Here is a 60948-nt window from a genome sequence, read left to right as displayed (position 1 = left end):
AAATATGAAATCGCCGATGTTGCTTATGAAATTTGAACGAGTCTTATACTGATTGATCACATTACATGTTTGTTACCATTGAAGTGCCCCCCCCTCTTTTCTTGGCTTACAACATTAAAAGCAGGTTTTTATATTCGTGGTGGATACAGCACATATAGCCTACTGTTTAGCTTTGTGCTTAATTACAAACAAACAAATACATACGACTGAAGTGTGTTGTAAATTAAAGGATTTCCTACTTGGCCCATAGAAAATAGAAAGTACAAAATCAGCTATTAAGATGAAAGATCTTTAATTATTTACACAAGCACAATAAAAGCATTTTTTGTTACGTTATTGCACAGGATGTCCAAAAAGTCTGGAATAATAGGACCTTCAACGAATTTTATAGAATGTGTTTGTTTTTTTAAATTTAGGGCAAAGCTACACTATGGGCTATCTGCGCTAGCCGACCCTTATTTAACAGCGTAAGACTAGAGGGAAGACAGCTAGTCATCACTACCCACCGCCAACCTTTGGGCTACTCTTTTAACAACGAATAGTGGGATTGACCGCCACTATATAACGCCCTCACGGCTGAAAGGGTGTATGTTTGGTGTGACGGGGATTCGAACCTGCGATCATCAGATTACGTACGAGTCGAGTGTCTTAATCACCTGCCCATGTCGAGCCTTATAGAATGTGTTTTCTATGTTGTCTCTGTAACTGGAAACAAGTTGGGATTAACAACAGGATTAATTGGACCTTCTCATACCTTGATAGTGGTCATATAAGTCAGGATAAACTGTAAATCACCTATGGTTTGAGACTTTTCGGACAGTCACTATAGGGACATATTTATAGGTAATACATAAACTGTAACGCAAAGAGAAAAGTTTATAGGAGCCACTCAACATCTTGAATACGAATCTTATATTATTTTCGTTACTTTTATGCATGTTTGTCTTTAATCAAACATCATGTTCGAAGTTATGGAACGTCTAAACTTTAGGCCCCAATCATATACGTGCCCTCCAAAGAAGTCTTACAGATGTATTAATATTCACATTCATATGTATTTACAAACGTTATAACATTCATCTTGTTAATGGAGATGTTTTTTTTTAATATGTGTGTGTGTGTTTTTTAGCATCTACTACCAACAGCTGACTGGCTCGATTACCTTACATTTTACATAGTGACTGAAAACTTTCCGACTGTATACAAGAACTATTTTGTTTTAGGATTTCTGCTCGAAAATAGAAATAAAATCCACAATAATATGACCCATTTCCACTATTTGTAGACTTTTGACTTACATCATCCATAGTTGGATGGTTTCATAACACCACTTTTTTGTGTGGTAAGCGAAAAAATGTCGAACAGTTTTCATGGGTTATTAAAAAAAAACTACCTAGAAAGAGGGGAAGGGGAGGATAAGACACTCTGATAGGACACTTCTACCATTTATGCACTTTTATCTTTGAATTTCAAGGTAAGAATACTTAATTAGTTAAATGAGACAAGTATTATATTTTACAAAGCAGGGAGTAAAATTAGCATTTAATTACGTAATTAGAAATTTAGTAGTAAAAGGAGAAGAAAGGAAGCGTCATGTTAAATTGACCTTGATAAAGTTTTTGTTTGCTTAGCGGATACTCTCAACTAGTATCAATAAACAGAATACCACAATGAACGGTATCTATGTGCATTTCATGGAAAAGGCAGATACTTCCGCTACAGGAAGAGACACGTCAATAAATCTAAGTTACTTTTTTCTGCAAGTTCTTGTTGAAAATGGAACATTGAGAGTTATGTTTTTTCTTTTTATGAAAACGTTATAGAATCATAAAATAATAATTAATTAATATTTTAGATATCACTAACTCAAGTGGTAACGGTAATGAGTAAGTACCTGTTTAAACTTATATCTTCCATTAGAATCGACAGTTCTGAATGAAACATTGTTAAGTGAATGGTTTCTAAAGCTACAATATTCTGTGAACTAACATATCTTTTTTTGCGAAATATATAAGTTTGTTGTTAAATTACCACAATTTTATAATAAACAAGCTATTATAAATGCCCAATTTAAGATTAGTTGGAAATTTAACTTCAAAATTAATGAAATTAGTGTTTTCGATATTTGTGGCACCAAACCAAAGAGAATCATTGTGATCGAGATCTGAATTTCCACTAAAAGCTTCCCATATTGACAAATTTTTGAAAGTTTATTTGGTTTTGAAATTAAGCACAAAACTATTCAGTCTGTCTGTCTGTACGGTTTCTAGTGTTATAAGTCTGTAGATATTCTACTGTGCTACTAATAATTCCAGATATTATTTTTACAATTTATAGATCTTAGATAATTCGTTTTTTTTTTCAGTTGACTTTTTGTTTTAACATTATTTAATAAAAATACTAATTTTAATAGTAATAACATGATTAGCAAATCTCAATATTTTACAATTATTTGTGAAACATTTTAAAGTAAAATGTAAAATACAAATAAAATAATAATGAAAAGCTACGTGCAAAACATAAATACTTAAAAGGCTGATGGTTGTTTTCAAGTATAAAGCTACTTAATGGGCTATTTATTTTGTATTTGTTTGATTGTTTTTGAATTTCACGTAAAGCTACGCGAGAGCTATCCGCACTAGCCTTTCCTAATTTGGCAGTGTAAGACTAGAGGGAAGGCAGCTAGTTACCACCCACAGCCAATTTTGGTATGATCTACCTAAAAAATTATATCTTGTCATTTGTTTCTTAAGCGTTGTATGCAAGATAGTTGGATTAAGTTTATTAATTATGATAATAAAAGAAAAATGCGTGTTAAATGTCAGATAATCGTGTTTCTATTCCATAAGTCGTTGTTAATAATTTTCATGACAGAACTTGAATTATAAGTGGACTAACTAAGTTGCAAATCGACTCAAATAAATATACATAAATATGAACAAGTTGTTTAACTGCTTCTTTGCCTCCTGTAAAAACTTATGGTTTGTGTTTTAAAGAAGACGCAAACAACTAGACGGTTACACAAACAATCGAGGACACAACCAGAAAGCAAAAACTGTAAAAAACCTGACAATCAGTAATTACATTTTCATTCCAAAATCAAATTGGTGATATAGTTCGAGCTCTCTACTTTGGATAACTATACTTAGAGATAGCTCCCTGGTGGTTCAACATGAAGAACTGGGTTTTGATACTTGTGGTGAGCACAGCACAGATAGCGAGTGGTACTTTGTTGTAGATAATACTCATTTTGAAATAAAGACTTAGATTCGGGAAAGCTACATAAAATGGTAAAAATTATAAGTGCTTTGTATGTTTCAGCGTAAGATTACACAATGAGCTTTCTGTGCTTTGTCAACCCTGGTTCGAAACCCGAATTTTAGAGTTTAGTCTGCAAGCTTATTGCTGGCACATTGACGGTCAGAATAAAAGTATTCATTTGTAGAAAATTAAATAAAAATAAAAAGATATTGTGGTTTAAGAATAACCTATAGTTTGATCTAATAGAACATATTGTTCAAGTTGGCCGGCATGGCCAAGCGCGTAAGGCTCGTAATCCGAGGGTCGCGGGTTCGCGTCCGCGTCGCGCCAAACATGCTCGCCCTCCCAGCCGTGGGGGCGTTATAATGTTACGATCAATCCGCTATTCGTTGGTAAAAGAGTAGCTCAAGAGGTGGCGGTGGGTGGTGATGACTATCTGCCTTCCCTCTAGTCTTACACTGCTAAATTAGGGACGGCTAGCACAGATAGCCCTCGAGTAGCTTTGTGCGAAATTCAAAAACAAAACAAATTGTTCAAGTTAAAGTTTATGAACCATATTATAACATTTCAACACGAACTTTCCACTAACTGAAACTAATTTACAAATTATCGTACACTCGTACTTTTCATTGTACAAACACTTTTCATAATAGACTATTTGACATCTTGGCACTAGCAATTCAGGCATTTGAATTAATCGGTGTTTAACCAACATAAAATTCTTCTGATTGCCTGATAACAAGCACTTTGTTGCATGTTATTTTGAATTTCTCCAATCCAGTGTTTTTATTATTCAAATGATATATTATTGAGTGAGGTTAAAAAAGTATGAAAAACTTATGTATTTAGCTCAGTTTGGTTCAGATTAAAATATTGTTTAATTTTGTGTTATTTAGGTTAAAAAAACTCTTTAAAAACGAAATATATCGAGTCTCGTGAGTGACGTCATCGTTTGTCAGAATACGATACTTACATGGAAGTCGATTGTAAAAGAGAACAGGTGGATGATTTGATACAGCGACTTAGCCACGAAAAGGGTATAGTCGATCTTCCTTATGGGTTTTTGGGACTGGATATAAGTTAGTGTCTAGCGAGCCCTAATTATGTAACCGAAGATTTATGGTTTGTGACTCATGTCTACAGAAATGAGCGTTGTACCTCAATTTCCAACTTCTACTATTCGATAAAACAAGAGTAGTTCAAATATTAGCAACGGGCGCTGTTGACAAGTTGCATTTTCTTTAGCATTTAATTTAAAAGTAAAGTACATCTGTAGTTTTGCATGAAAATAAATTTAAATAAATAATACGCTTAAATCTGGACATTAAAATGTCGTCGTAAACAGTTTTATCCATAATCTGTAAAGTAAAATATCTTAACTGTCGATTTGATGTGTTTAATCTTGATATCTTAAACATCCGAAAATGATTTTGTATTTTAAACGACAACTAGATGGCCTCTTACATTAAATTGGAATTAACTGATTCTGTCAGTCATGGATTCTTAAGAAAACGATTATTTTAAGAGATGTATGTTTAATTAAGTTGTTTCTTTATATCAGACATGAACAATAAATAATAAATTTCACCAAAATAGTTGCTGAAGATGGTACAATAACAGTGAATAATGATTAGTTTTAATAATGAATGAGAAAACAACTATGAAAGGTTTCTACGACCACTCTGTCCTGTATGCCATCAGATGAGTATACCTTCAATCGCTGTTTTCAGTCCTTACTCGCGATGTTTGACTTCATCTTCATGAATGAATCTGAAAGGCACTTGAATTCAATGTTATTGTTTGAATACTTTTGGAAAGTCCCGCTTTTTTATGTACTCACATGGTTTTAGCAGACTTTACATTTAATGTAATGTTTGTCTTTGATTTAAACTCCGTCTTAACCAACAATGTTTCAGTTTGAATTCCTACAATTTTTAACAATAAATGGAATCTTGAATGTTTAGGTTTTGTTGATTGTCACTTAATTATCGTTGTAGTTGATAAAAAATAAACAAAACTGATGGTTTTTGTTTTCATTATATCCAACAGAGTTCGATGGGATACCGTGGTTTCCAAGAAAAATTTCCGATTTGGATGTCGTTTCAAACAGGGTATTGATGTATGGTTTAGAACTTGATGCCGATCATCCAGTACGTATAATTAGTTATGAATAAGGAAACATCATGATGTACCCGACCGTAATGACGTACAAAATCTAGAAATTGTAATCTGAAGTTCATTTCTTATCGAATTAAAAAGTTTGGAAACTCTTTAATGAATGAAATGTATTTTCAGATGTTAATGATTGAAGTAAGGCAACATGTATTCATGTCGACATTAATATAAATATTGAGTTTGTTTATTTATTGTTATACATAAAACTAACCCATGGGCTATCTGTGTTATGTGTACAACAAGTATCAAAACATCGTTTTTAGCAGTGCTAGCCCTCAGTTCCCCGCTGGTTCAGCAATAAGTCTACGGATTTACAATGCTAAAATCAGGGATTCAATTCCTCTCCCCCCCCTTCCGGTGGACTTGGCAGATAGCCCGATGTGGCTTCTTTGCTGTAAGAAAACACATACAGATACGCTCGCCCTCAGACGTAACATTGAGCAACTGGGAGAAAATATTTGGTTATAATAAAGTTCTGTAAACACACGCTTTCCTGTTAGGCCAATTAAGCTGATATATATTTTAAAATCTGTAAACAATTTGAAAACGTTATCCGTACACGGGAATTTGTCAGAAGGCTATTAACATTGGTAATTAATACACATTCTAAATGCGTCAGTTGGATTATGAAATGAGTATTCGGGGACTAAATTAGTAGGAATTGTAGGAGAAGAATGATGGAAGACATAAACTTCTGTTTGAAGTGTCGAATTTATGTTGTTTAATATACTGCTTTGAGAGGCTTTACTAATTTATTAAATTTATTACCTCAGCACTGTTCTGCGCTGAAAAGACTGTTCCCTGAACTGTTTTTGATTCTTTCAACTTACTTTTGCAAAGCCACAAATTAAAATATAGTTTTATTTTTAGGTTTATTTGTTTGTTATGAAATTAAGCACAAAGCTACACAATGGACTATCTGTGTTATCTCACCATAGGTATTGAAACCCGGTTTCTAACACTATATATCTGTAGACATAACGCTGTGCTAATGAGAGCTACTTTCAGGCGTAGCTTGAATGACGTGACTAATACTAAGTATTATACATTCGCGTGAATTGTCCCCTAGTGGCCCAGCAGAAAATCTGCGGACTTACACTGTTAAAAACAAGGTTTCGATACTAACCAATCAACCGTGTGGATTTTAAGCTATTTTAATTAAAATCGTTTATTAACCGGAGGTAGAGAGTGACATGCTTCATTCATCGTGATTATTCTTTAATATTTATAACCTGTCTTCTGTATTTTTATTCGTAGTTAAAAACGAACATAATTCAGTATAATATGTACAGGAACATACTTTTAAACATACATTCAGCTTTCAATAATTTGGTTAGGTTTGAATTTTGCGTAAAGATAAACGCGATGTATCTGCGCTAGCCGTCCCTAATTTACAAGTGATAGACTAGAGAGAAGGCAGGTAATCAACACCACCCACCGCCAACTCTTAGGCTACTCTTTTGCCAAAGAATAGTGAGAATGACTATAACACTATAGCGCCACACAGTTTAACGGGCAAGCATGTTTGTATGATAAGGATTCGAACCCGTGATTCTCAGATTGCAAGTTGACCGCTCTAACCATCAGGCTATAAAAGGACCAATAACTTTGACAAATGTTTAAACAGGCTTATTGGTTGTGTATTCCATATTATTATTGTATATCAAACAGAAAAAATGAAACATGATTCCGTGAATCCTTTGCGTGACGTACTTCTCAGAATGTCCGTTCACGGAAGGTCCTGGAATGTACTCATATGTGCGTGCATGTTCCATCACGTAGAAACACTACTGCCTATTTCATTTCCTAACCAGTTCCTACGTTTATGACGTAGACATGCTGTCATGCCATTGGTAGGCATAACACTTACAACAGTGATGTGTTGCAACACATCTGATTTAATAGTGTCCTATATTCTTTTCTTATCACTGGCGATAAGTTTTTCCTGCAGTGGCGTCTTCCATGAAATAAATGTTTCAACGGGAAATTAGTTCGTACAATTTCACGGATTCCGATTTCTATTAAGATGTTAGCCTAAAGCCCTTGTCTTTTCTTACCATACATATGAGGCACGAAAAAACATTCAGTTTCAGAGGAAAATGCGGCCCGGCATGGCCAGGTGGGTTAAGGTGTTCGACTCGTAATCTGAGGGTCGCGGGTTCAAATCCCCGTCACATCAAATATGCTCGCCCTTTCAGCCGTGGACGCATTATAATGTGACGGTCAATTCCACTATTCGTTGGTAAAAGAGTAGCCAAGAGCTGGCGGTAGGTGGCGATGACCAGCTGCCTTCCCTCTAGTCTTACACTACTATATTAGGGACGGCTAGCGCCGATAGCCCTCATGTAGCTACTCTTTTACCAACCAATAGTGGGATTGACTGTCACATTATAACGCCCCCACGGCTGAAAGGGCGAACATGTTTGGTGTGATGGGGATTCCAAACCGCGACCCTTAGATTACGAGTCGAACGCCTTAAACCACCTGTCTATGCCGTGCAACAAAGCAAGTAAACAAATGAAGTTTGAAAATAAGTGTAATTATTGAGGGCTTATAACTATATAATTTGCGGATCGATCCCTCCGGTGGATATAGCGCAGATAGTTCACTGTCTAAATTTGCGCTAAACAAAACAAACGATCAAAATAAAACAAATATATTTCAAACTAAGAAAAATGTATTAAGAAAAGTTTTTATTAGAGTAGGATTTAGCAAGGCTTAATGGTTAGCGTATCGGATTATGAATCAGTGATTCACGTCTCATTACCAAAAAAAAAAAAAAAAAAGAGAGTTGTTTCTCACATTGTCTTCCCTCTCGTCCATCACTTCTAAAGTAGTGGTTCTAACGCAGTTTGTCCTTCAGTAACTTTGATGGAAAGTGAACAAATTTTAGAGTCCGCGCCAATTAAAAACAAAGCATTATAAAAGGTTGATAACGCGCACAGGTTCAACATGTTTACCGTATGATACTTAAAGTTGTGAAACTATGAGGAATCACATGAGCCCTTGACAAGTTTAACATTACAAACTAATTCATCAAAAAAACATTTTTTCAAATAATTCAAAATTGTAAATTTAAGTGATGTTTGGTAGTTTGAGAAATAGTTATTTATATTTTCATGTTTTTCGAATACTGCTTTTTAATTGTTAGACATAACGTGCTTTATGGACACACGCTAACTTGCAGATATGATTATCTCACTTCGCAGGGTTTTAAAGACAAATCGTACAGGGAAAGGCGAAAGAAGGTTACTGCCATTGCCTTGTCTTACAAACAGTAAGTAAATAAACCTATAAGAAACTAAACCTAAATATCTTCAAAATAATACAGAAGCAACTTTTTTTATTTGAGTTTTTAACCATAATTAATATGAATTAACATAGAATGAGTTTGTTTTTCTAATTTGGCAATAAGCTGCTATCATATCATTGCTGCTGTAATAATTTTGCTAATAATTTACCTATATTTATATGTTCTTATAATAAATTCGCACTTTAACAAGACTGATATTGTCAGTGCGTTTTCGTGCCGGTTGACATCACTCACTTACAGTTGTTCTACTTCTATCTTTATCCATTTATTCATTTGTCAGGCACAGATCCCAGATTTTCAAAAGAGCGGCAAATAAAGGGATATGAGAAAGTTCGGGGTGGGGTGTGTAATCTTTATTAAAGCTAAGAACATTTTGAAATAGTAAATCTCTCTCTCTAATGCCCCCGGCTAGTACAGCGGTAAGTCTACGTATTTAGAACACTAAAATCAGGGGTTCGATGTGGCTTTGTTATATGAAAACATACACACTCTCTCTAATTCTATATCGTAACACTTTATACTGATTATAGCCAGCCACTTCCATTGATTGTTTAGAAATAAGAATGACCAACACTTTCTGCCACTGCCGAGAAAATCTTTACCTTCATTTTGGAATCTGACTGTACATATTGGGATTTTAAATGTCCATTAGAATTTAGTTATATATAGCCCTGTTCACCATTAGGCTAATCTAGTTATATATAGTCCTGTTCACCATTAGGCTAATCTAGTTATATATAGTCCTGTTCACCATTAGGCTAATCTAGTTATATATAGTCCTGTTCACCATTAGGCTAATCTAGTTATATATAGTCCTGTTCACCATTAGGCTAATCTAGTTATATATAGTCCTGTTCACCATTAGGCTAATCTAGTTATATATAGCCCTGTTCACCATTAGGCTAATCTAGTTATTATAATCTAGTTATATATCCTGTTCACCATTAGGCTAATCTAGTTATATATAGTCCTGTTCACTATTAGGCTACAGAGAAAGATACCGATTAAAAGGATTTTTTCAAAGACCTATAATGGACTCTGGAAGATAATATACTTACGACTGCTTTTGACATTTTACACATTACAATCAGTTCAGAACCCTTTTCATAAAGTTATACGAGCATAAACGATACCAGAAAACAATTAAATATAATATTTCGACCTCTTGCATTCATATTTGTTTCTCTACATTTCTCTGTTTCTTTCATTTTTGATTTTACATTAAAAAAGGGGTTCTGGTCCCCTTAAACCCTCTTAGTGGGTTCACTACAGATTTTGTTTCAAATCTTAATTACTCTATATTGTTAATTTAGAGATTTCACCTAACCTGATAGAAGACCTTAGTCTTGACACAGAAGTTGTGTCAATCTTAAGGTTTCAGTCTCCTGCTGGGACAGCAGCAAGTCTTCGGATTTCCAATCCTGAAATCAGGGTTTCGATTCCTCTCCGTAGACACAGCAAATAGCCTGATGTGGCTTTGCTATAAGAAAACGCACCTACGGCTTCAAGTCTAGATTATTTGTGATATCTGATAAATAGTTTAAAAATTGTAATTTTACCTTTCCTTTCACATCAGAGTACTCAACACAGGTCATGAATTATCGATAATGTAAATTTATTTATCTAAGGAAATTGATAAGATTTTGCACACCTTATTCCTTCCAATTTTGGTTATTTCTTACAAAAATCAAATTCCTGGATTATGTAGATCCGTTTTTGTTTTATTTCACTTTTTGAGAGCCTGTTAAAAACACAGAGTAAAAATATTTAAATACAAAAATAAAAACATCGATTTCAGGCAACGTAGGTTTAAAACTAACTGTTATATTTATAAGATTTCCCAGACATATATATACATACCAGTACCTGGCCTCTTACCGAGCTAAATGTCTCATCCAAATCATTATTTCATAAGAGTTTGTGTGCGTGTATTTGTGTCTATTTATAAATAGCGAACTGTGGAATGTTGTCATGCGACCTTAGCTTCTCCCGAAAATTGAATTAAGGAAACTTCGACGTTCGATTCTGACCCTTATGTCACTCTTCATCGTGTTTTGAACAGGTACTGTCTGCTAGTTAGCTTAATGATTAACCCGCAAGAGAGATCAACAACCCCTAACGATAGAAAACTGAAACACCATTTCACACGGAATCAGCATTTCTTGATGGCGAGAAACCCACTTGAAATAAAAATGTATATCAGAATGGCTGGTATTTGTATTAACACTTATATTGATAAGGAGAGAACAACGTTTCAACCTTCTTAGGTCATCTTCATTTTAAGAAATAGAGAGTTTGCAAGTGACAGTTGCCGGACACATGTCTTAAGAACGAGAGTATAAACGGGTACGGGATTGTAGGGGGTGTTGCAGTTGGATGCCAGGTTATTAATTAGTATAGGTATAAAGTTGTTCGTTTATATTGGTTTAATTTTGGTTTCAGTTGCTGTATAAGTAGGGCTTCTTTGATTTTGCGTTCGTTTATATTTGTTTCCCTACCTGGCATTCATGATATATATCTATATTTAAAAACAGAATATATTTTCTATTTACTAAACATTTTGTAAATCACGTTGAAAATACATTGAATTATTTTGTGTTAAAGAACGTTCAGTAATTATTTAAAGCTATTTTCAAAATAACGATTGTCACATATTTTTCGAGATTTACACAAGTGAAGTGAATTCAGAAAAAAAAGTACCAAATGTTTAAAGAAACATAGGCTCCACTGATAAAACGTTAAAGAATGCGGACCTCAGAGTAGTTTGGACTCACGGAACGATTTTCGTTGTTTTTTTAAATTCCGCGCACAGCTAGGGTTATCTACACTAGCCGTCCCTAATTTAGCAGTGTAAGACTAGAGGGAAGGCAGCTAGTTATCCCCACCCACAGCCAACTTTTGGGCTACTCTTTTCTCAAAGAATAGTGAGATTGACCGTCACATTATAACACCCCATGGCTGAAAGGACGAGCATGTTTGGTGTGATGGGTATTCGAAGATCATTTAGGATGTTTAGGTTTTGTTTGTGGTCATTTACATTACATAATTTCTAGTTTATAGCATGTTTCGCATTCATAGAGCGTTCGCAACCTCTAATGTGAAAATAGCAGCTTGTTTGTAGTCTTTTTTATGTTCAGAAAGTCTGATACCAAAGCATCTTATGTTTTTATCTATTTCAGTGATTGATCAACCAGAACAGGGTTTATAAGAAATATCGGTTTGTGACACAATATCAGTGGAATTTTTGGGGTTGGGTGGGATTTGTCATGATATATCTTTTAATATTTTTTGAGATATCATAAATACATGAAATAAGAACCGATTTGTCGTATTCAGTATTTGTTTCTGACTTGTTATCAGCGCAGTTTTACATCTTGTTTCCTTGATATTTATAAATCTATATGAATATCCATTTAAGTAGAACATGTCATATTCTTCTTTTCTTTTACTTAGTCTGAGTTTTGTTCCGGTTTAAACTTGTTTTGTGTAAATAGGTGCAAACTACAGCTGATTTACGAGAAACCGGGTAGTGCTTATTGAAATGCAAAATATTTCTAAGTATCTATTGGTTTATAGTGTACATCGGTTTATGTTTTCATTTTCTATACGAGTGACAACAAAACTGAGGAAGGGTAACGTGTTACCTTCACATCTTTCTGCTGTAAATCAAGCGTGTGTGTTTTGTGTAGGTAATTGAATGATGTTAAAACTTGCCAATACTACCATTAGCTAGCATTCACAATTCATTAACCATTGAATTGTGGCAGGTGTATTATATAATCTAAATAGTAACACAGAAAATTGCCACAATCCATTTCCTGCAGTAAAGGCTATCTTCTTTCGACATGTTTCATTGAGTTTCGCATGCTGATAATCACTCTTAAAAGCCTGTGTTGAAAAGCATTTTGATACAGACAGAACATTAAAAGTAGATGTAATCCTTGACAATGGGTAGACATCCTCTTTTGTTTATCTCCAAGTTGTCAAAGTAAAAGTTATGGATCTCCATCTTTGTTTTTCACAAGTGCAAGAAATGACACCTACGAGTAATACTCAGTTCTCTTACTCCTTGTTTTTTCAAAGCTTCAGCCTGTTTTATAAGTTGGAGTCTGACTGATATATTGAGGCTGTATTTGCAGTATCAATAATCTTAATGTTTGTTTGACCTAAGTCACAATGTCCACTGGAAAAGGTAACTTGATAATAAATTGGGAGGTCATTAATAATTTGTAAATCTTCCAAAGCTATAGTTACACAACACCTGTAATCTCTTCATATTCGAGAATTTGACACTGGACTTTCTAAATTTTGCCCCACAGGTGGCTGTTTCTTTCTGATATTATCTGGTGTGGAAGTAATACTTGTACAGTTTGATATCCTACAACTGTCCACCCAGAATTGATTACAAGTTCATGGTTTGTTGAGTTCATGGCCCTAATATTGACATTTTTATTGATCAGATCTGTGACGGGGTTTTCTCAACTGTTACTCCCACAGGACACATTAGAGTGTTTGATTCCACTACACTCCAATCAAGAGATGTACATTTATTTCTAATAAATCTTGGTATAAATATTTCACTGGTGGTAGAATAACTGTCATCCTTGTTATCTCTTATAAGTTCAAACTCTGGTATAGTATCTGTCGTGTAGTGCATGAGAATTTCGTGGTCAGAGACTTTGAAACTAGTTGAAGCTATCCTAAACTTGTATCCTTCTACTCATGAAATCAGTTCCCAATATATAGTCACACATCAGGAGATGCAGAAAAGCTTCTTGCAATAAGGGCAACTTCAAACTTTCCTGTTGGCCTAACGTTATGTTCTCTTGTATGTTTCTTAAACTCTTCTTATTTCCTTACCAAACTGGGTCATATTTATGTAACTATAGAACCAGTTTTGATCAACAAACTGCTATACTTCCGATCAAAGTTTGATCTTCGTGGACTTACGAGCTAATTTCTCTAAATACTGAACTTATTATCCCATTTGAAGCAGAAAAAGTATTCTCAGTTGAGCATTTCTCCATTAAGTAAAACTAATTTTTGTCTTTCCTATGTATGGTTAGCTCTTTGTTTTTTTTCGAACCGATTTGACTCGAAGACTCATCCCTGAGGTATCATTTCCTCAGCTTATTAACAGTTGTTTATTTCTTACAGTATCGGCTCTAATGTTTACTTTTTCCACACTTACAAGAGTTCACTGTTTATGGTATTCTTTAGGAGGAGCTCTTATTCCATATAGGATTTCCATATATTCCTTCAAGTTATATTTGTAACATCATTAAATTGTGACGTACTTCCTCCATTTTGTGTAACTAGTTGTCTAATTAATAATTTCAATTTTTCTAAACTATCATCAGGGGGAATTCAGTAATAATTGAACTGATGATTCCATAACTTCTGAATGGTGTCCTTAAGAGTTTATCTGTAGCGTTAATAGATTCAAGCTCCATCATCAGATGTCATCTGAAAGAAAGCTTAATGTTGTTAAAGTTGGTTCTTAAATGAGCAGCGAATTTTATTGCTTATTGTTCACTCTTCTGCTTATTGATCCTAGAAATTATTTTCAAACTTAGTCTAATATACATCCAATGGTAACTTTTCATCACAGTCTAATGGTTTCTCGATTAGGCAATATTGTTAAATGGACCACCAAAATTAATGGTACGGCAGTAGTGGTAACGGGTGCAGACTAAAAAGTAATAATGAATTGTGTTTCACGCTGAAATTCTTGTATTCAATTCAAAAATATGAGTGGCTTGTTTGATCTATTGATTTACCAATTGATTTACTAATTGCTTTATTCCATTACTAATTTCATTTTGTGCTTATCCAATGTTGATGTCATATCCATCCGTACATCGCTGATATCTTTTCTTTTGTAGTTTTTCAGGCTTGTTGTTGCCATCCCTCTGTATGTCACCAGTAATGTTGTGGAAGTTATGATTAATCATATCTTCTTCTTAATATATTAAGTCTCTTACCTTTAACTTTTATTTTATATTCCAGTCTCTTTTCTTTTAATTTTCTTTAAACGTCTTCTTAAGTTTCTTCAACATTATTCTGATATTCTGTTTCTCATTTTCCTTGTCATTCTTTTAATTTTCTGTGTCGTTTTTTGTTTTTTTTTATTTCTCTGTCTTTTTTCTTCTTGACTTTCCTTTAATTGTTTCATAGTTTCCAGCAAAGTTTCGATCTCGCTTCATGATAAAATTTCCATCTTGAAATTTAGTCGAAGTTCTAACTTATTCTCGCCAAAGTGTTTTCATATAGCAAAGCCACCTCGAGTTGTCTGCTAAGCCCACCGAGGGGAATCCAACCCCTGATTTTAGCGTTATAAATCCGGAGACATACCGCTGTACCAGCGGGGGGACATCTCGCCAAACTAACTTTACTTGTGATACCATAAGGTACACTATCGTTGGGCAAATTCTTTAAGATTATTTTGTAAAAATGATACGTTTTTGTCCACGTAAGGTTAATTTATTTGCTCAATAACGTTTGCTACAGACTACATTAACTTTCACACAAGTTATATTTAAGAGCCAGGCTCATAAATAACATTTAAATAGAAACTGCGATGCTAATGTATGCTTAATTCATAATATAAGCATCAACACTCAACTGACACTGAACTCAATAACTAACTATTAATTAACTAACTGTTTTACTGATTCTCCTATTTACATTTTACTCTTATTTCTCCATACTGCACGCAATTTCTAGATTACACAGAGACATTAACTTTCATGAATTTTTTAGATAAATTGAATAATTTTCAACTCCCTTTAACAGATTAAGATTTAAGTAAAACAATGAAAATATAGATTACAACAATACCAACATCACTTATATTATAACTATAACAGTAAATTAAAAAAAATACGTTCAGGAAATCTCCTGATTCATTGCATCACATGTTGATCAGTATAACCCAGTGACGATTCTTTATTGAAATAAGAGTCACTCTGAATGTGAATTTAGTTTTATAACACATAAATCAAGTGATGCAATGTGAAAAATGTCAAGTTCGTTTGTTTATGAGATATCACGTTTAAACTAAAGTAGAAATTTGTTTTGTTTTTCTTCCTCAAAAGTTTCTCAAGTGCATTTCACATATTTTTGTGTATTACAATAACCAAAGACACAAAACTTTGATTATTATTGTTTATCTAGGTCTTTAGGAGGATGCAACTCCCACATGGAAGTGAGATGTAACTCAGAATATTGTAAACGTTATCAAGTGAATTAGAAGGAATTAAATAATAATAACTTGTGTCAAAATGATAAATGTTTTTTTTTTCAGGAAATATATTAGTGTGAGAATGTTTACTTAATTAACCTATGCCATATGTAATAACAAGAAGCTTCCAGTATATCTACAGACTAACAACACTAGAAACCGGGATTCGATACCCATGGTGAGCAGAGCACGGACAGCCAATTGTGTAGCTTTGTGCTTATTACGTAACACTTAGTAACAAGAAATACTCCGTATTTGGAGTAATATATATATATATATATATATATATATATATTTCAATTTATAAAAAAAGTGTCTTATTGTTACAGTGGCCACCCCATCCCTAGAGTTGAGTATACCCAGGAGGAAATTATCACTTGGTAAGACTGATTAAAAAGTTTTTGATTTTAAGTAACCAACGAAATTAAGTCGATGTTTGATAACAAATAAACGAATTCAATGAAAATTAGTGATGTTTGATATTAGATAATAATTCAGTGAAGTAAAGCTGGTATTTGATATTAAATAAAGTAATTCAGTGAGAAACCTAAAACAGCTATTGAACAAATGGATAATATTTATGAGTTCTTTGAGTAATATATATCGTACTTTTCCTTAACATTACTTTCATTAACAATATTGGTTAGATTATATAATACTTACTTACTTTTATTGTTTTTAATTTCTTTATCACTATATTTGCTTTATAAAGGTCGTTTTGCATTTTTAGTTTCTATCACATTACCAACATAGGAAAAAGTTATACCTGCTAATTAATAACAGGAGACTGTTGAATCTCGCGCTTGGATGTATAGTCCCCAACAATTTGCGACAATTGAGTCACACAGAAAAAGATTCGACATATATGAATACAAAGGAAGATAAATATTTGAAGATTCACAGTAAACAATATAAATTAATAACACTCCACCAACAGGGTACAAGACAATATGATGTAATGAATAACTGATTGCGTGTAATTCCAAGTTTTAAATGGAATATCTAGAACCTGTAAAAGTTAATGAAGAAATTTAACAGAAACAACAACAACAAACATTCCTGTTGGTCCATGTTGTTGTTGAATGGGGACACAATACATTCAGTAAAAACTACTTATATACGTCCTTAAAAACAAAATAATAAATCTTCAAAATAATTTGAAAAATATCTTAGGAAATAAAGATTTGTCCATGGAACAGTGCAAGCAGACAAGAAGTATTGTAGGATCTACAATAAGAATGGGTGGGATACACAATACATGCATTACAAACTAACTGACCTTATTTTGATGTCTTAGTAATTGTTTAAATATTCCATTATAAAACAGTTTTAGGTGCCACTATAGCATGTGGTCTACCGGGACATTTAGATTGCACTAAATAAATATGAGAAGATGTTAAATAATAGCATCACATTAATGGTACATATGCCATATAATTCTCATTATGAATGGCAAACTATCACGTTACATACTAGAATAGTATTAATTTATTCAGCGAAATACAGGCCTGTATTCCCCTCCTCTGTCATGTTTTCTTTTCTGTTGCATAACACAACAAGGCTCTGCTTCTTATTGTGTGTACAGAAGATTGTTTTCACGTAAAAATACAAGCGCTGTTTCTTCTGTCACGAAGACACTTCTGTAGAACTCTTTCAACAGCATTGTATAGGGTAAAATGTGTCAGACTGATGTTCTTGGCTTGAATATTTAAAGAATGTTCAGTTCAAGTCATGTGTCAGGTATGATCACGTCAAGTAAGGTCTAAATCACCTGATAGACCGCACACTATAGTAGCACCCAGTTTTATTCTGAAAATCAACATTATTAAGCAAGTTTTCACATCCAAGATAATGAACTTTATGTGGAATATAAACGTATAATTTCTTCAATTTTTGTAGGGGGAGAGTTTTTAAACATCTGAAACAACTGTATCCAACCCACGCTTGTAAGGAGTTTTTAGAAAACTTTAATCTACTGATAATGTATTCCGCCTATAGGTAGGCAACGGTATTCAAATATTTTTTGTTTGTTGTAATTTTTTTTAATATTCCATTTTTCATTTACGGTCCACTAAGCTATTATCGTAACGTGATTGTTACGTTTTTAATACGAAGTTTACATTGTTGTTTGTTTGCTTATTGTTAAATACAAGGATACACACTAGGCTATCATCTTGGGTATCAAAGCGCGATTTTTATTCTTATACGCTCTCAGGCTTAACGATGAGCCAGCCACCAGGGGGAATGTTTAAAGAAATATTTTAAACTTCATAAACAGATAAATGAAAACATTTAAATAAGTACTTTATAATACGTTTTTGTTCCTATTATTATTGTGTAATATCAAAGTCATTTGGATATAAAATTCTTGGTTTAGAAAATTACCAATTGACCCCAAACTAGTTGGGATTAAATTCGTTATAAAGAAGAATACAATTAGGATAAACTAGAAACTAAAACAAATAATCACCATAAGTTTGAAAGTTTTACATTAACAGAAGTATTGAGTTAGTTGAGAAGTTCGAGAGTTGGCTTTTAAAACATTTTAGTAAGAAAGTTGCAATTTACTTGGTGTTCCATGGAAAGTTTGCAACATTTTTGTTTTTCAGGGAAGACAGTATTCCCCAGTTGGAAGATGTAAGCTGCTTTTTGAAACGTAAGTTGAGTTTATCGTATTTGAACTAACAAAACATAAGAACATAAATCGAATACATTCAAACAATGTAAAAGCCGATTTGGCTTTTATCGACTGATTTCTTTGGAAAAAAAAACCCAAAAAAACTTTGCCCATAGAGCTACGTAAACAGTCTTAGGTACGGTAGTAGGAATGGGACAGATACACACAATACATGAAATACAAATTATTTACTCGTATACACCTTTAACAACCAAATAATAAACCTTCAAAAGTATTTAAGAAATACCTTTAAGTGATAAACAAACCTCATACAAAATTACAAATCATACAACCACTTGATGAAGTTCGTACAGCAGATACAAAATAATCACAAAACCACAAATTTCTTGCTTCTAGCTGTGTAACAAACAGATTTATCATAGTTATAAGTGCACCAAATAGAAGAACAGCACAGGATCCACGTGCTGGTGTAGAGTGAAGTAGGTAATTAAATTAATTTATTAATTTACCAGCCTTTACTATATGCATACCATATGACCCAAATGGCACTTTATACCATAAAGTAGCAAGACAATATATCGTTTGAGCATTTTCAGATGTTTTTGTAAGCATACGTTCCTTCTAATATGACAATGTACTTCTATGACAGATATCGCTCATACGGCTGTTTATAGTTTTTCTTCAGTTTCATGCGAATCATTATGTTTACGTTTGTAAGGAAGGTTGTGATTTCAGCTGCAATAGACTGCTGTATTTTTTAGTTATTTCTGGTTATAAGTGATTTAACTTTTCCTACTACCTCTGGTGTGTAATGATAGTTGGTCATAAGAATCACATTTCAGCGGAATTACAATAAGTGGGTTGGGTCTTTAACCTACTTAGTCAAAGGTTAAGGGGATAACTAGAGACAACGTGATTAACATAGACCATAAACAACTTTTAAATCTTGTAACAGTAATTAGAAGCTCCTATGATATTGATTTGTGCTTGATCACAGGAAAAACGGGATTTCAACTTAGACCTGTTGCTGGCTATTTGTCATCACGTCACTTTTTGGCTGGTTTAGCTTTCCGACTATTCTACTGTACCCAGTATATACGTCACAGTTCGCATCCTTTCTACACTCCAGAACCGTAAGTTTAGTAGTATGACAAATTTATCACTAGATTTCAAGTGTTTTATGCTTGAGGACTTTTTAAGTTATAAATTCAAATAAAGTTTTAAACAACTTGTATAATTTGAATGAGGTATGAATCATGAAAAATGTATTTGATATCAATTCACTTTGTATTTGAATAAAATATAATTTACTGTTTTATTTTTAGCCTCAGAAAAACAAAACAAAATTGGATATATCGTTCTTCAGTTCTCGAAATAAGTACCTTAGAAATAGAAACTTCTTGACGTGACATTGATAATTTCTGCTAATAACAATGATATAACCAAGTATTTTCCAGAAATGCTATATCCGAGTTTGAAAAAAAAGAAGCCAAATGAAAGAAAGTGAATAATTCAGAATTTATAAGAATGTTTCAAAATAACTGAACAATCAAATAATTATTTGAACATCAAACTGCATTATTTACGCTGAAAACTTTGCGTGCACACTTTAAATCTGTTCTATTTTTTAAGTTAATGTTTGGTGTAGTTTTTTATTGTGATAATTACTTACTTTATAATATTTCATAACCGCTTTACTTATGAGGATATTTATTTATTTTTAAAAGACGCATCAATAGAGGATTGAATGTACTTTATTAACACGATTTTCAATACTTAAATCAGCAAGTCATGTGAAAAACCATAGTCATATAAAATCACGGTGAAACAGCATTTATCAGAACTACATTTTGACATTGGTTGGTGTCATGTAGGTAGTGTAATGCTTTCTAAAACTGATCGTAAAAAGTTGTAAACAAACTCGGATTAAGACATGTTTCAGGATCGGATATTTAGATGTTCTACGACAGGAATATTGGTAAACTAAGGAATATAAATATACTAACTATTCAGAAAAGTACCTCAACCATGGTAAGAAAAGTGTCAAATTTCATTATAGGTGAGAATCTATGAACACGAAGGTCATTGGCAATAACTGTTTTATGTATTCCAGGAATAATATGAACACAAACTGCTTCGACGACATATTCTTTCAACTGTAACATGTTTCAAACACTGGGAGAATGAAATGGGCATTCTTCCTGTTACATACGAAAACATACTGGCTAATTCTTCGAATGCAGTATTTATAAATTTTTATTCTGCTTGATTGTTGAAATAGGCAATGGAAAAACCATCGTCACGGTAAACTAGATGGATTATGGAAACACTGCAAGGAGGAACGATGCTTTGAACGTGACATCCTTACGATAGAGTTTTTTTTGCAATAGACGTTACGCTACAATGGTGTTTTCAAGATGCATAATCGTCATGTAGAGCGTGATTGAACATGGCATGGCAACAAAGGCTGTAACAACGTTTCGAGGCTTCTAAATCATCTGCATATAACATACTCATTCAGTGTATTAACGTTGCCTGAAATAGAACGAATATTTATAACCAATATTCTAGCAAAGAGTTATACAGTGAACATTATGGTTAGCTTCATTACCTCCTATAAATAAATCTGTTTGTGAATTTTTGGTGTATCTGTAGAAGGTAAAAATATTCTTCAAGTGTTACTTAATATATTATGAATAACGATTTGTAATAAAATAATCACTAAAGTCACAAACAACAAAAGAATGTTATCAGATTAGTGAAATTTCAAAGTGAACTGAAAAGAACTTGAAACAGCATGAAACATAAAGTATATTTTTTCAATATTGTCTTTTACGAAATTTAATCTGTGCTAAATCTTATAATTCTTTATACGGTATTTTTCAATAACAAGAAATGTCATAAAAGTAAAGTTTGAAAAATAATCTGTTTATTGTTGCGTTGTTTATTTTCCTGATAGTGACTGTTGCCACGAGCTTCTTGGCCACGTACCTCTTCTAGCAGATCCCAATTTCGCGCAATTTTCCCAAGATATTGGTTTGGCATCTCTGGGAGTTTCGGATGATGAAATAGATAAACTAGCAACAGTAAGTTTTGATGACTTATTGCTTTTTTATTATCCAGTTGTAAAATATAATTCATGTATCTGTATATGAAACTCAAATCTCTATGTTTGCTTATTTGTTTTCTTGTTTGCTCGCCGTTTTCACTGCGCAGTTTTCATTGACATACGCATCTATCGTCTGCTTGCCGAACCAATAAATTTATCATTAACATATGCTTTGTAAGAATAAAATTCACATAGACTTGACATTGTTTTGGAAAATATGAGTTAAAATTTAATTTAGACTATAGTATTATACGCCTATTTAGTTATAGATTATTAATTATACATTTAACAACACATCATATATTTAAACTTTCACACAGGAGTGTAAGCAGAACTAATATGTCCTGCATGAAAAAGCAAACATTAGGACTATCCTATAATACAAAATTATGCTGCCTACCGTAAAATAGAATACGTGAAAAAGTAAGACTTAAATTATAATACTTGTTGTGAACAATGAGATTAAATTCAAAGCAGTGTAACTGGTAGAGCGCTCATATGAAGTGGTAGATGGGTTAACTTGGAAACTGCATTTTTTTTCTTAGCATTAGAGTAGATAGGCCTATTTACTTACAGATAATTAAGTATACATCTACTAAACATTATGTATAGTTAATCTCACACACACAAAATAAATATTTAGAATGTTGTGTGTCAAAAAGCAGAACGTATACTAAGTCTATAAAATAAAATTATGCTGTATACCATTAGATAGAGTACGTGAAAATTGTAAGGCTTACATTATAATATTAATTGTGTAAAATGAAATTCAAGTGAAGTCAACGAATGCATTTTATTCTACTTTTTATTTCTCCAGGTAACTCGATATCTGGAAATAGATTTTTTTCTTTTGATACATTATAACGTACAATATTGCGTTTTGTTTCTAGTATACTTCATAGATGAGTGTCATAATGGGAATACGCTATCACAGTCGTAACAATATATTAAATTTACGTTAAAGCAAATTGAACATAATATTACATACATATTTATGTTTGAAATTTTAATATTTGAGAAAGGATATGGTTTATAGAGTTAGGCTTATCCCATTCGCCAGTAAAGATATTCACGTGTATAAGACAGTCTCAATATTCTCACAAAAGAAAACAAAAAACATTAGTTCTTAGTTTACATTTAAAAATCAAACCCAAGGTTTTTTTCTTAAAATCACAGGACGGAGAAACAATTTGTTTTTTTATTTTTGCGCGAAGATACACGAGAGCTAGCTGCATTAGCCGTCCCTAATCTAACAGTTTTAGAATAAAGGAATGGCAGCTGGTCATCACCACCCACCACTAACCCTTGGGATACTCTTTTAGGAATAGTGGGATTGACCGTAGTTAAACGCCCCCATGTCTGAAAGGGTGAGCATCTTTGATGTTACGAGGATTCGAAACCGCGACCCTTAAATTATGAGTCAAGAGCTATTTTGTAAATTTATGATAAAAAACAATAACCTTAGGTTTGATTTTTAAAAATAAACAAAGCGCATGTTTTAAGTGAGGGCTTACTTATGAACATTTGTGTTTTTACTTTTCTTTCACTGGCAAAGATAAATACGCCCTTATTTATATATATTTTTCATATAGAGAATATTTAGATTATCTTATTAGCACCCTTACCAGCGAACAAGATAAACTATAACTATAATTAAAATTTCTAACATAAATTTATATGCAATACTATGGTCAACTCACTTTATTTAATATGTTGTTACGAATGTGATAGCGTGTTCACATCATGACATTGATGTACGAAGTGTACTAAAAAATGCAATACTGTATTTTATAATGTATGAAAAGGAAAAAAATCTACTTCCAGATCTCGAATTGCCCGGAGAAACAAAAAGTAGAAAAAAAAAATTCACTGACTTGATGTTATTATCATTTTACACATCAAGTATTATAATGTAAGCCCTTCTCGTTTCATGTAGTCTATTTTATGGTAGGCAATATAATTTTATTTTATAAGCTAGGCCTACTTTTTCCTTTTTCATTTACAACATTTTAAATCAGCACACATTTCTTTTGTTTCTGAGGTTAAATATATGATGCATTAGTAGACGCATAGTTAACGATTTATAAGTAAACAGACCTACAATAATATATCCTAAAATAAGTGTAATCTCAAACTTAGCTAGGCATGGCCAGATGGTTAAGGCACTCGACTCGAAATCCAAGGGTCGCAGCTTCGAATCTCCGTCACACCAAACACGTTCGCCCTTTCAACCGTGGGGGCATTATAATGTGACGGTTTATTCCACTATTGGTTGGTAAAAGAGTAGCCCAAGAATTGGCGGTGATTGGTGATAACTAGCTACCTTCCCTCTAGTCTTACACTGCTATATTAGGGACGGCTAGCGCAGATAGTCCTCGTGTAGCTTTGCGCGAAATTCCAAACAAGTCAAACCGATTTCAAACTTGCCAAAGAAATATCAATTCTACGTATAATTTATTCGTGTAATGCATATGTTAACGATAAAATTATTGATTGGATTAGCAGGTGATAGACGTGTTATGAATGAAAAATTATAAGATTGAACACCTTTACATAAGGAAAGATCTGCGCAGTGAACGCGGCGGACGAACATGCAAGCAACCACCAAACAGAGATATTTGAGTTTTATATAAAAGTGACGATTGGTTAATGAGATTGTATTTTATTGTGACTGACTTAAAGACATCACTTGTCAGTACAATTGAGTTCTTGATATTCTGTCGACGTAATGAACTTTAAAATATATCATATGACAATGTGGCTAAGTTTAATATATCACGTGCCATTTTAACTGAATTCAGATTTGCTTTTGTTTGTTTGTTTTGAATTTCGCGCAAAGCTACACGAGGGCTATCTGCGCTAGCCGTCCCTAATTTAGCAGTGTAAGACTAGAGGGAAAGCAGCTAATTATCACCACCCACCGCTAACTCTTGGGCTACTCTTTTACCAATGAACAGTGGGATTGACCGTTACAATATAACGCCCCCACGGCTGAAATGGCGAGAATATTTGGTATGACGGAAATTCGAACCCGCGACCCTCAGAGTACGAGTCTAACGCCTTAACCCACCTGTCCATGCTGGGCCCACGTTCAGGATATGTATCATTGCAACTTAGATCAGGATGTTATGTACCAGCCCGACTTAGTTAAAGACATTAACAACTAGTTTGACTGGGTTCACGATAACATTTTCAACGTGATACAGTTAAAGATATAACATGTTAAAATATTATTTTCCAATCAAAATATTTTTTCGTTTGATAGTGTTACTTCTTCACAGCGGAATTTGGACTCTGTAAACAGAATGGTGAAATGCGGGTATTCGGTGCTGGTCTTCTTTCTTCTGTCGCAGAGTTACAAGTCAGTTTATTTTCACTCACTTTCTTTTTGACTTTATTACACAATCCAATTTTTCTGTACTTTAAAGACTATTTAAACATGCTAAGAAAGTGAGTTTGTATTTAACACAATTGCAACCGGATGAATTGATTAATTCCTCTACAAAAGAGAATATAAAAGTTGTAAATAATTTAATTATTAAATGGTAACCCAGATATACAGAATTTATGTACATCAAAACTTTATTTATTATAAACTAAGCACAATCCACCAACTTCTGACGTCACGTCATATGAACTGATGACATGCTATTTATTTGAATTTTACAGCACGCGCTGTCTCCCAAGGCCAATGTTTTGTCCTTTGATCCCGACCTGACGTGTAAACAGAAACCTATTATTACTTCCTTTCAGAAGGTTTACTTTTACACCAATACTTTTGAAGAGGCCATAGAAAAAATGAGGTAATCATATGTCTGAAACGTTACAAATTTGCAAAGAAAATTTGGATTCTGCAGTGTAAACGCACTCATATAGTGATTTCATATGGACCATTACTGTCACTGTGTTTTTCATTCATAATAACAGAACGGCTAATTATATTATTGCGTTTGGAGCCTAACGCCTAAAGTACTCGCGTAATATTTGAGATATAATTTACATTAGAAAAACCATGGCATAACACGCATCTATTTATTTAATCGATAAATTAATTTTGTTTTCGTATTCTGGAAGGAGATTTTATATTTTCACTTTTCTACCGGATATGATCAGGTAGTTATGAGTGGGAAACTATCTGTGTCGAATTCAAAATCGAAATGTTAGCAATCGTAACTGATTTATCTCCTCTTTTTCTGTTTTCGTTGTAGAAAATCATTTTTAATATTGGTGTGAGCAAAGATAATGTTTTAAGAATTTTTCGTTCACTCAACTTAAACCCGAGTGAACTTTATTCCATCTACACCTTACTATCTACCACATACTATTGTAAACTTCGTTAGTGTTCTGATACTTGAAATGAAAACCAAAATTCGATAAGAATGATTTCATTGACTCTTTGCATGTTTATAAGATTTAAACTTTTAAACAAGTTCACTTTGAAAACTTTAAAATGATAGCTATCATTGTTTATTTTACTTCTGGTAGTTACCAAGATTTATCATGATTCTAGAGGTTCAGATACTTATTACTTTATTTTTTCCTGTATTTATTAATTTTTTTTTTCAATTAGTCGACTTGTGTACTTTTATTTTCAGGGAATTTGCTCAAACCATTAAACGCCCTTTCGGTGTTCGCTACAGCCATTACACACAGACTATAGAAATACTATTGAACAATAGGAAGATTGGTGAGTCAGTGTGATTACTGTATCGCGGTCACGTTAACACTGAAATGAATCGAACTATTAAATGGTGTTTGTGCTTAATTAACTGGAGTTCAATGAAACAAGTTTTAGAAACTTCCATTACGCGCTGAAAATGTTTTTCTATTGATTTCATTTATTTCAAATAATTTAAGTTTCATTAGGAGTAAAATTTTAAAATCAATAACATAAGTTTAACTAAAAATGTGAAAAAAACTTAAACATTTTCTTTTTCGTCTAGGATTTTATTGCTATTGTTGTTGATTTACTAATATTTGTTCAGCTTGCAGAAAAATTAATTGCTTCTTTTTAAATTTATCCCCACCCCTAGTGGCTTAGATTTAATCCGAGGGTTCATAATGCTTTAAGATAAACACGTTTTTATACCCCTGGTTGGTAGATCTCAGCTATCCCATTGTGTAGCTTTGTGCTAAACACGACTTTATAAATTCATTACCGTGTTGGCCCGGCATGGTCAGGTGATTAAGACACTCGACTCGTAATCTGAGGGTGGTGGGTCCGAATCCCCGTCACACCAAACGTGCTCGTCCTTTCAGCTGTGGAGGCGTTATAATGTTTCGATTAATCCTACTATTTGTTGGTAAAAAATAGCTCAAGAGTTTACGGTGGATGATGATGAGTAACTGCCTTCCCTCTAGTCTTACACTGCTATGTCAGGGACGGCTTGCGCAGATAGCTCTCGTGTAGCTTTGCGCGAAATTCAAAACACACCAAACTATTACTGTGTAATCGATTTGCAGTAAAGAGAAATTTAGCACAACACTCTTTCTAAATCGGACCACCAGGAGTCCAGTCATGGACACCGGATACCACCATACTTGAATAACATAAACTGATTATTAAAAAAAGGATGTTATTTTCGAATAAGAAGACGTGTTTTGTTCTAAACTTGTACATTTTGAAAATATTATGGTATTATTTGTGTGCTAATACCACACTTGAGATGTCCAAACATAACCTAAGGAAAAAATTTAATATTTTAACGTGTGGACATATGTAATATCTACAAGAAATGAAAGTTGAAATGTCAAATTATTATTATATATTTTTAAGGTGAAAAGAAGTGAAGATGTAGTACTTTTGATTTATTACTAAGTTATAATAAATAAATGTAGACACTGAAAGGAAGAATAAAATAACTTATAATAAATAAATTAGACACTGAAAGGAATGTGTGTGTGTTTTCCTTATAGCAAAGCCACATCGGGCTATCTGCTCAGCCCACCGAGGGGAATCGAACCGCTGAATTTAGCGTTGTAAATCCGGGCACACACAGCTGTACTAGCGGGGGGCGACTAAAAGGAAGAATAAAATAACTTATAATAAATAAATTAGACACTGAAAGGAAGAATAAAATTTCTTATAATAAATAAATGTAGACACTGAAAGGAAGAATAAAGTAAATTATAATAAATAAATGTAGACACTGAAAGGAAGAATAAAACAACTTATAATAAATAAATGTAGACACTGAAAGGAAGAATAAAATAACTTATAATAAATGTAGACACTGAAAGAAAGAATAAAATAAATTATAATAAATAAATGTAGACACTGAAAGGAAGAATAAAATAAATTATAATAAATAAATGTAGACACTGAAAGGAAGAATAAAATATCTTATAATAAATAAATGTAGACACTGAAAGGAAGAATAAAATATCTTATAATAAATAAATGTAGACACTGAAAGGAAGAATAAAACAACTTATAATACATAAATGTAGACACTGAAAGGAAGAATAAAATAACTTATTTATAAAACAAATATAAGAAGTGCATCTTCACTTCTTTTCACCTATAAATTAAAGTCTGTGGAAAAATAATATGAAATATATAAAAATCACAACAACGTAGCTATTACTTAACAAAATCACAAGTATACAAATAGCTTAATTACATATTGGGCTTGAACTCTGGGACTGTTCAATGATTGAGCGTTGTACGAAGTTTTATTGAGGGCTTGTCTAGAAATGAATGTTTACTATGTATGTTTCTAACTACAATAACCAAGTATTCTATGATGGCAATTCAAAGACTGTTTTTGTCGATTAATGTTTTTTTTTCGGACTTGTTTTTGTAAGGTTTATATTTTAAGGAAGATTAGCTTTGAATATTCTAGATATGTAAAACATAATATCACATGTTTATCTATTTTTATTCTCGACTTGTTCATACGTTCTCAGTAGGTTATAACATTACATTACATTATCTTTATTATAACCTTAACTGTAGCATTTTGCATATTCAAATCTTGTCCTGGAATAACTCTTCTCCTATCAATTCTCGAGTGAAACGTTTGGCATTAAATATTATGATATAACAATATTACTATTTCGCTATAAGTCTGTGATATACTTCCATGCTTTAATCCTTGCACTTATCAGAGTGTAGAATGGTTATTATACTCACAGTGAAAGTAATTAAGCGAACATTGATAGGAACAATTTGTAATTTTGAAAACGTAAATCAGTGGTATTTTAAATAAAAGATAAGGTTGTGTTACATACTTGTTTCTAAGGTGTAGTGTTCGAATATTGAAGTGCACACATACACATCTAGATTGTTATAAAGATTAATGTGCTAAACTTTGTGTACGGTGGTTGGAATTTATTGTTTGTTTGTTTATGGCTAAGCACAACGTTATACAATGGATTATTGGTACTGTATTCAACACGATATTTTGCGTTGTCAATTCAAGGACTTGCCGTTGAGTCACTGGAAGACTGGTACTACTGATTACAATAAGAGTATGCTAAGGTTTACACTGGTAACGTAATTTAGTTCCTAATCCTTACTAAAAAATATCTATTTAACTTTATGTCTGTTTCAATTAGAAACTTTATTTTAACGGGTTCCACGCAGTCTAGTAATAATTGACAAAGTATTTGTTTCTAGTTATTTAACCTTTATTAAATGGCGTTTTAAAACAATGAAAACGGAAATGCAAAGCATTCATGTGCAATTACTGCTGAACACAACCAACGATGAAAAAATGTAGGCCCAAGGGGATCATGTAGGTGCGTAATTTCATATTACGATGGGGTGGGGGTTTAAGAGTAAATGTAAAAATAAATCTCTTTTTGGAGGACTTCTTTTGATAATGTTCATATTATATTATAACGGAGACACTATTATATGTTTATTTTAATATCTATGTTTATTGAGGTTTAATATACATTTAGAAAATTCTAGATTTGTAAGAATCAACAATATATGTTTTACGAAAGTACTAGCGTATCTTCGATTATTGTTGCAAACTGAACTTTGGAAAACCTCACCCTAAAAGTTTATAAATCGAAGCGCCCAGAGACTGTTTAATATTGTTGGTTTGCTACAGTTGAATAAGCTATAACTGTAATTAACGCTTGCTAAGTTACAAAATAACTTCGGACGTTAGTACTGCAATGAAAAAATCGTATAACTTTATTGGAAAAAGCTCACGTGTGAAAAAGGTAGCTAACTTCCGTCAAGTGAAGTGTACCTGTGTATTAAGAAAGAATTAATTCGTTCACCGTGAACTGTCAATAAGCTATTCAGTTCTAGACCAGATAAAATACTCAGCATAATATGTAAGTTTGTAAAACTCTTGTACATAAACCATTATTTTTAATAACTATTTGTAATAAACCATTTAACTTGTTGTTTGTATATCAAAATATATTTGTGTTAAGAAAGAAAATTGTGTGTCAATTTTATTTTCAAACATCATATATTTGATACATATTAACATTCAAATAATTTTTTGAATTAAAATATTTCTGGCTATTTGAAATTGTAATACGGTAACATACGTAACATAACAAACTGGGGGATCGTGTACGAAATCTGAATCAAAGAGAAAAATGGTTCTAAATTCAAATTCAAATCGTAATTCAATCTATGTCTATCAATGTCAACAAGATTTGATCGTGCCTGTTATCAAGGTTTTCTTGAATCCCCCCTCAAACAACTAGAGAAATATAGTAAAAGTAAATTTCTAAAAATTGCTAAAATTTTATTATTAAAAGTTAAGAGATAAATGATAAAAATAAACTAAAAAAGTGTAATATTGAAATACTAGTCGATGATGACTTATTGTCTGAGGAAGCATTAAGGGAATACACTAGTGTTTCTACTAGCAAATCAGAGATGGGGGATTAAATACAAGTTAGAAATCCGAATAAAACTCAAACAAATCAAGCTTGAACAAGCCTGTATCAAAGTCTAAAGAGAAAATAAACATCTTATGGCCGAACAAGCCTGTAGCTTCCTGTGAAGTGAAATGTATTTGTGTATCACCACAGAATTAATTTGCTCATTGTGAACCGCCAATAAAATATTCAGTTCCAGATAAGATAGAAAACTCAGTATTGTTTGTAAGTGAAGGTGGAAATTTCTTACAGAAAATATCCCTGGAAAAACAAACATATCAATAGCGTATAAAATTATATAAAACTATACCTATAAGTGTTTCCAAGGGGTATAAAAATCCAATAAGTTGAAATCGTGAAAAAAATAATTAATATACACTTTTGTTTTATTCCCAGATTGTCTCATCCAATACGAGAGTATATATATTCGTAGAGTTTGTAGAGATATACAGGTTTGTAATTTTTAGACCACAGCTTATACAGGCCCGGTATGTCTAAATGGTTCAGGTACTCGACACGTAATCTGAGAGTCACGGGTTCGAATCCCCATCATACCAAAGATGCTCGCCCTTTCAGCCGTGAGGGCGTTATAATGTGACGGTCAATCCCACTATTCGTTGGTAAAAGAGTAGCTCAAGAGTGGTAATGACTAGCTGCTTTTCCTCTAGACTTACACTGCTAAATTAGGGACGGCTAGCGCAGATAGCCCTCGAGTAGCTTTGCGCGAAATTTAAACCAAACCAAACCAGCTTATACAACGTGAATAGTAATAAATTTCAAAAAGTGTTAAACAACATACTACCAGATAAAATTAAGCATACAGCCAATAACGAATGTGAAATTGATTGTTACAGTCAAATAATCATGGAATGCCTACAAAAAGCAGCTACGGACACTGTACCAAAACAACAACACACAACCACAAAGAACGCATGGAAATCAACCAAACAACTATTAACAATGATAAAACAACGAAAACAATTAAGAAGACAGCTCATGGCAACAAGAGAACAAGAAATAAAAACACAAATTAACAACATTAGAAATAAAATTAGAGCAGAAATTAAACTGTTAAAACAAGAAAAATGGGATAACTTCTCCTCCCAACTAAATGAACAAACCGACCCTAAAAAGTTCTGCTACACCTAAAAAGATTCACAAATGAAACCCCTACAAAAAAATACCCAACTCTGAAACATAACAACACCTTAGCGCAAACCAACAAAGAAAAAGCAGAAGCCTTCAGACATCAACTATAAAACACATTTAAAACACATCATGACCAAGACATGATCAACTATTACTACAACAAAGTAAACAATCATGTAACAAATAACATAGAATTATACAAACCACATTTTCCAGTCAATATTATTAACAATAACACTAGTAACACATATGACTATAAATACTCTACTGCTCACCAAAAAAAATCACACTAACTGAGCTCAAATAAGCAATCAAAAATTCAAAAAACAAAGTACCAGGAAATGACGGCATACAAACAATTCTTCTCAAAAAAGGCACTCCAAAATTATTTGACCACCTATTAGCTATCTTTAATTTATCTTTCTACTCTGAATACATCTCAGTTTCTTGGAAGCAAGCTAATATATTAATGTTTCACAAAGAAGGTAAACAGCTAATAAGCCAAATAGCTATCGACCGATCGGCCTGACCGGCTGTGTTGACAAAATTCTGAAAGAATAACAAGTAATAGACTCTCCACATTTTTTAAGATTACTTCAAAATTACCAGAGGAACAAAACGGATTTAGAAAATGTAGACAAACAACAGATCATTTAATTAGGTTAACTGAAACTATAATAAATATCTTTAATAGAAAAAGAATGCACTGTCGCTTGTTTCCTCGATATCGAGAAAGCATTCGACACTGTATGGCACAATGGTCTTCGGTTCCGTATGTATGAAATACTTCGCTGGTTATCTAACGTTTTGGAAAATAGAAAATGCAGAGTAAACGTAAAGAGATCTTTCTCTGAGTTCTTCACTCCAGAAACTGACGTCCCTCAAGGAGGGGTGGTTAGTCCTATTCTCTTCATCATGTATGTGAATAATATGTCACTGAAAGACCCAAATCATGGATACTTGTCACAGTTTGCTGATGATGTAGCAATTTCGAAAAGTGCCCCTACACCAAAAATTGCAGCCACTAACATACAACCACAACTGAACAGAATAAGTGAACACTGCCAAAAATATAGAATCAAAATGAACACAACAAAGACACAATTAGCGATATTTTCAAAATCAACGAAACATCAAAAAATACAACCCCAGGTTTACATGAATGGAGCACTTTTCCAGACTGCTACATCTGCAAATTTTTAGGACTAACATATGGTTCTAAACTTACCTGGACAAAACATGTAAATGACATAAAAACTAAAATTTGGCGAAGAATAAACGATGCTAAGAGTCAAACTGGTAAAAATTATGGAACAACACCTGAAAACATCCTTAAAATATACAAAACATATATAAGACCAGTAGTAGACTATGCAGCTCCTGCATGGACTAACGTAGGTAAAAAACAAGTGCAAACCAAACTACAATTATTACAAAATACATTAATTACAAAAGCATATAGAGTTCCCAAAACTACTTCCTCAAAGTTCATGCACAAATGCTCTAATACCCAAACAATAACAGATAGACTTCTACATGGTATAATAAAATATTTGTATAAAAACTGGAGAAAAAATGAGCTGTTATGCGAACTAGACAAGTATTGAATATATGATGAAGAGAGTCTTGAACACCTCTCCCTGATTAATTTATACATTAGATCATTAAGTTAAAATTAAATTAAAATAAATAAATAAATTAATTAATTAAAAATATAACAAAATAATAATAATAATAAAACTAGTGCTAATATAAAACAGACCATCTATGTTCTAGATATAAAAAACAAAAAAAAACACTGAAAGAACAATATACATAGACATTGCCCTTAAAAGGCTTATCACTCTGGCCCTCTGCATTTACTTTAAATATATTAATAAGTCCACTCAAACAATGTAAAGGAAGGAGGAAGAGATCTAGTGTACCTGACCCTCCTGGGTATACAAATATATATACCCAAATACCAGAGAGAGAGAGACAACGTGAATACATGTCATGTGACTCTATCAGTAACCTTGCTGCGACCGTTAAAGACTTAACTTTGATGTTCTAACTACTTTAGTAACAATTTCCATAACGATTGTTAAGTAAGTTCAATAATTTATTAATGACGCTCTAATGATATTAATTTAATATCATGCTTTTATAAGTATCTTATTTTACCTTATGAACCAAATGATTTTTTTTATATGGTTTGATTTGTTCTGGTTATCGTTCAGCACAAAGAAACACGAAAAGCTCTCTGTTCTCTAACCACCACATGTATATAGATTGGAGTTTTAGTGTCGTAATCTGGCAGGTGTGATAGATCTTACGGCAAAATACTGAAAAAAAAACACACGTTATTATGTAGTTTCTCAGAATAAAAAACAATTTAAGTTATCATTCCTTGTTTTTTATGCACACAATAGCCTTAACAGCCATGTGAACCACAGTCATGAGTCCAGCCAGGAGGAAGACAATCAGCCATGAGCACTTACTGCCTAAAATGGCAACTCTTGATCAAATGGTGTGTTTACCTTCATTCTTACAGCGCAACCACATTCGAAAATGTGAAATGTGTTTGAAAAAACAAAATAAAAAAAAACGTCTCGAACTTCCTTAGGAAAATATTATTCACGAAGATATGTTCGGGATTTGTTACTATGTGACAATAACGTTTTGTTTTTGTTTCGTTTCTCTTTAGAAATTAATATCTTATGAAGTAATATTCATTTATAAACATTAGAAAGTTTGAACTTCAAAGCTTATTAGATCTGGATGGAAAGTCACTCCCTAGTGAAAGAATATAAAATCAGCCAATCTGTTTGTTTTAGTCCTTATCTTATTAGAAAATATACTACTTAAAAGTACTCTTAAAACTATTATTACACTCTGGAATAATCAGAACTAATGCTTGACAAATCTACCGGTCTGCTCTGGAATAATTTGTAGCTGGACGAAACTATTGATCTGCTCTCGAAGAGCAAGAACTGATCCTGGAGGAAACTATTAATAATGTACTTGTGAAATTTATTTTGTTACCTACTGTGAGCTAATTGTTCAAATAACCTAAAATAGTCCACATAACATTAATGCATGTGAAAAGAAGACGTTATTTCGTAGCAGACAGAAAGCATACATATACATATACTAACACATTTATCCATGTATTTGTACTTCAGTTCATGCTTGTCACACCTCTATATATATTAAATATTATTGAGATATGAAACGGTTCAAGATGCCACGATAGTTTTTTTGGTTTGTTTTTTATTTTTGCGCAAAGCTACACAAAGACTATCTGCGCTAGCCGTCCCTAATTTAGTAGTGTAAGACTAGAGGGAAGGCAGCTAGTCATCACTTTGAACCGCCAACCTTTGGGCTACTCTTTTACAAACGAATAGTGGGAATGACCGTCACTTTATAACGCCCCTATGGCTGAAAGAACGAGCATGTTTGGTGCGACGGGTATTCGAACCCGCGACATTCAGATTACGAGTCTAACACGTGAACCCACATGGACATATCGGACCCGCCGCGATAAACAAACAGTGGTAAGTTCTATGTTATTGCTTCAAGTACGAACATGCAGTAATAATACAGATTTAACGAACACAATAATTATCCTTCGACATAAACATGTTAATATTCCATCACCTATCTATTCCAGACAGCTATCATATCTCATGTCTAAAATAGACTAATTCATCACGAAACCCAACCAAACATGCTCGCCATTTCATCCGTGGGGGTGTTATAATGTGACGGTCAACCGCACTATTAGTTGGTAAAAAGAGTAGTCCAAGAGTTGGCGGTGGGTGATGATGACTAGCTGTCTTCCCTCTAGTCTTACACTGCATACTTAGGGACGGCTAGAGCAGATAGCTCTCCTGTATCTATGCGCGAAATCCAAAATAATCCTTACATCTACTTATTTATTTAAAATAAATAGTCGCTAAATGCTAAAACTCTAATAATAGAATCATACAAGAATTTTTATAGACAGTTACATTTCAAAGTTTCCACAAAATCCATTATTTTCTTCCTTTCTTTTTGTCCCCTTCCCCAGTTGCACAAAGGTATGTCTGCGAACTGATGCTGCTAGAAAAACATGGTTTCGATATTCGTTTTGGGTAGAGCACTGATAGCCCTCTGTGTAGCTTTGTGCTTAATAACAATTTGGAATGCAGAGAAAGCTCCTGTTACATTTGGTTATTATTTTGCCCAGCTTTGTTTTCTACAGTTTGTGAAATAAGATGTATTTACCACTTTATTTAAATACGAACGGATAAAGATATACGTTATTTTTATTTTGTTACTTTCTATACTTACCAACTCTATGTAAGATATACTGTATTATTTCTTTTATTAACTGAATTAATCAGAATGCTTATTGTATCAAGTTTTCTTATTTTCAAAATTAATTTATCATTATTATTTTATCGTATAGACTTTTTTTCGGTTGTTAGTTTAATATATGCATTTACGACTTATCAACATTTCTGAGCTGTTGAACCTTGTGAGATATTATTAGGTTTTTGGCTGAGACATGTTTAAGAGTGAGGGTACCCATCTGATGAAATAATGCACTGTAATATACTAACTATTACCATAATTAATAGTAGGAACGCCAATGTTTACAATAATTCACCGTATTGAAGTCGTAAGCAAAAAACCGACCATTTGGAATATCGATTACGATATATATTTATAAATATACACATATATTAACAATACGCTAAAATGATTACTTACGTTCCTTGTATTACAATTACAAAATTTCAGAAACAGCGCCATCTGCACTTACCTGCTGTGTACAGCCAAATGAAGTTTACCTTTGTCAATTGTTGCAGAGATTGAAAATGCTTGTTTGTTTACTTTTTATTAAAGCAGTTATTCCTTCTTTCCGCTAATTTGTTGTCCTATTCATATATTTAATTAAATATACTCGTTACTAGGTTAATTTTATTAGCTTTGCTCCAAGTAAATGACTTATTCTAATTGGAAGTAAGTATTTCTTGATGTGAAAATACACAATAACGCGTTTTGAAGAAAAACTATTTTATTTGATTACAATATTCTTATATGAGGAAGATTATTTGTTGTTATATCATAATTATCATTTATATGACAATGACTTTAGACTAACGTGGACGAACTCGTTTTGTTTGAAAATTTAATATTTGCTGAACTTAGTAAGGATAAAATATTATTGAGAATTATGGATTTTGTTTTTCTACCAGTGAATCATATGTACACGTGTCTACTTGGTTAGCATTTTTACATGTTTAAAGAGTCTCGCACTGTATAAAAATACAACATAATAAATAAATAATATGTGAAACGTAATTAGGCTTCTAGTTTTAATGGTTCTTTTTATGAATAAACTGCACAATGGGCTATTTGTACTGTGCCCAAAAGGGACCGAACTTTAATTTATAAACCTTCAAGTTTAACGTAGGAAAACCGGGGTGTATAGAAGTTATATGATAAAATATGTTATTATACAATGACGTAATTGATATGTTAGCGTTATCTAGTGATGTAAAATAACACTAATATCCGATAGCACAATCGAGTTTTTTTTCTTTTCTAAAATTATCGTTCCTAGGTGGAAACCTTCTGCTTCCAACCACAGAAGTGTTGTTGTACATTCTGTACAGTGCTGTTCTGTCAACAATCAGTAAGTTTCCGGGGAAAAAAAAATGTTACATACTACATACATAGATAGTGAAATTTACTTTAAATATTTACAGTAAAATTCAGGGCCGTAACTCTAAGAGGGTAAACGCAGAAGCTTGACGTTTAAGTAATTAATCCCATCTAATCTCAAGATCAACATGACGTTGATTATTTTTGAATAAGTTTGGTTAGTGATCTCTTTTTGATCGATAACTTAGTTATCTGTAAGGGAACATCACGTTATTTTAAATTTAAATTTTTTGATGCTTTGAAGAGAAACATACTTGTAAATCTTACATTCAGCTTCAGTTTGATAAACGGGGTACATATATATATATATACTGCAGAAAATACAATATGAAAATATAACAAAACAACATGATTTCATAGGTCTTATGACACCATCATCTTAACGTATATCTGTTTATGTATAAACATTTAGTAGTTTATTTATAATAATAAAAACAAAACCATCTTTTTTGATGTGGGATAATAATTCAATATAAGAGTTAGGTATATATGCACACACCCGTCACTGTATTTTCAGCTGAGTGAAAATAAAAAAAAAAACGTAACGAAAGTTTGTTGAATTTTAACTTAACGACACTGTCAACACATGAGACTAATAATTCGACACAGCATTTTGATTTTTTTAAATACGTTTCTACAGGCATGTTTGTTTGTTCGAAGTTAAGCACAACGCTACAATACGGTCTGTTTGTGCTCTGCCCATCACGGAATCGAAAACCAGTTGTAAGTTTACAGACATTCGTCTGTGCTACTGGAATGAGGGTAAGTTATACATTGTTTATCTATGGTAATTGACTTTTTGAACTTTGATGTTTTAATTTTGTTTGTTTGTTAGTAAGCACAAAACTTCACCACAAGTTATATGTGCTCTGACCGCCACAGGTGTCGAAACCCGACTTACCACTATACCACTAGGTGGTTACTTTGTTTGTTAAAGTTATTTCTATAAGTTTGGTTTTCTCGAAACGTTTCTGCCACTATATATACATATTTTTAAATTTGCTTTTGTCGAGTATTGATTTAGGTGAAACAAAAAAATCAGTATATACTAAGATTAGCAAGTCTTGGACTTTCTTTATCATATGTCACATTTCTAATATTACAAACATAAAAGCACTACAGACGGCCAGTAGTAAGTGTATAGACTCATGATGTTAATATTCCGCACTGGATTACCCGTGATAGACAAGGTGAAGATAGCTTGTTGTTCGGCTTTGAATTTCGAGCAACTCTACACAAGGGCTATTTGCGCTAGGCGTCCATAATTTAGTAGTGTAAGATTAGAAGGAAGGCAGTTAGTCATCACCACCCACCGCCAACTCTTGAGCTAGTCTTTTACCCACGAATAGTGGGATTGGTCGTAACTTTATAATGTTCCCACGGCTGAAAGGGCGAGCGTGTTTGTTGCGACGGGGATTCGAACCCACGACGCTCAGATTACGAGTGAAATGTCTTAACCCACCTGGCCATGCCGCGCAGGTTTAGCAATGAAATTGCTTATAATATTTATTAAATACGTTTGACAGGTGGAGAAAACAAATATCACTCCTCATTACAGAGTAACAAAATATTATGATATTTATATTTAACCAAGTATTTAACGCGTATAAATACCAAACAAGAAACAGGCTTTTCCAAAGCAATCTATTAAAAAAAGTAACTTGTGCAGTTAAGATAAATTGGTATTAAGTACTTTTTCTTTTACAGGTACAATCTAATAATACAACAGCTTATGAAAAAGCTTGAAACGATTTACACTTAAATTAAAAGAGATCAAGGACAAGACGATTACATTACGAGTCTTGCTCTTAGTCCTATTGGGTCCAGTATGGCTAGGTGGTTAGGGTGATTGACTCGTAATTAGAGGGTCCTGGGTTTGAATCCCCGTCACACCAAACAATCTAGCTCTTTCAGCTATGGAGACGTTATAATGTGCAGTTAATCACACTATGCGTTGGTAAAAGAGTAGCCCAAGAGTTGGCTGTGGGTGGTGATGACTAGCTGCCTTCCCTCTAGTCTTACACTGCTAAATTAGGGACGACTAGAGCAGATAACCCTCGTGTAGCTTTGTGCGAAATTCAAAAAAACAAACTTAGTCTTATTACGGCATGTTACGTCACTGCCTGGCCTCGTGGCTTCTTGAGTGCCATGCAACGTTGTTGAATCACTAGAGTTGAATTCACGAAATATGTTACTGCTTTTGGCTCAGTTTTTTGTTGTCTTTGTTAACACATTCAAAGATGTTATCGTGACACGTGTGAGTAGCTGTTGAATGACTATTTCTTATAATTCAGGTGATAATAATTAACGTTTGTTTTCATAGATTTATCTGAGAGATGAACAGTTGTTTAAAACTTGGGTTGTCAGACAAATTCGATTTGTTTAATAACGTAGTCGTGTATGGTTGAACTACTCAAAGTGTGATGATTTTCAGAGACATACAAACTGAACAACTTCACTGCAAAAGCAAACTGAGATCAAAGTCAGGTGTTATTCCTCCTCTCTGGTTACAACCTTCATCGAGTACAAGAAATACAAGTGATAATGAAGTGTTACCGATTGAGCATGTGCAGTAACGACAAAAGAAAAACTCATAAATAGTACCGTCTGTTTCTGTTTCTTAAAATGGATCTAACACTGAAAATGTTATCAACTTTTCTCTCGAATTTAAATTAGAAAAGATTTAAGGATGGAATTTAAAACTACCACTGAAAAGCAGAGAAAGATAACAAACGCAAAAACAAACAAGAAAATATATGCTTTAAGACAGAAAATCTTCGTTACATAAAAAAGAATTCGAACTCTAACAAGGTACCAACGTTTTTCTTTGTTTGTTTGCAGTTAGGCTCAAAGCTACAAAATGGACTATCTGTGCTGTGCACACCATGAGAGCTGGTTTGTTGTTAATTTCACGAAAGCTGCACGAGGACTATCTATGCTAGTCTTTCTTAATTTAGCAATGAAGGACTAGAGAGAAGGCAGCTAGTCATCACTACCGATCACTGATTATCAGGCTACTCGTTTACCAACGAATAGTGAGATTGATCAAAACATTATAACGCCCACACGGTTGACAGGACGAGCAAGTTTGGTGTGATAGACCAACATATTGCGAGTTGAGTATCTTACACATTTAGACATAGGACGTCTTTTGATGTACTTTTACTTCACAGAGTTTATCTAAACCTTTTTATGATAACTCTCTAAAATTGTAGATAACGGGCTAAAAATTAAACCTATTATCCAAAATATCAATTAGATATTGGCTCTTTAATACACTATGCTGTTCTTCCTATTATAGGATTATTATCATACTGTCTACTCTTTTGCTTTAAAATATTAAAGAGACAAAAGTAAATTTTAATGCTAACAGTATACAATGTATATATACTTTCTCCAACCAATGCTTTGTTTTATATATTGTTTGGCTCGTGATAAAATGTTCGATAAATCTATTCAAAGGATAGCAATAAATGTACCTTGGTGTGCTTGTTAAATCACTAAACTGGATTAGCGAATAGACCAATTTGTGCTGTACATAGAACATTAGAACAACATAACAATACATAGTCTAAATAAGCCTAATCAGTGTACAATAACTTAAATTCAGAAGAACAAAAAGCAGAATCTAAGAACTACACCAATTATTGTTTTTATCAATTTATATTATGATTTGCTCAGTCTAGTGTTTTAAGCTAACTATCACGGTATCTCGAGGTAATGAAATTACCATAAGAAAATACAAAAACAAACAAACTCAAATCAATTATAACATTGATCAAACAAATTTAGACTTTGATCCTGTTCCTATCAACAGTATTCTTCATGAAGGATAACTGGCCCATACCTCCATCTGTATTCTACTATGTTACTGGAAAGTGTTCCAGTTTTCTTCAATGGAAATCCAATAATATTTGGATCTTTTCTCAGCATTGATTTTGCCAAATGTCTGGTGAAAGAGGTTTGAAGATTATTTGGTGGTTTACTTCAACAGAAATATTGATGAATGTCAATGAATGAGCAACTTTACGCTAATCTCTGGCAAACAAATGTTTAGCCCTTGTGGGTTGAACGTACAGTTCTTTCGAATTTAACTGTACGGGAACTGACACTGTATTGAGAGTAAGACAACTAAATAAAGATATCATATACATGTAGAAACATCGCCTATATAGCCCTTTCAATCCATAGGAAATACTTACACGACAGATGTTCTGTACTCATGAGAATGCTTTGTCAAAACCCATGTTGACTACCTTTCAAGTTACTATGAGGAAAGAAATCTATGACAACAATATAAAGATGATTTAACAGTGGTGGAAATAAAAAAATAAAGGAAAAAAATGGATGCGCACAGACAAGTAAGGCCTTAAGATATATATATATACATTATTTTATAGAAAGGTAGGTTTGATTTTAAGAATATCATACTCTTTCAGTCAGAACCCTAACTTTAGATTATTGCTCTTCTCGTGATGTCGTGAAACAAGCACTCTTACTTTACTTTATTAAGAGGTATTACCATAACTTGCAAGTTATCAAGTGCTGTCACAAAAAAACAAACAAACCTTACACTCATTCTGCCACAGATCAGGTAATTTTACCCCAATTTTCTACTTTTCCATTGTTGTTTTTGTTTAACACTCCTATGAAAAGTGGGGCCTAATAGGCCCCAGAGCAACTTGAAAGGTTATTAATATTAGGCTAATAATTTTGTATTTAAATGAAATTGCTATTTAAATCCATTAATAAATGGATTAACGAGATTCCCACTGTCCATATCTACTATCTAGCGATACCACAGCCAGGGGAACGGGCTTGGAGAAATCAGGACTAGAAACGTCTTTTCGTAGGAGTGTTAAAGGATGCGATTGCAATACCGTCCCATATTAAAAATATTTCTTATAAACTGCAATACACATGTATAATAGTTGTTATAATAGCATCTTTTTATCTGATGACGTCTTCCATGTGCTACTTATTTTCATTGTAACTATTTTGTTCCTTCTTGATGACGAGAAATCCACTTGAAATAAAAATGTATCTCAGAACGGTTGGTACGGGTACACTTTTATTGATAAGGAGAAAATCTTCTGGTTAAGAAAAAGAGAGTTTGAATGTGACCGTTGACGGACACATGTCTTAGGGACGAGAGTATAAACGGGTACGGGATTATAGGGGACGTTGCAGGTGAACGATAGGTTAATAATTAGTATAGGTAAAAAGGTGTTCCTTTATATTGGTTTAATTTTAACATTTTTATAACACAGATTGAATCACAGGCGATCATTTCAGCCTTACACCCTCCACTATACTGGTACAGGTATGTTGATGATACAATTGCTGGATTCACATATACAGAACACACACTTAGGTTTTTAACCATGCTAACTCTATAACCACAACATTAAGTTCACCTGTGAACAGAAAGAAAACAAAACAATTAGCCAAATAGCATTTCTTAACCTCAAAATAACTAGAACCGATACACCATTCAAATCAGAAATCCAAAGAAAAATCACCCATACTGAATTATACATTCCCTGGGACTCAGCACATGAAACAAAACAAAAATTCAACATATTAAGAAACCAAAATAAACGCAGCCACAAAACTATGTTCTCCTGATAAAATTAACGATGAAATCAACAAAATAAAACAACACTTCATCAACATCAACAAATTTCTTCAAAAAACCGTGGAAAAAATTATACACACACACCTAGATCAACAACAAATAAACAACAATAAATCTCAAGATACAACAAACTACAAAACCTTATACTTCTGTATGCCATATGTTCTCGACATCAGCGAAAAATTAACCAACATTTGATAAAAACTTACAACCAAAGACAACATTCCAGTAAACACCAAATTTATTCAAAAACCATGTACAAAACTAAAGTCCATACTATGTAAAAACTACACTGACAAACACAACACCAACATTATTTATAAACTACAATGAAACAACTGACACGACTTCTATATGGGAGAAACAAGCAGAAAAATGGAAACTGGATTCAAATAACACAAAATGAAAACACCTTCACACGTTTCTGAGAACTGCAAATCAAGTAAACACAACATAACCATAGAAAACACCTAGATATTAAGGAAACAAATATAAATAAACGCAAAATCAAAGAAGCCTTACCTATACAGCAACTTATAAACCAATATAAAGGAATACCTTTTTACCTATACTAATTAATAACTGAACATCCACCCGCAACGCCCCCTACAATCCCGTACCCGTTTATACTCTCGTATAAAATTACACAATGGGCTATCTTTTGTAGAACACATGGACTATCTAAGCCCGGTTTTTAGCGTTATAAGATCTTAGACTTATGCTAAGCCTGTTGAGGCAGTTCTGGTGTGAAACCATTTACAAGGGTAAATAACCTAAGATTTCCTTCAGATATTTTATTTTTTGATCTGGAATGTTCTCTGAATTTAGGAGAGAAAGCGTAATGTTAAATACGTATTTTCTAAAGTATGAAACAAAAAACAAAGAGTAACCTATATTATTAGGGTATGTTTAAAAGATGACGAAACAAGCTACTTGTTAGAGCCTTCGTTAAGCTCCGTGGTTGGACAGGGTGACAATGAAAGAAAATTAAAAGTGTCCTTGTTTGTGAAAAATGAAAGTCGGCTGACGAAACTGTATTACTGGATTTATTTGAAAGTTCCTGTTAACTCCACCCTAAGTCTAAGTAATGGTTTACTCAGGTATAAAAGCAGATTTCTTGAAGCACTGCGTATCACTCGTCATAAGAGCTGTTTCAGAGCGAAGTAGTCTTGGACAACATACAGGATGAAAGGGGTAAGTCCCACGTGCATTTTGTATCTCTCTAAGTATATACATATATACATGATATTATCAACTTGATTTTATAATGCGTTAGAACAAATGGTTGGAACATTGTTTGCAATTGGAACTTATTTAAAGGATCCGTGAATATGATATAAACACGTTGTATTCTCTGTATTTCTGTTAATATTTACTTATTTTAGTAATAGATTTATTAATAATATTTGTGTAGGCTATGAATATATCTTCACATGTTTCGAAACAATCATCTCTTGTATTTACTGTATAAAGATCGGCCTGTCTGGTTCTCAAAAAAATGCCCTTAGGTGAAACATTAATGAAATATTTAAACAATCTCTTTACGAAGTGCGTGTTTGTGTTTTTCTTCTACCAAAGCCACATTGGGCTATTTGTTGTTTCCGTCAAGGGGAATCGAACCCCTGATTTTAACGCTGTAAGTTCGTAGACTTACCGCTGTATCAGCGGAGGTCTCCTTTAAGAAAAGTAATGCTTAACATTTTAAGTCTTTAGATAAACTTGTATTCTGAAAAAGTCACTTTGTAGTTTGACTATTCTATTATTTTTAAGCACAGCCTACATACACCTCTTATAGATCTTAAATATAACAAAACTGAAACTGACTTCGTATAACGTTGGTGAAAATCACGTTTTTCTAAATTGAAAGCATATTTCATATTAGCATAAATTATGATAATTGAAAAATGTCAGAATAATTAAGAAAGAGTGGCGATGTTTCAAACAAAGGAGCCCCCTAGCGATATGTCTGCGGACTTACAACGCTATGAACCGGGTTTCGATACCCGTGGTGGGCAGAGCACAGATAGCCCATTGTGTAGCTTTGTGCTTAATTCAAAACAACAACAAACAATGGATCTTTGCTATGATAATTTTGTTGTATTTCTTCATTTTATTGTTAAATGCCTATTTGTTATATTGAGTTCATTTCTTGCCTGGTCTGTGACTGCTTTGTTATTTACTCCAATACCACAAACACTACAAAATAAAAACTTCTTAAAGTGTTATAATTACCACCAAAGTTGTGAAAAATGCAATTTAATCTTTCTACCTTTCTAAGTGACTTTATTCTCATTAGCTCATCTTTATCCTCCTGTTGGCTGCTGCCGTGTACGCCATCGAGCTGGACACTGCAGAAACCTACGCAGTTCCTGTTAGTTATATTCAGGGTCCTGCTCTTCTTGCTGGTGGAGCCCACGCTGCCGGATACGGAAATAGCGGCTATCTGAACACTGCTGCTGGGGCCGCTGGTCTCTCTGCTCTTGGCGCTCGTTCTCGTTGGGGTCTTGCTGGTGCTGGAGCTTCTGGTCTGAGGGCCAACTCTGCTCGTCGTAACCTTGGTGCAAGTGGTGCAGCTGGTGCCTCTGGTTCCATCTGGAATGACCGAGGTGCTTGGGCCCGTAATAAGGGATCTGGCTTCCAGAAATCATATAGCTTTGACAAACAGGCTGGCACTCGTGACATCGGTGGTGCCCAAGGTGCCTGGGGAAGCGCAGCTGGACTGAGAGACGACTCTGCCTCTGGTGGCTTAAATGCATACGGTCGTTCTGCCAGCGGTGCCTACGGTGCTAGGGGTCTTGCTGCTGCTAAGGGTTCCTCTATTTACGGCCGTTTGGCAGCTGGTCAAGCCGGATATGGAGGTGTCGGTGGGACGAGCTACATCCAAAGGCCTGGCTATTCTGGTCTTATCCTGCACTAAGTACTGTTTTCTCTTTTTCAGGTCAGTGTACAGTTCATGATTATTAAGCTATACTATACTTGTTTGTGTGGTTAATATACAATTAGTATATAATGTGTATTTTGTTGTAGCGGGTTTCCTAAAAACATTGTCTGGCCTTCTAATAAAATCTTTATCAACTTCGCGTTGGGATTGAAATATCCGTTAAGACAATTAGAAACTTCACTTACTCAGTACTAATAAATTTACGTTTAATTTAGGGAAATTAAGAGGATGATGTAACATAAAATATCATTTGACTTCATTAAAACATAATACAGTTATTATCAGAAACAAAAATAATGAAGTAAAAGTTTCGTTTGCTTGTTTATTATTATTAAATACAAAACTACGTAAAGAGCTCTTTTTGCAGTACCCACCAATAGGTTTCTAGCATGGTGAGCCTTGAGTGAGACTTTCTGTTGAGTGGAGTTGTTAATTTAGTTATTTTGTAACTTGAACTGGCAGACAAAAGTATTGAAGCACGTTCATATTGAATGCTGTCTAAATAACATCAAACTTATAACATCTGAATTTCGTTTGTAAGTTCTAGAAGTAACTATAAGAAGAAGTTAAGTTTTTGCTCAGAGCAGAGGATATATAATGGTCATCTGCACTCTGTTTACCACAGGCAATCGAATCCCAGATTTTAACATTGAAAATCTTGAACTTACCGATGGCCCAGTGAAAGTCAACGACATTTGTATCAGGAACTTTCTACTAAGCTGCACCTAATTTTCTGAAAGTAAAACTACGTATAATTCAAATTTCCAACAGAATACAGATCTATTTTAACGACATGTCATTCTCAACCAAAAGGCCCGGCATGGCTAGGTGGTCAAAGCACTCGACTCGTAACCTGAGGGTCGCGGGTTCGAACCTCCGTCACATAAAACATGCGCGCCCTTTCAGCCCTTTTGTATGTCAGATGGCATAGCGAATGCTGGTATTAGGCGAAATGCGTCCTCGGCAATGGATATGGCAGATGTGGAATGGTTGACATATTATACATATTATTCTTTGCGTTCAGTAATTAGTTCTTAGAATTATGAGGCACATTGGTTCTTTAAATCGGTTTAACATAACTCTACGAATATTTTGCTCAAATATATATATCGGGATTAGAATACAAAATATGTCGAAATAGAAGTTAAACTCAGACTTGTATACGTATACACTATAACAAAAAATCGAGAGTCGCCGGTTCAAATCCCTGTCGCACTAAACACGTTCGCTCTTTCAGCCGTGAGGGCGTTATAATGTTACGATCAATCCCACTATTCGTTGGTAAAAGAGTAGCCCAAGAGTTGGCGGTGGGTGATGATGACTAGCTGCATTCCCTCTAGTTTTACACTGCTAAATTAGGAACGGCTAGCACAGATAGCCCTTGTTTAGCTTTTCGCGAAATTCAAAACAAACCAAACCAATCCCAAACAAAAAAATAAAAAAAACAGAACTAGAAATATCAACATTAGTAAGATTTTTCTGAACTTAGGAAACTAGTAATATATATTTTAAATCGTGGATATTTTGATAGTGTGATATAAATTCAGATTTAAAACATCTTCAAATAATCTTGTAACAACCTGCTTCTGCTCTGTAAGATAAGCGAAGTTAGTATACAAATTAAGTGAACTTAACGTAGAGATTAGGTACAGTTTAAAATGAATAAAATAAAATAACAATAAATATAAACAAGAACAACTTATATAGATAGGTTTATTTTTTTAAATAAAAATACAAATGAAATAAATATATTTGGTTTTTTCTAGGTTCCAAGACAATCGAACTTCGCTACTCCAGTTGTTCTATAATGCTATTTAATTTCAACATGTCTACTACTAATGTACTTTTCTAGTTTTCGTTCTCTACTATCTCCTTCTTTACAACTCAAGCTACGTAAACCTGTTTCTTTCAGAATCCTGTACCTTCTTGTATTGAACTGTAATTTGACAGTGTAATTGTTCTTCTATTTAATTCTGTTATTTAAAAAATAAAGAATAATATATTTCTCATTCATCATTTCAGTGTCATTCATATTACTCAAAACACTAATCAGATCACACTATTGTTATTTACCTAGTATATTAACTGATGAAGAGCACTTAAAGTTCCACCTGGTTTTTAAAATATGTACTAATGTGAAAATATAAACACTTGAAATTCAAAATAACAAAGATAATAAATAATGTAAACAAGACGCTCTGACATCGTGAGGAGATGGAGTGTATTAATTATAACAAAACATAGTTCGTAGTTTAATGTTATTTCGCACTTTATTCGGTAGTTTTCTGTATTCAGATACTTGTACTTGAAATGAAAGTTTTTATTAATATTAAATTATGTTGTTTTTAAAAATCAATAGATATTATACTTCCTTAAAATGCTTGGGGCCCGGCATGGCCAGGTGGGTGGGTGGCGTGCGACTCGTAATCTGAGGGTCGCGGGTTCGCATCCCCGTCTCACCAAACATGCTCGCCTTTTCAGCTATGGGAGCGTTATAATGTGAACGTCAATCCCACTATTCGTTGGTAAAAGAGTAGCCCAAGAGTTGGCGGTGGGTGGTGATGATTAGCTGCCTTCCCTCTAGTCTTACACTGCAAAATTAGGGACGGCTAGAGCAGATAGCCCTCGAGTAGCTTTGCGCGAAATTCAAAAAACAAACAAACAGTAAAGTGCTTGAAGCTGAGAAAGTTCTCTCTCCATCTTTGTCTCTTCTGTTTGTTCCTCTGTACTAAATAAAACTTTAAGACACAGCAATCGTTACTTAAAACATTATCTTTTTCGCTTATTACTTTATCTTGTTTTATCTAGTTGGCCTAACGAATGAAATTATTTTTAAAATTTGTACAAGCACTGTATGGAAATTGTTGCTACATTTACATCCATTGATAAAAAAATTGTATATTTATACGTCTGTACATTAACTTCTATGTATCGTTTATGAAGAAGCATTTTATTTTATTTACAAAAATAGAATTAATCATTAACATAATCAGATGACCAGCGAATCAAATGAATCAGATGAATGTACCGTAGAAGACGTTTTTATTTTTTTAAAGAAAGCGCTAAACTTCTTCTAGTGATTAACGTGACGGGCTGCAGATAGCAGGGTTCAGGTTTAGAAACATGATGTCACTGAATGTGCACCTCAGTTTCAGCTTTTATTTGAAACATTACAGTGGATTTGTCTATTTAATTTAAAGAAGAGATAGAAAATAGTCTGTTGCAGCCATACTTCTGACTGGTAAGCTTTTTTCTGGTCTGTAGTTTTATTTTGCTTGTTTTGAATTTTGCGCAAAGCTACACGAGGGTTATGTGTGCTAGTTACGTAATTTATCAACGTAAGATTGGAGGGAAGGCAGCTAGTCATCACTACTTACCACCGACTCTTGGGCTACTCTTTTACCAACAAATAGTAGAATTGACCTAACTTTATAACGCTCCCACGATTGAAAGGGCGAGAATGTTTGGTGCGAGCGGGATTCGTTTCCGCCACTCTCAGATTACGAGTCGAGCGCCCTAACCACCTGGCCATGTATATCACACACGTGAAACATTTTTTATATCTCACTTTACCTTAATGCACATCACACACGTACAACATTTTTATTTCACTTTACCTTAATGTATATCACACATTTAAAACATTTTTATCATACTTTACCTTAATATATATCACATATTCATAAAGTTTTATATCTTTATATACTTTAGCTAGGAACATCCTGAATCCTGTCGCGGGCATGTGCTAATCAGCCCTGAGCGCTATTTTTTGCACTGTGGATCTATCTAATAAGCGATCTGCGGTTACATCGAGTAATTGCATGTTGTCCTACTTTATCGTGCAAGGAAAATGTTCCAGTGACTATCACACGAAGAAAACTATTTCCAGGTTTTTGAGGTCTGGTTTTCTTATCGATTAGTCTCAGACAGAAGTTGAACTGCAAAAATATTCGCTATAGAACTTACATCTTCGCTATTTGTATCCCTGTCTAATGAACTTGCTTCTCCTGTTTTTGTTCACTTATCATTTTATTTATCTATAGTCATTTTAAGTTTCATTTCACAACGCAATCCTTCTATCACTTATTTATCAGCTCGTTGTCTTTTTTTCTCAGTTAGTATTGTCTCGTTTTACTTTGAATTTCAACATCACGTCTTACAATTATCATTTTGCCATAAAATGTCGTTATATTTGTTCTCACACATAATAGATTCTCGAATGTCTAGTGGTTTTGGAGATCAGATAACTGTGTGTTTGTGTGTTAGATATAACCGTGAAAGTACCACGTAAAATATCTTGAGAGATACGATCATAAACGTACGATAAAATTATAACGTCTGTCGAAACGTCTTTAAATAAAGCATCTAGTGCTCAAATTGAGCATTTAATTAAATATATGAACAAATGTTTTGCCGAATAAAGAATTTAGTGAAATTGTCTCTGTTAGATTTTGAAAGTTGTTTTTTATTGTTACACAGTTTAGAACTGTATTTGTAGATCAGTAAATACTGATATATATTATTCTGTTCACAGTGTTCGAAACTGCGGACGATTACTTTTTAACAATGTCATAAGAATAAATAAGATTCTATATTTCTCTTCTATTCATAATATGAATTATGTTTAAGAATAAGTATTTTACCAATGCTGGAAATAATCTTATATTATCGACGGTAACTTTTATAATGTTTTCCAACTTGATGTTTTATGCTATCTTGACGCTGACTTTATTAGAATATAACATCTGAGACTTGTAGCCTCTTTCAGTGATATCTAACCCATGAATTAATCTGTTCTATTTAACACAGGCTATTGTAAAGAATAAAGTTATCACTGCTTTGTTTCCGAAGTTTTTAAAACAGTAGTTACGATAAAGTGTAAAATATGACATTATCGTAGTTTCATAAACTTGTGCCTGAAACTACAGAATTCTGAGCGCTTACGACTAGATTTAAAATGATAGCTACTGTGGCTCAAATTTGAAACAACTATTATTTGTTAGATACACATTAACAGTTTGTATTTGTATATTCATTGTTTTTATGTTAAAACATAGAACAAATTATAGCAGTCTGCTCTGTTGATTTTTTGTATTTTTGGAGTTTCAAGAAAATAAGCTCCAAATTCAACGTGTATTAAAAGTGCTTATACCTTGTCTCTAGTGTGTAATATAACATTGGTAAAATGTCAACATCAATGTGTGGTTAACATACTGGGTTGTAGATTATTTTATAGTTTTATTGTTTTGCTTTAATGACGGTAAATGTCATGATAATTGTTTTAAAAATACATTGAAACTTCAATCGCTAAAACAAAGATATTTATTGCAAGTCAACAATAACTTAACACAAAGAATGGAACATAAGAAAAAAAGAACAGTTAGAAATCAGACTTGAAAGTTGAAAATAAAACTATAGGTGGCAGTAAAAGATAAGAAAGAGAAGAGAAAGAAACATGATAGAAGCAGACATTACAGTAACATTAGAAACAGGAAGATTGTGTATTTGTTGGGATTGATGTTTCAGGTCGAATTTCTTGTTAACCCTGAAAAAAGAAATTATCATTACTTTTATACTGTCAAGAATAACAATAAAAACTATGACAACGTATTCGTTGTACTGTATCATCAATAAAACTTTTCTCTTAAAACTTTTAAATTTAAAAACCATTATTATATCAATTAAGAAAAAAACAACGTGTTCATTGGCATAGACTGTTTAGCGCCCTCTAGCAGGGCTACATTGATTGGGTACCTACACAACAAACTATTATTTGAAATAATTGATTATATACTGTATGTAGTGTACTATATGATTTAAAACTAACGAAAGAAAATCCTCAATAGCCGCGGAACTTGAAATTCTTTTAAGCAGAATTAAAGTAAATTAACATATGAGTCTTCGTATGTAGTCAAATGCATGAATCAAATGGTTAGACCTCCTATGTCCTAAACTGTAATTAGATTTCAAAGATGACAGAGCTATGAGCTAAATGTTTGTGCTTAACAAACTAAGCTTTATTTAATGAATCGTAATTCCACGCTTGAAATAAAGAAGCAAATAACAGATCTTATTTAATAAACGAACATATGTCATATATCAAAATTAACAGTACAAACTAGTGTACACTTTTTTATTATTTAAATACATACTAGGTTGGATAACAATGTCCTTAACTCATATGTTAAACACATGTAATTAGTAAGGTTTAATAAACGTGACCTTTTACTGACCTGGAGAAGAAAAACAGTACTTAGTGCAGGATAAGGCCGGAAAAGCCAGGACTTTTGATGTAGCTGGTTGCGCCAGTACTTCCATATCCGGCTTTTCCAGCTGCCAAACGACCATATGCAGAAGAACCCTTAGCGGCAGCAAGACCCCTAGCACCGTAGGCACCGCTGGCAGAACGACCGTAGGCATTCAAGTCACCAGAGGCAGAGTCGTCTCTCAGTCCAGCTGCGCTTCCCCAGGCACCTTGGGCACCACCGATGTCATGAGTGCCAGCCTGTTTGTCAAAGCTATATGATTTCTGGAAGCCAGATCCCTTATTACGGGCCCAAGCACCTCGGTCATTCCAAGTGGAACCAGAGGCACCAGCGGCTCCACGTGCACCAAAGTTACGACGAGCAGAGTTGGCCCCCAGACCAGAAGCTCCAGCACCAGCAAGACCCCAACGAGAATTTGCACCAAGAGCAGAGTGACCAGCGGCCCCAGCAGCAGTGTTCAGATAGCCGCTATTTCCGTATCCGGCAGCGTGGGCTCCACCAGCAAGAAGAGCAGGACCCTGAATGTAACTAACAGGAACTGCGTAGGTTTCTGCAGTGTCCAGCTCGATGGCGTACACGGCAGCAGCCAACAGGAGGATAAAGATAAGCTGGAAAACATTCATTTATAAAAATACTTATATTTTCTCAGAACATAATACTCAAAGCGTGTTTGTTTACAAGTGTTAAAAACACACTTACTTTAAAGCCAACAGTGTGCGTCACGATAAGAGAAACAAACAATAACATAAATATTTGTTGCAATTAACATTTATTTGAAGATGCTTCACAAAATATCTTTATTAGTTTGTTCTTAATCAGCCATAAAGAAGTGTAGTTTCACGATGTTTAGATATCTTGCAAAAATAAATGCTTTGAAAATAAACTTTTTATTCGAACAGAACATATAGACAAACACTGTGTAAATATGTACAGAAAAAATGTATTTTTAACTTACCACTTTCATGATAGTATAGAAGTAATTCTACGTTTGAAACAGCGGTGAAAACAAGTAATACTTCCATTTGCTGAGGAACGTCCTTATATACTTCCACAGCTTGCTAATACAGTAACCCTAGGGTGGAGTACTAGTAGTATTTCATTGACATTCACTCTACACTATTGAGGTCACTTTCAGTTTCAGTGAAAGACACTCCCTTTGCTCTTAGGGATAAAAGTGATATCTAAACAAGGTAATGTCCATGTGATCTATAGGTTGAAAAAAGTGTCTCAGTTAAGTTTCATCAGATTTCACTCTACATACAAAACTGGGTTATCTTGTTTTTACTTTCCTTTTTTGTAAATCGTGTGTCTTAACAAACCAACTCACTGTCATCAAAACCTAAATTATCTCATATATTTATTTATGTATATTTAAAATGAATCTACGAGTTATAACGTCAGAAATAAATTTCTGGCGCTTGAATTATTTCGCACGATTAAAATAAAATTGGATGTTTACAAAATATCATATGCCATAAAAGAGCATGTCAAAACTTTTTAACACGTTATACATTGATAATTATAAGTTAGGCCCGGCATGGACAAGCGTGTTCGCATCCCCATCGCGCTAAACATGCTCGCCCTTTCAGTCGTGGGGGCGTTATAATGGGACGGTCAATCCCACTATTCGTTGGTAAAAGAGTAGCCCAAGAGTTGGCGGTGGGTGGTGATGACTAGCTGCTTTCCCTCTAGTCTTACATTTCTAAATTAGGGACGGCTAGCACAGATAGCCCTCGAGTAGCTTTGTACAAAATTCAACAAAAACAATTATAAGTTATATTTACGCTTAAGAAAGCTATGAAGGAAGACCTCCAGTATATTCCCAAAACACAGATGTTTCGTAACTAACTCATTTGTCAGAAAAATCGTGGTACGTCATCACTAACATTTGTTATGATATATTCAAATTTAATACCATTAATGGAAGGGTGAGTAAAACATCTTATTTTTCCTTTGTATTAAAATAAAATAAAAATAAATCATAATTATTATTAGTGATATTTGTAAGAAACTGGAGTGTAGTCTTAAGACACTTAAAACTGGCAACTCAGCTTTCTTAATCCGGTTCAATAGCCCGCTGCTAGCACAGTGGTATGTCTCCGCATTTACAACGCTATGACCAAGGGTTCGATTCCCCTCGGTGGGCTCCGCCGATAGCCCGAGGTAGCTTTCCTATGAGAAAATACGCAATACACACACTCGTTTCAATACCCTTGTTCTAAATTTTGTCTTTCGTATAATATTACTATAATAGACGAAGCGTGCATGTTAATATCTATGTATGTAACCCAAACTCCTGTATCATCTACTGAATGACACCACAAACAAAACTATTATTTGGGTATTAAAGGTTTAGGTGTTTAGAACTGTGGTGACAACAATTTCCTTATCACAGAACACAGTTTTAAATAAAAGCACTTCTCACAACAACAATACTATATTCACTAGGACTGTACGTGAGGGTTTGATTTTTCTTTATTGATGCAATTTTTAAATGTATTACTGTGAAACTGGAATTCTTAAAATTATTATTTTTTTGAATTAATAACACCCCGGTCGCACCAAACATGCTCGCCCTTTCAGCCGTGGGTGCGTTATTATGTAACGATCAATTCCACTATTCGTTGGTAAAAGAGTAGCCCAAGAGTTGGCAGTGGGTGGTGCCTTCCCTCTAGTCTTACACTGCTAAATTAGGGATGGCTAGCGCAGATAGCCGTCGAGTAGCTTTGCGCGAAATTAAAAAAACAAACAAAAACAAATAACAAACTTAATACATAAAAACAATATATTTTAATACTACATTTAGCGGATTTACACCGCTAATATCAGGGGTTCGATTCCACTCAGTGGGCCGAGAAATTGTCCTCCTGGTTGGGGGTTGTGCAGTAGGCTAACAATTGTTGTTGTTGTTTTTATGGCCAAGCGCGTAAGGCGTGAGACTCGTAATCCGAGGGTCGCGGGTTCGCGCCCGCGTCGCGCTAAACATGCTCGCCCTCCCAGCCGTGGGGGTGTATAATGTTACGGTCAATCCCACTATTCGTTGGTAAAAGAGTAGCCCAAGAGTTGGCGGTGTGTGGTGATGACTAGCTGCCTTCCCTCTAGTCTTACACTGCTGAATTAGGGACGGCTTGCACAGATAGCCCTCGAGTAGCTTTGTGCGAAATTCCAAAACAAACAAACTACGTTTAGTAATTACTAGCTTAAAAATCTGCCAGAGGGCGGTGTTTCTGCTAGTACTAAACAGTTATCCAATCAACTGGTAGAATAAAAAAAATCCTGGCTTTCAATGAATCAAAGTATGTTTAATCTTTTAAATCTTGGTAATTCATTTGCATACAAATAACACTAACTGGTAGAAAGAGTTCCACGGATTTTTAGAACAATTGGAATGGTGCAACATTTATGACATCAGCCTGCGAGCACGTATATCTTCACTAATTCACGAAGATATAGTGCCAAAGTCTTACGTTATTTGTGTTTTACGAAAATGTAAAAAATAATCCATAATCCTTTAAGGGGTTTAATTCTCAGTACGAGTTGCTGTTTGCTTTGGTTTATCTACATCACAGATTCCAGTAGCAAAGAAATGTGAAATAACTAAATTCAAACAGTCAACAATCAGTCTTCAATGAACAAAACTTTCTGTTTTCACAGTTTGTTCTTAGATAATAGAATAAAATGGCGAGAGAAACATTAAATCAAAATAATCATCGAATAGTCTGAACACAATATTCGTTCCTAGCGGCCAATCAGTTTAGTCTTTTAACGTTTTAACATGTTTTTACAATCTATACATTTTAGTGCTGAGCTCCTGAGACTTCTGTTTCAGCATGCTAAACCTTATGATGAGTTCTTGTATTGAGATTATTTTGCCAATTGTAACTTAAAAGCGATCGTATTTGAAACGTTGTTAGTGTGCTAGAGAACTGGATTGGATAAGTTAAAAATTATTATTCCTTTTATTGCGATATTTTATTATATTACATTCTTCCAGTATTACAAAATAAGAATTCAAGATTGCAGTAAGTGTAAATATTTGTTTTACACACTTAATCAAGAATTCAATATTGGCTTAGAAACAATAAGAATGAGGGATCATTTGAAATGCTTAAGATGTCATTTTATCAGGTTAAAGACATCCAATTATTTAGCTTCAAGAATGGAAATGAACATGATGCTTTAAGACACAATTTATTTAACAACACTGACTTCTTTTAAAATATAAAAAGTTTCTAACAAATTATTTACAAGTCTTTAAATGGTTGTGGCTCTTCAATTAGTAGATATATTTGTTAGCATAATTTTTATAACATAATTGCTCAAAGGTTTATGCAAATGCAAACAAATATAAGATATTATTATGGAATATATTAATTTACATTTTGCAACAAAACCAGGACAAACTTATTAGCGAAGTTCTTTACCCAGTGGAAGTTGAAAAGAAGTATGGATGAATGTTAAATGTAATACGATGTTTCACTTTTATCAAAGTAGTGAATAATTTATTTCTTTATCTCTTTGAAAACGTCTGTTCCAAATTAATGGTTTTTGAAACGCGAAGCTTAGAGCTGTAATCTTTCGCATCCGTTCCTTAAATACGTAGTTTAGTACAGTGGTCATAATTATACATTTTTTAGTGATTTGATCAATACACACTTTAAGTGCTCTGGTCAATTCCAAAATTTGGGGCAAATTTGATTAAAAGGTCTATCATATAGATTAATCCAAAATTCACTTTCCTTTTATCTTGTAATTTGCTTATAAAACTAAATGACAACTATCAGTTTTTATGGTAATGTATTTGATTTTTAAAATAAGTCGTCAAAAATTAGATACGTTACACTGTGGAGAGTATAATATATGGAAGTTATTGAGATTGTCTCTATAAAAAGTAATTTGGTACAATACGTATTTGCCAACTGAATGTCAAAAATATAACTATTTCGCAGGGCTTTGGTGGATCTTTACCAAAATTGATGTGGAAGTTCATTAGGTCTATCCGGAGACATATACAATTTTTTTTTGTGTATTGCGTTTTGCAGTTTTTATGGGCAATATTTACCACTACTTCGCCCCCTGTTATTAATCATGAATTTACTTAGTTTCCGTCCAGGGGGCGGATACTCCAACTAGTTTTATTTACAATACTTTGTAACTTTACAAAGGTTTAACGAATCTGTCAACTCCTTTTAGTTGAATATTAATAGTCGACTTGGTTGTCTAGGTGGTCAGGTGTGTATTTTCACGTTCCACCTTAGCATTATAACTTAGTTTGAAAATTTTGCTAAGTTTCGCGTGATACACTATTTCACCTTCAAACATAACTACAACGTTAATCTATATCTAGAGTAAAGTGAGTTCATTCGTGATGCAGATCTTATAACTCATGTTTGCAAACTTATTACATCGTAAAAGTTTACGTCATGCACAATGGAGTACAGTGCAAGTGAAGTAATTTTCATTTCATTAGTGAAGAATTTATAACTTGCGTTTCACACCCATTATGCTGTCAAAGTTTACATTTCATATATTGGTAAACTGTATAAAAGAAATCACGTCTTTTCATTTACGCAGACTTTGTAATTCACGTTTCACATTTATCACACTGTCAGTTTACACTATGCACAATGATGTACTGAGCAGAAGTCATGTCTTTTCCTTAGTGCAGACTTTAAAACTCGCGATTCTAATCTATCATGCCTTTAACGTTTACATCAAGTACAATGATATACTGTGCAGAAAAGCCAAGCATTTTCTTTATTAACACAGATTTTGTTCCTGGATAGTGTGTGTTATTTTTTAATTGCTTATTTTGTAAAAGTACAGAAAATAGCCATTATTCTCTTCAAACTTTGCTTTTGTGACCTGGATAACGAAATTTAGAAATTAACCTAAGACTAGCAAATTTGGACATTTTCATTTACATAAGGTCTGAATAAAACAAAATATGAATCAAGATTTACATGTATTTATACTAAAGTTATACAAAAATGTTTAGAAGTGAGTAGTTTTTCGAGATTTGAGACTGTAATGTAAATCACTTTCACGTATTAGCCCCCAAAAATGGTTTCCTATCATGTTTTCGTTATACGCTCCCAGGTCACAAAAGCAAAGTTTGAAGAGAAAAATAGGTCTTTTTCATTTACTTTAGGCATAAGCAATTGGGAAATAACACGTTCTGTCCAGGAACAAGAAAAAGTAAAATTTTTGTTACATAGTGTAATTATAACTAAACCATCATGTCGAATGTGTGAAAAGCACTGTACATGTAATTAGAATATAATTCTTCATTACTTGTGAATAAACGCCATGATTTTCAACATACATTTTAAAAACAATTTGTTTGTTTGTTTATTTAAAATTAATCATAAAGACACACGATGCTATCTGTGCTCTGCTCACTACGGGTATCAAAACTCGATTTTTAGCGGTGTCAGTCCGCAGACATACCGCTGTGCCACTGGCAGGCTCTTAAAACCCACATAATTAAATAATTTCAGGTTTTCCTACTGATATGGTATACAGAGAACTACTTACTGTACTAGTTTAAGTTTTATTGACACCCAGCTTTATTACTGATGTTTTATATCCTTCGGTAACTCAATGGTAAAGCTTGGCAGATTATAACCACAGAATATGGAATCTGATCTCCACGAATGATGTATGGTAGACAACCTATTGCTGACTTCCAATAATAGTTTTGATACCCCTGATGGGATGAGCACAGATAGCCTAGTGTGTAGCTTTCTTTTTTCTTATCATCAAATAAATACACAAAACAGCTTTAAATTATCACAGTTATTTTTATGAAATATTAGAATTAATTATTCCAACATAATTTAGCTTAATGATTTTGTACAGTTCTTGTTACTTAAGTTAAACAAATACTTTTTGGAAAGTTCAATATAGTATATTATTTGTTACTGTTAGAATCACGTAAAACAGGTTTTAGTTTCTTTTTTACTGGTGTTGTTGCACACGTAAGCATCATTCATATTTTACATGTCTTTAAATACACCAGTTTTCACGAGAGAGAGGATTCCATCATTTCTCCTTAATGTGAAGTTGTATGTAAAATAATTCCTTGTAGTAATAGCCTATAGAAAAATACCAGTAGGCTTAAGCATGGGAATATTATAACTGTAAAAATAAAAAACGTTTCGAAGCTTTGATCTTGATTTGTTTTGAATTTCGCGCAAAGCTACACGAGCCTTACCTGTTGTAAACCTATTGGACGTAAGTAATATAAGCTATTACATATAAATAACGAAAACATTTTTGGAAAAAAGTAAGTATGATGTAATGATTGTAATCAGGGTAAGGATGAATACATAAAACATTACAAACATAAGTAGCCAGTAAGTACTGGCTTATGGTTATTAGTCACCATAAGACTGTGAACTAGTATTCAGTTTAAATGTTTTCATTCAAACCTGAAGTTATGCAACTGATATGAATTCAAGACTATTTGTAGATAAAAGTTATTGTTGGATATAATTGGCTGTTCATATTGTTATTTTTGTATGGTTTTGTGTATTCATCCTTATCCTGTTTCATTGTTTTTTATCACTGCTATCCTTACATCGTATTTAATTTTTTAACATTTGTTGTAGTTTTGTGATATATATTGTTAATATATCAGTTTTATCAGTTTCTTCATTGCACTCGTTAAATGACCTCAGATATTGATAATATCCATACAGTTGGTTACAGTAGATTATTAATCATCACAGATCATATTCTTGACTTTGTATGACTTAATGTTGAGAAACCTATAGTAAGGAAAGCGCGCATAAAAATGTGTAGTTGTGTCACCCTATATTCATGTTAACGTTAGTTTTGGCTCTACCAACCCAACATCATTTCATTATTACAAAATGTTTTATTACTTGTTTTGTGATGTGTTTTTTTCCTAACTGAAAGTTAATGTATTCTATGAGCTCATGTAATAAAAGTCAACTGTACTTCCACAGGGCAGATGCCCATGATTTGGGCTGTATGGCAGTCCTTAATGTATAACATCATTCAGAAATGAGCTAAAATTCTATCTCTAACATATTCAGGTTGAACTAAAATCTCTCACAAAGTTTCAAAGAAATTCGCACATTTAGTGACGCTAATCGCAAGTTTTTGACTCCCATAGTACATTGTAGTAAACTAAGAAAATGTACACATGGTATTGCGTTGTTGACTTAAAAGCTTGACCTCTTATTAAGATCAAGTATAGTTTGTTGTGTTCTTGACTATTCGTTCTAATTCTTAGTCTTTGTTTTCAGAGTAGATACGAGAGCCTTGACTGGCGTCAGTGAGATAATACTTATTACCTTTATCAATGGTACTCTACTGCTTTCAGTGAAGATTGATTACATTAACACTCCTACGAAATTTGAGGCCTAATAGGCCCCTAATTGAAAGGTTATTAATATTAGGCTAATAATTTTGTATTTAAATGAAATTGCCATTAACTGACCCTATCCCTTTATATTTTAAGGAGCAATAATATTTTGACTTTTCAGACATTTGCGAAATAATATTTAAAGAATTTTTTTAAAACATCCACTAAAGGTATTTTGGGGCCTATTAGGCCCCAGATCAAAACATAAAAAATGACTTTATTTATTTCCTGAATAATTCTAGAACAGGCCTGGGCAACCGAAAAAAAGCA

The 60948-nt window shown here is 33.4% G+C and overlaps 2 protein-coding genes across 7 annotated transcripts; one reads left to right on the top strand and one right to left on the bottom strand.

Moving 5' to 3' along the window:
- The first annotated feature begins 1716 nt into the window (after positions 1-1716).
- Positions 1717-50328, top strand: LOC143232503 (tryptophan 5-hydroxylase 1-like). Of its 6 annotated transcripts, none has more exons than XM_076468054.1 (15): positions 1717-1886; positions 4158-4298; positions 5311-5411; positions 8646-8713; positions 16322-16372; positions 17892-17990; positions 18602-18648; positions 19628-19763; positions 21590-21716; positions 25005-25100; positions 25409-25542; positions 26335-26426; positions 38079-38200; positions 45373-46014; positions 49729-50328. In XM_076468054.1, exons 2-14 carry the CDS (start codon positions 4235-4237, stop codon positions 45991-45993), a joined length of 1758 nt encoding a protein of 585 aa, XP_076324169.1. In that variant the 5' UTR covers positions 1717-1886; positions 4158-4234; the 3' UTR covers positions 45994-46014; positions 49729-50328. The 6 variants fall into 6 exon arrangements, with proteins under 6 accessions (XP_076324169.1, XP_076324168.1, XP_076324171.1 ...); XM_076468053.1 differs by lacking the exon at positions 49729-50328 and adding an exon at positions 47784-47983; XM_076468056.1 differs by lacking the exons at positions 25005-25100; positions 49729-50328 and adding an exon at positions 47784-47987.
- Positions 50329-51321: 993 nt separating this feature from the next.
- Positions 51322-53394, bottom strand: LOC143232505 (uncharacterized). Its single transcript, XM_076468059.1, has 3 exons — positions 53239-53394; positions 52251-52891; positions 51322-51562 (listed from the first exon to the last, which is right to left on the bottom strand). The coding sequence occupies exons 1-2, from the start codon at positions 53245-53247 to the stop codon at positions 52271-52273; spliced, it is 630 nt and encodes a 209-aa protein (XP_076324174.1). The 5' UTR covers positions 53248-53394; the 3' UTR covers positions 51322-51562; positions 52251-52270.
- Between the last annotated feature and the right edge of the window lie 7554 nt (positions 53395-60948).

The sequence above is a fragment of the Tachypleus tridentatus genome, chromosome 11, assembly GCF_004210375.1.
Source record: "Tachypleus tridentatus isolate NWPU-2018 chromosome 11, ASM421037v1, whole genome shotgun sequence".
Classification (NCBI taxonomy): Eukaryota; Metazoa; Arthropoda; class Merostomata; order Xiphosura; family Limulidae; genus Tachypleus; species Tachypleus tridentatus.
This window is presented reverse-complemented; position numbering and strand designations above follow the sequence as displayed.

What these genes read in the sequence shown, in the direction of transcription:
- LOC143232503 (XM_076468054.1), top strand. Translation starts at nt 4,235, where the DNA reads ATGGAAGTCGATTGTAAAAGAGAACAGGTGGATGATTTGATACAGCGA. An exon ending in AACTTGATGCCGATCATCCA is followed by an intron (nt 5,412 to 8,645) that starts GTACGTATAATT and finishes CTCACTTCGCAG; the next exon opens with GGTTTTAAAGACAAATCGTA. An exon ending in AAATAGATAAACTAGCAACA is followed by an intron (nt 21,717 to 25,004) that starts GTAAGTTTTGAT and finishes TTCGTTTGATAG; the next exon opens with TGTTACTTCTTCACAGCGGA.